This window comes from Benincasa hispida, chromosome 7 (genome assembly GCF_009727055.1).
Source record: "Benincasa hispida cultivar B227 chromosome 7, ASM972705v1, whole genome shotgun sequence".
NCBI lineage: Eukaryota > Viridiplantae > Streptophyta > Magnoliopsida > Cucurbitales > Cucurbitaceae > Benincasa > Benincasa hispida.
The window spans coordinates 28,571,230-28,643,318 of record NC_052355.1 but is presented as its reverse complement, the minus strand read 5'-3'; the positions used below and the strand labels follow the sequence as shown (position 1 = coordinate 28,643,318).

Below are 72,089 nucleotides of genomic sequence, written 5' to 3'. Positions count from 1 at the left end.
TGCGTGGCTTAAAAAGCTTCTCAAGGCCATTTACAGGTGCAAAAAACTTTGAAATCACATCTATCTTTGCTTCGTCAACTTCCAGCCATACCTTAGAAACCTCATGTCCAAGCATAATACCTTCTATCACTATAAAGTGACATTTTTCCCAATTAAGCACCAAGTTCGCTTCTTCACATCTAGCAAGGACAGCTTTAAGGTTGTCGAGGTAGGTCAGATAAGAATCTCAAAAGACTGAAAAATCATCCAAGAATACTTCCATAGATTGTTCTAGAAAATAAAAAAGATAACCATCATACATCTTTGAAATGTCCCTAGGGTGTTGCATAGCCCAAAGGGCATACGTCGGAATGTGAACATTCCAAAGGGAAGTGAATGTTGTTTTCTCCTGGTCTTAACAGGGTGATTAGGATCTGACTACAGCTAAAATATGAAAGAACCAGTGAAGGTTCATAGCGGAAGAGGATTGGTCCCAATGTTAAAATTTTCACAGAATCCCAATTTTACAGAAACAGAAAAATTGTGCATTTCAATAAAATTTACTGCATGCAAATTCATATAAGATTTTAGGGATGAAGAACGCTACCCTTGTAGCAGATCTTCTTCGTGAATTCCTTCGATCCTCTCACGAACACTTCGATCAGGACAAAATTATTTCCAAAATTGAAATTCCAAATGTCCACCACCACAAATGGAACCTCTTGTATTCTCTGTTAAGGTTTGAGAATTCAGAGGTTATGGGCTCTGAATTTTGGGAATAGGGAGGAAAGAATGAGAGGAAGAAAAAACACACTTTTCTTCTCTATAAATTCTTGGGATTTTTTTCAAAGAACTCTCATTGACCTTCTGCATCAAAATTGTCAAAGAGAGACCAATCTCACATTCCCCATTCAACACCACGATTGATGGAGAGAAAAAATAGGGAGGGAATTATCATTTAATTTAATTCAAAATTAAATTCAATAAAAATATATATAAATATAATAACTAACTTATTATGTATATATAACTATATGTTATATCAAATATAACATATAATCTGTAGTTTTTATATTGTATCAAATACAATATAACCTATAGTTTGTATTTCTCTCAATTAATCATGGTTTTTAACATAAATCACATTTATACTAAATAATGTGAATCTCATCCATATAATTAGTATTTGAATCAAATTCAAATTTTAATTTCTCTCAAAATAAATTTTATATAATAATGTATCAAATACATTATATTAATTATATCACATATAATTAATTTAATTAATTATATCATATGTAATTAATTCTCTCAATTAATTTAAACAATTCAAATTAATCCAAAATTCATTCTTAATTATTCTTGTTGAGCTACAAAGAGGATCTTATGGACCTGTATTTTGAAGCTCCAATGGTACTTGAATAATTAATTGAACTCTTTAATTAAATTACCCAACATCCATTAATTGCCGGTCACTCCACTAAAAACCGACAACTGCACTCTTCACACTACAAATATATTTCTGTGTCCATTGGATATAACCAGTCAATAGTGCGATGACCCTTCACAAATTGTTCATAAGTACAGTTGGGCCAAAATTAACAGTTTGCCCCCATAGTTACATCTAACTCCTTAAGTACCACTCATCCCTGTAATAAATAATAAGTCATAGTCCAACTATGACCAAGTCCATGTTGGGCCAAGAAAGGGTGTGGCCACATTGTTCGAGACCCAAAATCAGACCTTAAAGCAGCAATTTACTACTTATCCTGACATAAGGGAAGAAGTGAATTCTATCTTGTGTAGCTGTGTTTCTAACTCCCCAATCAGACGAATCCCCAAAATGGTAGGCATATTGAGTTGGCAATCTGGCCATTCTCAACCATACAAATCAAAGGATCGCCTTCATAAGCAGAAGTTCACAACTCACTCAGGATTCAGGTCATGTCGCCTATGGTTATTCGGGTGAAATGTAAGTCTATATTATTAACGGTGTTATATAATGAGACTAGTCATTTCGTGATCTCTTCTTATACAAACTCTTTGTATAGGATACCCTCGCTCACATGTCTCCACATGAATGATCAAGATCAGATCATTTGTAGCACTTTACAACACTTGTAACACCTACAATGTGGGTAGTATCCGTAGTGCCACCAGAATATGGTACCCAGCCTTATCCATCTACTACAGACTGTTTAGATTAGCATTTAAATATAATCCACCTGTATATCTCTACATACATGTTTAAATTACATAAAATAACCTAGGATCTTAATTTATTGGATTGAGTGTATGCTCATAAAATAACAATTATTTTATTAATAACAACTTATTTATTCAATGTTTACAAACTACAAGAATACAAGAGAGATTTAGGACACCAATCCCAATAATCTCCCACTTGTCCTAAAGCTTAGAGAGCCAAATGTACAAAACAAAATAAAGTAAAAAATAAAATAACCTAGGACATACACTATACCCCAGTAACATCTCCCACTTACCCTAGACAATATGTCACATGTCCCGCAGACCCAGACTTTCTAGATGACCCTCGAACACTTTAGCCATGAGAATCTTTGTAAATGGATCAGCAACGTTGTGCTCCGAAGCAATCTTCATGACAATGACGTCACCTAGATGAACAATCTCCCAAATCAAGTGATATTTTCCCTCTATGTGTTTGACTCTTCAATGGCTCCTAGATTCCTTAGAATTTCTCACAGCACCACTGTTATCACAATAAAGTGTGATGAGTAAAGATATATTTGGAACAACTTCTAAATCAGCAAGGAACTTCTTAAGCCGAATAGCCTCTTTAGTAGCTTCACAAGCAACTACATATTCGGCTTCCATAGTAGAGTCTGCGATGCATCCTTACTTGATGCTTTGCCAAACTATATCTCCTTCATTTAGAGTAAACATTGACCCTGATGTGGATTTTCGAGAATCTCAATCAGTCTGAAAGTTAGAGTCCATATATTCTGTAAGAATCAAATCCTTATCTTCATACACAAGCATATAGTTCTTCGTTCTCAAGGTACTTGAGGATTTTTTTGACCTTTGTCTAGTGAACTAATCCTGAATTGGGTTGATATCTACCGACAATCCCTATTGCATAGCAAAGTCAGGTCTAGTACATAACATTGCATACATAAGGCTACCAACAGTCGATACATATGGAATTTGTCTCATTGCCTCAACCTCTTGAGGAGTCTTAGGACACTACTCCTTAGACAATACAATTCCATGCCTGAAAGAAACCCTTCTTGGAATTATGCATTGAATATCTGACAAGCATCTTGTCGATATACGATACTTGAGACAAGACCAACCTTTTGTGCTTACGATCCTTGATGACCTAGATCCCTAGAAAAAATTGCGCTTCTCCCAAATATTTCATTTGGAATTGGGCGTCAAGCCATTTCTTTACATCAGTAAAAAAACCTACATCATTCCTAATGAGTTGGATACCATCCACATACGATACGAGGAAAGCTACTAAGCTGTTGATGTTTTTCTTGTAAACACAAGGCTTATTAACATTCTGATCAAAGCCATAAGATTTGATCGCAGTATCAAATCTTATATTCCAAGATTGAGATGTTTGTTTCAATCTTAAATGGACCGATTAAGCTTGCAAGCTCTTGATCTTGTTTAATGAATCTTTCTGCTTGGTTTATGTAGATGGTCTCTTCAAGATTACCATTCAAAAAGGAAGTCTTGATGTCCATTTGCTATATTTCATATTCATAATACATGGCTATGGACAAGGGAATCCTAATAGACTTTAACATGACAACAGGTGATAAAGTTTCTTCATAGTCCACTCCCTCAACCTAGTTATAACTCTTTGCCACAAGTCTAGCTTTAAAGGTATGTACCTTTCCATCTACACCTCTTTTTCTCTTGTAGATCCATTTACAACCTATAGGTTTTACCTCCATCAGGTTGATCTACAAGCTCCCAGACAGAATTGAAGTACATAGACTCCATTTCTTAATTCATGGCTTCAATCCATTCATCCTTGTTAACATCTTCCATTACTTGTTTATAAGACAATGGATCCTCAGAACCATCATCAACTATGATGTCTTGGACTTCTACTAAACCCATATAGTGTACAGGTGGGTTCATAACCTGTCTCTTATACACATCTAGATGTGTATAAGAGACAGACATTACCTCATCAGGTTGATCTACAAGCTCCCAGACAGAATTGAAGTACATAGACTCCATTTCTTAATTCATGGCTTCAATCCATTCATCCTTGTAAACATCTTCCATTTCTTGTTTATAAGACAATGGATCCTCAGAACCATCATCAACTATGATGTCTTGGACTTCTACTAAACCCATATAGTGTACAGGTGGATTCGCAACCTTCCCACTACGTCGAGGTTCCCTCAACACTTGAGGTGGATTTGACCTACTAGATCTGTCTCTTATACACATCTAGATGTGTATAAGAGACAGGACAATGGATCCTCAGAACCATCATCAACTATGATGTCTTGGACTTCTACTAAACCCATATAGTGTACAGGTGGGTTCATAACCCTCCCATTACATAGATGCAATCTTAACTTTTAAGATGGATGTGAATGACTAGATGAACCAACATCAACAACTCTTGTTGATGTATCAGTAGATTCATTAGCAATTTCACTTAAAACGATTTTGCTTCATAGTTTATGATCCCTCATGTGGTCCTCTTCCAAGAAGGTAGTATTAGTCGATACAAACACTTTATTCTCACTTGGATCAAAGAAGTACCCACCTCCTGTTTCTTTGGGGTAGCCTACAAATAGGCATACTTTTGAACGAGGTTCCAACTTTTTGGGATTCGTCATTAGCACATGGGCTGGACACCTCTAAATTCTAAAATAGCGTAAACTACCTTTATGACCTCTCCATAACTCAAAAGGTGTTTCAGAAATACTCTTTAAGGAAACGTTGTTCAAAATTAAACAACAGTCTCTACTGCATATCCCTAAAACGAGTCAAGAAGTTGACCATAGCTCATCATAGACCAAACCATGTCCAATAGGGTTTTGTTTCTCCTTTCCGATACACCATTCTGTTGAGGTGTACCATGGGTTGAGAGTTGGGACGTAATTCCATGTTCTATCATATGGTTTTGGAATCTTAAGTCCATATATTGTCCACCAAGATAAGATCATAGTGTTTTTATCTTTTTACCTAACAAGTTTTCAACCTTAGTCTTACACTCCTTGAACTTTTCAAATGCTTCAGACTTATGTTGCATTAGGTACAGATACTCATATCTAGAATAATCATCTATGAAAGAGATGGAATATTCATATCCTCCTCATACTTTTACATTCATCGGATGGCAGAGATCTGAATGTATAAGTTCAAGATTTTTTTGGCTCTATAACCTTTTCCAGTAAAAGGTCATTTTGTCATTTTTCCTTCAAGGCATGACTTACATACAAGTAAAGAGTTTTCTTCTAAACCATTTAGAAGTACACTTTTGACCAATCTTCAATCCTATTAAGATTAATGTAACCTAACCTTAGATGCCAAAGATGGACATTTTTTTCAGGCAACTCTCAGTTATTTAACAATTGTTGCCATTTTGTACAGTTCAGTAATTAGCACGAATTTTATAACTAACGACCTTAGTACATATAAGTTACTTTTTGTTGAACCAAAGCCTAATTCCATTCCATTCTTAAAAATAAACACTCAGAGAAGGATATGGAATACTTTTGTTCAATCGGACAAGAAACATAAATTAAATTTCTCTTGATATGAGGAACTACATATATTTTATCTAATAACATATCGTTTCTTGTCCAAAAATAACTTAAGCTTGCCTACAGCAACAATTGAAACGACCTTACCAATACCGACTCTAAGAGTCATCTCGCCAACTACCAATTGTCTCTAGGAATTAAATCCTTGATAGGAAGAAGATACGTGATTAGTAGCTTCTAAATCAACTATCCAGGAAAAATCATCATTCTCTACTAAGCACGTCTCCAAGATAAATAAATCAGATTTATTTTCTTCCGAGTTCTTCCTTTTCTGGAGAGTAGTGGGATCAGCTTCATAACCCATGTCATAAATTCTAAGTTTCATCTCAGAGGACAATCTTCGTTGATTAACTTCACTAGATTTAGCAACATTTGCTTTTTCTATTTGTCCATTGACATTCAATATGGACTGGAGGTTATCTAGGGAGCTAACATTATTGGTTACATTGTCATCAACCCCATTTTGCTTGAATTATGAGGATTTTCTCTCAAAGAATTCTTTGCATTGATTGCATGATCTGATGTGCAGTGATCATGCTCTCAAATCTTTTAGCCAAAGCATCAGGTATGCTTGCCAAAATGTAAACCCGGGCCTTATCATTAGCCTTCGTCCACATCTCGTACGCATCACGAACATTTCATATTGTATCAGGGGTTAGGACTTGAAGACAATCCTCAATCAAGATGATGTTAAGGTTGTTAACCACAAAATTTTTTTTAATGGAATCTTTCCAAGTCGTATAATTAAAACCGGTTAAAATACTAGAGACAAATAACAGAAAAATACAATTTGACATTTTTGCTGAAAAGAAAAAAATTGATCTACAATATATTTTAACATAACTCTAAAACATCCAATCAATTTTAGCAAAAACTACATAAACTCCATTTAACATCTAATTTTTGCAATGATGCCTCAGTGATTTAGGACAAAAGTCACCGAAGGGTAGTCAATTATCCTTTCACTGAATTAAGACACTCTCAACCAATTATTACACCAGAATAACTCTTATTCCTATAACAATCAGTCATCATTGATTTGGTCAATAAATCATTAACTAGCTTAACAATTTCTCATAAGTGTGACCCTTCATTTTAGACCCCAGAGTTCTGACTCAATGAACCAATCGAAGGGAAAAATCGGTTGGGGCAAAAACTAAAGCGACTCTATCCATTTCTGGAGTTTGCCTTGATATTGACCTAAATTAGAGTTTATTTAACTTGGAAAAAATATGACTAATTATTTTTACTAAGTGATTGTTTAAGTTTTCCCAACAGTAACACTTACTTTGGATAGTTAAACAATTTTGATTAATGTTCGTTAAACACTTTAACAAACTTTAATCAACAATTGCATGCTTGTAGGAAATCTATCTAATTCACCTTTCTAGGTCAGTTCCCAAGTAGGGGTGTTCCAATTCCGTCAAACCCCAGCCTAAACAGAACTAGCCTTAAACAAAAGGTCCCTTATAGATACATTTGCTACAATTTTAATTTTTTATTAAAATCATTTTAATCTTATTAAAATGATTAAAAAGATTAAATTAATTTCTAATCTCATTAGAAATTTGTGATCTTAGGTCTATGTGAATCATATTTTAAAACAATATTAAAAAATGATTTTACTTAAGTTTGCATGCAACTCTGAATTATTGATTTTAATTTCTAATTTCATTTTATTATAACGATTATAAAATAAATTAAAATCATTCATTGTATCGAATGACATACTTAATAAAATTAAAACAATTATAAGATTATCTATGTCATATATCATGCAATTCTCATTTCATTACTAAACATACATAACACTTATATATTAAAGTAATGAAATAATTAATAATATACATTACATCCATACATTCAACTATATATTATAACTCTTAGAATATAAATGATGCATGGCTATGTTAGTAATGCATGCAAGCATATAGTATAACACTTATATTATATGATGCATGAGCATGCTATAAAATTAAATCATGCAACTATATATTATAACATTTATAATATAAATGATGCATGAAAAATACATGACCTAAGGTGGAATTTTTACAATATGACACACATTATGGCATATTAAATAAATTAAATCATACATCATATGCATAATTTAAAATAGAAATTTATGGACCGGGATTGGACTCCTAAACCATAAGTTAAATTAATATAACATTTACATTAATTTAATTAATCAAAAGTCTAACTATTACAAATTAATAGTCAAACCGGTTCGAAAAAAGTGAACCGGCCCTTGAACTACACGAATCGGACTGCATAGCCTCCGAACCAGCCACGAACCGCTCGAACCAAGCGAACTGGACGCGAACCAACTGAGCCACAAATCGAATTGCATGCGAATTGGACACTGAACCGTGCTTCTTCTCCGTCTCGAAGTGTCGCGATGTCGTAGCCTAGCGTCTTGACGCTACAGAAAACAACTTTGTCTGTTGCATCAGAGCGTCGTGATGCTAGGGCAAAGTGTTGCGATGTTACTGTATAGTCGCCTACTATATAGATTTGAACTCTTTCATTTTTGCTCCAATTTGGGCCTCGTTTTCACCAGTACGTCGCTAGAAACATCACAAACGACTCAATACTTCTATAATATAGACTCGATTGCAATTAATGCCCAAAAACACAGGACCCTTATATACCAAATCGTAAAATTAAAGCAGTAAAACTAAAGCCTAATCCCAAAACATCCATAATTCGTAAACCAACATATATTCCATACATTCATCACATGAACAAATTACAGAATGCAATACCCACCAGAATTCTGTAAAACAAATTTTAGAAAATTAAAAATAATTGGGACTAAAAACGTGGCTTTGATACCAATTGAAAGAACCAGTGAAGGTTCGCAGAGGAAGGAGATTGGTCCCAATGTTACAATTTTCACAGAATCCCAATTCTACAAAAACAGAAAAAATTATGCATTTTAATAAAATTTATAGCATGCAAATTTATAGAAGATTTCAGGGATGAAGAACGCTTACCCTTGTAGCCAATCTTCTTCGCGAATTCCCTCGATCCTGGCACGAACACTTCGATCATGATAAAACGACCACCACCACAAATGGAACCTCCTATATTCTCTGATAAGGTTTGAGAATTCATGAGTTGTGGGCTCTGAATTTTGGGAAGAAGGAGGAAAGAATGAGAGGGAAGAAACACATCTTTTTTCTCTGTAAATTCTTGGGATTTTTCCAGAGAACTCTCACTGGCCTTCTGCATCAAAATTGCCAGAGAGAGATCAATCTCACGTTCTCCATTCAACACCGATTGATGGACAGGAAAAGTAGGGAAGGAGTTATTTTCATAATTCCCTCATTTAATTTAATTCAAAATTAAATAAAATAAAAAATATATAAATATAATAACTAACTGATTATATGTTATATAAAATATAACATATAATCTATAGTTTTTATATTGTATCAAATATAATATAACCTATGGTTTTCATTTCTCTCAATTAATCATGGTTTTTAGTATAAATCACATTTATACTAAATTATATGAATTTTATCCATATAATTAGTATTTGAATCAAATTCAAATATTTAATTCCTCTAAAAAAACTTTATATAATAATGTATCAAATACATTCTATTAATTATATCACATATAATTAATTCCCTCAATTAATTTGAACGATTCAAATTAATTCAAAATTAATTCTCAATTATCCTTGTTTTGCTATAGAAGGGACCTTATGGATCTGTAATTTGAAGCTTCAATGGTACTTGGATAATTAATTAAACTCTTTAATTAAATTACTCAACATCCATTAACTGTCGGTCACTCAACTAAAGACCTACAATTGTACTCTTCACACTAAAAATATATTTTTGTGTCCATTGGATAAATCAGTCAACAGTGTGATGACTTTTCACAAATGGCTCGTAAGTACAACTGGGCCAAAATTATTATTTTGCCCCTATAGTTACTTCTAACTCCTTTAAGTACCACTAATCTCTCTAATGAATAATAAGTCATAGTCCAACTATGACCAAGTCCCTCTCGAGCCAAGAGAGGGTGTGGCCACATTGTTCAAAACCCAGAATCAACCCTTAAGGGAGCAATTTTTCTACTTACTCCAACATCAAGAAAGAAGTGAATTCCGTCTTGTGTAACTGTGTTTCCAGCTCCCCAATCAGACGAATCCCCAAAATGGTAGGCATATTGAGTTGACGATCTAGCCACTCTCACCCATACAAATCAAAGGATCACCTTCATAGGTTCACAACCCACTCAGGATTCAAGTCATGTCACCTATGGTCATCCTGGTGAAATGTAAGTCTTTATTGTTAACGGTATTATATAATGAGACTAATCATTTCATGGTCCCATCTTATACAACTCTTTGTATAGGATCCCCCGCTCACATATCTCCACATGAATGATCAGGATTAGATCATTTGTAGCACTTTACAATACTTGTAACATCTACAAAGCGGACCATATTCGTAGTGTCATCAGGATAAGGTACCCAGCCTTATCCATCTATTATAGACCGTTTAGGTTATCATTTAAACATGATCCACCTATATGTCTCTACATACGTGTTTAAATTACATAAAATAACCTAGGATCTTAGTTTAGTGGATTAAGTGTATGCTTATAAAATAATAATTATTTTATTAATAACAATTATGTTTACAAACTACGAGAATACAAGAGAGATTTAGGATACCAATCCCAATAAAATATCCATCCAATTAATAGTAGAACTCCTTTTCAGCCAATCGATCAAGCATTTGTCAATAAAAGAGAGTGGAAGATGGTCTTTCATAGTCGACGCATTCAACTTTCTTTAGTCCATACAGATGCACCATCTAATAACAATTCTGGATGGAATTAACTCGTTGTTTCTATTGATCACCACAGTTGTGCTACCTTTCTTTTACACGCATTGCACTGGACTCACCCAACTGCTATCAGAAATGGGCTAGATAACTTCTGCATCAAGCCATTTGACAATCTCTTTCTTCACTACCTCCTTCAAAATAGGATTGAACCTGTGTTGAGGCTCGTTGATCCCGTTTTTCCTTCTTCCAATATGATTTTATGCATATAGTAAGATGGGTTGATCTCTTTGATATCACCCAGCATCCACCTTATCGCTCGCATATGCTTCTTGAGTATCTTCAATAAAAAAATTTCGTTAGTTGGAGAAAGTTTACCTGAAATTATTGCTAGCAAAGTGTTGGTGTTCCCAAGGAAAGCACATTCAAGATGATCTGGAAGAGGTTTAAGCTCAATCGTTGGTGGCTCCTCCAGAGACAAGAACGTTGGTTTTGATCGATGCTCATCCAGACATAGTGGCTCAAAGTTTTTTGTGCTTTCTCCAAACGCATGGTCCTCACAGCCTTGGTCCACTTCTTGGTTTTCTTCCTCAAGTAGTTGGGTTGATTCAATAAGTTGACAAGATTCTGCATTATCTGGGAACTTCAATGCGTTTAGCACATTGAATTTTACCTCCTGATTATCCATACGCATAGTCAGTTTTCCTTTATGTACATCAATCAAGACTTTGTTGGTAGCTAAAAATGGGCGTCCAAGAATGATTGGAACGTCTCTACCAGCTTATAGTCTAAAATAATAAAGTCTATTGGAAAAATTAACTTGTCAACTTTTACTAATACATCTTCAATATTTCCTTCAGGGTATGTAATGGATCTATCAGCAAGTTGTATTGTTACCGTGGTAGGTGTGGCTTATCCAATCCCAAGCTTCTTGAAAATTGAGAGGGGCATCAGGTTGATGCTAGCTCCTAAATCACATAATGCATGACCCACATCAATTTCTCCTATTGAACATGGGACAGTAAAACTGCCTGGGTCTTTTTGCTTTTCAAGAATTTTTCTTTCGATCAATGCATTACACTCCTAAGTTAATGCCATGAATTCAAACTCGCTGATCTTTCTTTTCTTCGATAAGATATCCTTAAAAAACTTCACGTAACTCGGCATTTGTTCTAACACTTCAATGAAAGGAATACTGATATGTAACTGCTTCATCAAGGAAGCGTTTAAACTGATTTTTGTCATTCTTCTTCTGTAGGGGATGGGGGAAAGATGCATTCAGACACACATCAAGTTCCCCTGTGCTGGATGTACTTGGTTGAGAATGACTATTATATTTAGATGCTCTTTCTGGTTAAACTCTTTTAGATGTCGTAGTTGCTTGAGTTGTATCTGCAGGCATTAAAGGATGATGATCTTTTCTTGGGTCTTTTCTCGTCTCTTCCACTAGTGGTCTACCGCTATGCAATGTCATTGCTTAACAGTGCTCCTTTCCATTACTTTGTCCAGATGCTTCAGTCTTGCTAGGCAATGATTCATGCTGTTGACTCTTCAGCTCATTAGAAATTTGCCCAACTTACATCTCCAGATTTCTGATTGATGATGTTTGACTTTTTAGTAACGGATCATTCTAGGCTATGTATTCTTTCAACAGGTTCTCAAGCGGAGAAGATGAACTTGACGCATTACCTCCTCTGTTTAAAGACTGATGCTGCATTTGTTGTTGCATGGGCTAAAATCCAGGTGGCGGTCCTTGTCTTTGTTGTAGATGCGTTCCAGACTAGTTTTGAACCTGTTGGTGACCACCCCAAGAAAAGTTTGAATGGTTTCTCCATTTGAGGTTGTACGTATTGGAGAATGGGCTATTCTTCATGAAACAGACTGATTTCGGATTTTGGGGGCAATCACTATAGGTATGCAACTCTTCGTAACACATATTGCTTAACATGGGTTGTTCGAATGTGTCGATCTGTTGTATGCTCTGTGTCTGGGTTGCATGGTTCATTGTTAAGTTTTTCATTGCAGCCACTTGTGTTGAAAGATTAGCTACTGCGTTAGTATCGATCACACCCTACTGTTGCCTCCTACTATCTATTATGGAATCATAAGCATTGTCAACCAACTCCATATTGTGTTTGGCAATCCTGTCCAAAATCTCCTTGGCTTCGTTATAAAATTTGTCCATAATGTCACTTGCGACAGTTGTGTTTGCTACCATCTGGGATGGTCTATTCAATTCTCTATAGAAGGTCTCCATCTGGACAGTTAGCAGTAATTCGTGGTTAGGACAATTTTTTATCAATCTTTTGAATCTCTCTCATGCGTCATTGAATGTTTCAAATTCTCCTTGCTTAAAATTCATAATCTCTCAATGCCTTTTTGCGTTGACTGTGGAAGGGAAGTATTTTTGCATGAACTTCTCTACTAATTTGTCCCATGTCGTTATCTCGCCCAGCTCTAAGGAGTTTTCCCGCTACTTGGCATCGTCTCAGAGATAATATGGAAACAGGGATAATCTGATTTCTTCTAGCGTGATTCTAGGAATCACAAATGAATTACAAGTCTCCAAGAAGCATTTCATGTTAGAGGATCTTCACCGCGAGCATCACCAAACTGTCATGTGGTCTGTAACATTTATAGCATGATAGATTTTATTTCAAACCTAGTCTCGTCAAGTGTTGGATAAATGATCCCAGGCGAAAAATCATACAACACTGGTGATGCATATCCATGCACTGGACGCATGTTGTTATTCGCCATGAGGATTGGATTTATTGCAACATTAACGAGCTTTTGAGCCAAATTTTGGTTATTTTGGTTGTTTTCCATTTGTAGTTGCCTTAACCTTTGACGTCGATTTGATCTGTTTCTCCGTCTGAAAGTCCTTTCAATCTTGGGGTCGTATCTGAGTTTAAAAGTGCTCTCTCCACTCATAAAACGTTTACAAGTCCAGGCTTAACTTGTACCTTCGATTGAAAGTTTCTACAAGAAGATACAATATCCAAACTCAGTTAGCTACGTTGTAGGAATCCCCAGCAACGGCGCCAATAACTTGTTGTGTTGTTGTGTGTTTCAATTGTGTTATGATGTTGAGGATGAATGATGATGGAAAAGATGTTTAATCTATCTCTTGGTATGAAGATGATGCTATGCGTTGGACGATGATAGATCTATGAGCTTGTACACCTGAAGCTTACAAGTTCTCTTAAGCTAGACCCAAGTATAAATCTAACCTAAATGTCCTGGTAAGCCCAGGGTCAAATGCAGGGATTCTAGAGTACACTAATGTAGGTTTGGTTTGGATCTATTGTAGAGGTTTTCTAATTGTTTGATATGCGTTGGTTATATACACTAAACTATTGGCATGCAAGCAAGAGGGAAAATAAAAGTTCAGATAAAGGGAAAATGTATTATGGATGAGTGGCTTAAGCATAGATGGTATGTGTTGATTTTCTAGTGGTAACAACAACCTAAATAAGCACAATAACAATGAAATGGAAATGGTGCATATGTTTGCTAAAATCTAAGTTTATACGTAATGCTTTGGAGATCTATTCTTTAATTCATGTTCAACATCTCTCGATACAGATGTCACACTTATCCTATCTCTAAGGTGCATGTGTTGGTTAAAATGAACAGACAAGTGACATGAATAATTTTATTTCTAGAATTACTTTGTGCCCTAGCTTGGTGCATTCAATAATTAAGTACTCTCTCAAGTGACTAATTGTGTTTTCACTTCAATCAATTGATCAAGTGGATTCAAGTAATCAAATTTATGCATTCATCAAGCCATAAGATTCACAAACACAAACCACTTAGACAATTAGCAGATGCATATGTGAAGAATGGTAAAAAATGAGATTGAATTAACCATATAAGTTTTTATACAAATAATCTTAGTTCAATCAAGTGGAATGGAGAATGAGAATGCAAGGTAAAAGAAAGAAGTCAAGTCACAGGGTTCAATCTCTTGTCCTATTTGGCTTGTTTTTATGCTTGTTGTGATCAACTCGGTGGACAGGTTGAAGGAGACGTCTCTTTCGAGCTTCTCTCCAGTAGCACCTCGTTACCAATGGTGGAGAATGGTTATTGTCCCTCCTACTTCTTTCTTGCGGACGAAAAAGGTGAAAAATGACTAACTCTCTAACTATCTACTGACTAATTTTCGAACTTCCTAACTCTTTAACTTGCAGACAGCTCCTCCTTATATAGGCAGTCAACTCAGCCACTTGGTGACGTGATTGCATTAAATTCCATACCCTAGGACAGCCGCCTGCCAGTCTGCTTCGATTAGACGTTGCCAGTCAGATACCCATGCTTGAGTTGTGATTTAACATAGATTGCATGAGCTAAATGTATCTTTCATGCATCGAATAGTCTGGACGCATGCCCCTTACGTTGGCCTTGTCTGCAATACTTAGTGAATTTTTCTGATTCTTATATTAAAGTGCGTTAGTGATGTAGTTCTTCACTTAGGAAGATACTTTTGCATGAGTTTATCACATGTATACAATTTCATGCGTTTTCTTTAATCATGAGTGTGTTTTCATCACTTATAATCCTAATTATTTCAACTTTGACAGAACAATAACTTGTATTTCTACACGCTAACAATATTGTTGAGCCTGTACAGTTTGAGATCCTTAATTGGAAGATAATCACGTTGGATGGTTCCATTCCACATTCACAAACAATGTATTTGCAAAATATGTCCATTGTGATATCTTTGGAGTTATGGTTTCCTTAGCTAATTTACATTCTCTGCAGGGGTGAAGTTCGACCAGATGCTATATTACTTGTGTGATTTGTGCATGCACACCTTGCTGGAAAGACCAACCAAATACCACCTGTCTCAGCCTTCACTTTGACAAGTGGAGGAAAGCTTGCTGATAATAATCTTTTTGTTTCTTACCAACCAAAGGAGAATCATGGATGATCCTTGGAACTTCAGACATCATTTCCATTTAGCGTTTGCAATATGCTTAAAGTGGTTAAGAGTTTTTGGTCTACTCATAAGAAAACTTGCTATAATCTCTCTTCACCCCCGACTTTCTAGAATAAGATATGTTGTTTGAAAGTGCTTAAGGAAAAGGTGGAATGTGAAAGACATGGATGTAGGCGCTGCTGAAACACACAGGTACTTATTTGATCCCTTTGATTTTCAAATGTAAATGTTAGAAAAATGGGCTTCTGGATTATTTTTCTTTCCGTGTGATTAACCCTTACCTAACAAAAAAAAGGGTGTCTAGTTTTTTTCCTTTTTCTGTTAAGTTATTGGGTAGTGAATGTATTAGGATAACACAATTGGATTGACATAATGGTCTGTAGTAGGGATGTTCATGGATTGGGTTGGGTTGGGTTGAAAGACTTTTTAGACCCAATCCAATTGTTCGGGTTATAAATTTTTGGGAAGTTGCATGAATATTTATTTTACAATAAATATTAGAGTTTATATAGTAAGATAAAAGTATTTGCAAATATAGATTTTTTTATATTAAAGATTTAGCCCAGAAAAAGGAAAAGACTAAAATGGACATGGGCCCATATAAAACCGTTTGGCCACTATTTTATTAATTATAAATTTCATTTCGACCCTTCATCTTCTTCCGAAAAACGCAAAAAACACGTCCAACCCTTTCGAGCTCCGACAATGCCGTCTCCTTCCGATTTCAACCTTTTGATTTCGATAGTGTCGTCTTCTTCCGCTCCGACAGTACCGTCTTCTTCCCGTCGATTTCGCTCCAAACTTCAAAAGGTACGTTGTTCTTCTTCGTTTCTTCGTTTCTTCTTTTTCCTTTGTTCATCTCTTCATCACTGATAGCAAGAATTCGAAAACGTAGGGCTTCGTTCTTCTTCCATTGACAGTTTATATAAGAAGATAAATAGTTATTTCAAATTAGGGCTACATGCATTCTCCAGCTTTTTTAGGTGTTTCATTTTATTATGCATTGTGGTCATAGTGTAGTCATCACAACGTAGTCATCAAAATGTTGATTATGTGAAGTTATTTGTAATGTTGATTGTAATTTGCTAGTTTTTCGAGGAATATGTAGATAGTTTATTGTTGACTATGTTTGATTGCTAATTATGTGAAGATTAGTACTGTGTTTCGTTGTGATTTGCTGATGTTTCAGTGAATATTATGCTAATTTAGTTATTTATTGTTGTTTAACTGAAGTTATCATTGATGCTTTAGGGAATATGTTGATAGTTCATTGATAATTTGTTGATGGATTTGTCTATCAACAAACTATCACTGATGGATGCTATCATTAATGCTAATTTAGTTCCCTGTACTATGATTTGATGATTGTTTATTCATAGGAAAAGTATCTATCACTATTACTGCTATTAATGATATAAATGTAATGGTTCCATATGTTTGTTTTTAGGATAGAAGTTATCACTGATGCTTTAAGGAATATGTTGACAGTTCATTGATAGTTTGTTGATGGATTTGTCTATCAACAAACTATCACTGATGGATGTTATCATTGATGCTAATTTAATTCCCTGTACTCTGATTTGATGATTAAACTTCATAGGAAAAGTATCTATCACTATTATTGTTATCAATGATATGAATGTAATGGTTCTACATGTTTGTTTTTAGGATAGAAGTTATCAAGAGAATGATCAACAAAAACAATTACATGATGATCCTGAAGATGAAGAGGAAGATCAAGAAGAAAAAGATAAAGAAGATATGACGAAAAAGAATGTAAGTATTGATTGATTGATGATCTTAATTATAACATTAGCATGCTATTAGTGATATCTGAAATAATTGATAACCAACTATCAGTGATAACACCGCATATGAATAGCTTTGTTATTAGTGATATATAAATAATAGGAAGCTTTATTTACTTGACTGATACTGATAGCACATTGATGTCATGTTATATTTGATTCCATGATTTCAGGTGATTGAAAAGACTCTTAAAAAGAGTCCAATAAAAATATCGACCAAAGGTTGTCATCGAAAATTATAGAGGACAACAAGAGACCAAAAAGACAAGCAAAACCAACCAAGAAAAATTTTGGAGAATGCAAAGAAACAAAAAGAAAGACAAAAAGAAGGTCTCTCCAAATGTTGTCTACCAAGGTTGTCTCCAAGCAACTACAAGTCAGCTCTTCAAGGTTCGCAATGACGACGCTACCAAGCTATTGATTCTCCAAATATCACGAATCTTGATACTGACAATAATAAGACTTGTTTATTGATAATATGACTTCTAGTTTGACAATAGTTTTGAAATTATTTGTTTGAACACATATTTACCAGTGATTGTTATGACTTTTATAGAAATTACATTGTAGTTTTACAAGATCAATCGATAGCTATATTTGAATCAAATATGGATCCTTCATAAAATATGATTGATATAGTTGTAATTTCAATTTATTTTAGTTGTTTGGTTAGGAGGACAAAAAATAGTGTCGGCCATCGTATCGATAAAGTGAGAGCGATTCATATAAATGCTCGATGTGAGCATTATTTAGTTTGCACTGGTCATGTACGGTTATTTATGAGTCATGCTTCAACCTTAAAGTACCCGAATCGTGTAAGCAGAGCTAAGCAATCGTTTTAGCCGAGCGCAGTGATCGTGTAGCATTTGGTACACGATCGTGTAGCATTTAGTAGGCGATCGTCTAGCATTGGGTAGGCGATCGTATAGTGTCACACCCCTTCCCAGATTACCCTTTTATTCTGGAAAATGATATGACCGTGGTAGTTACTAGCCCCTCCTGCCAGCACCCACAACCCAAAAGTTTTAATCTAAATACCAACTTGTTAAAATACTAGTAATATATACAAACAGCAAACCACTCTTAAGGTTCTACAAAGATTACATAAATACATGCATGCAACCAAGACATTACATTTACTGAAGAATGACAGATTCCCACAAGTGACACTAGCGAGATCCTCTAGAGCGACACTGGCGAGATCCTCTAGAGTGACACCAGCGATACCCTCTAGAGCGACACCAGCGATACCCTTTAGAGCGACACCAGCACACTAGCGATATCCTCTAAAGCGACACTAGCGATACCCTCTAGAGCGACACCAGCACACCAGCGATACCCTCTAGAGCGATACCAAGCTTTTCCTGTGAAATTCTTAGCGATACTCACCTCAATTCCTAGCAAGATTTCCCCGGAGAGCGACACCAGTGATACCCTCTAGAGCGACACCAGCGATACCCTCTAGAGAGACACCAGCGATACCCTTTAAAGCGATACCAAGCCTTTCCTGTGAAATTCTTAACCATACTTACCTCACTTCCTAGCGAGATTTCCCCCGAGAGTGACACCAGCGATACCCTCTAGAGCGACACCAGCGATATCCTCTAGAGTGACACCAGCGATACCAAGCTTTTCCTGTGAAATTCTTATCGATACTCACCTCAATTCCTAGCGAGATTTCCCCCGAGAGCGATATCCTCCTTACAAAATCCCACTGTAATTCTCCACGATGAACTGCTTGCTTGTTCTTCACAAGCAGTTGTCTGCTTATGCACCAATTCCCTGGTACAACTTCAAAAATTCATAACTGACAATCCAGAGCTCTTTTTAAGAAACTTCTTCTACAAACTTGTTTAAACACAAGCTGCACAGCTTCTATCACTTATAGTATGATATCAGTAATTCTATACGATCGTGTAGTATTTGGTTGGCGATTCTATCAGTGATAGAATCTATCATTGATGGATCTTCTACAAAAATGCTTATCTACTGTCAGTGATAGAATCTATCACTTCATTGTATTAATTGCTGATAGAAGCTATTACAGATAGCTTGATATCATTTCTTTCAATTGTTGTGGCTAANACTAGCGATACCCTCTAGAACGACACCAGCGATATCTCTAGAGCGACACCAGCACACCAACGATACCCTCTAGAGCGACACCAGCGATACCCTCTAGAATGATAGCAGCACACCAGCGATACCCTCTAGAGCGATACCAAGCTTTTCCTATGAAATTCTTAGCGATACCTCAATTCCTAGCGAGATTTCCCCTGAGAGCGATATCCTCCTTACAAAATCTCACTGTAATTCTCCACGATGAACTGCTTGCTTGTTCTTCACAAGCAGCTGTCTGCTTATGCACCGATTCCCTGGTACAACTTCAAAAATTCATAACTCACAATCTAAAGCTCTTTTTAAGAAACTTCCTTCTACAAACTTGTTTAAACACAAGTTGCACAGCTTCTATCACTGGTATCAGTAATGCTATACGATCGTGTAGCATTTGGTTGGCAATTCTATCAGTGATAGAATCTATCATTGATAGATCTTCTACAAAAATGCTTATCTACTGTTAGTGATAGAATCTATCACTTCATTGTATTAATTGCTGACAGAAGCTATTACAGATAGCTTGATATCATTTTTTTCGATTGTTGTGGCTAAAGGAAAATGAAAGCTTCATAAATAAAAGCATCATATTGACTAAAGAATAGATATATCAACAACAAAGTCTGTTCCACTAACAAAACATTAGTAATAAGGTCTCTAATATATTTATGACAAACATCAATAACAAATTGTCTCACTATCTAATGGTTAAATTGATGACAACAAGCAACAACTACAATCTAATTGACAAATTGGTGAAGAACATCGGGTATCTCACTATCATTGATAAATTGATGACAAACATCAATTACAAAACAAGCTTCTTCATTACAAACATCAATTACAAATCAAGCTTCTTCATTAAACAACTGGTGGAAATTTGCATATCCTACAATTATGGCCACGACGATAACATTGACTGCACTTCGAGCTCTTTTTCTTTTCATCAATTGATAATATTCTTTGTTTACGTGGTCGTCCAGGTGGACGTTTAACTATTGGAGGTAATACATTCACACCAACATCGAATCGGAATTGATCAAAGATGAAATTGAAAAAAGAAAAATGAACTCACGAATCGGAATTGATCGAAGTATCACGGAGCCTCACGAATTGGAATTGATTGAAGTATCACGGAGCTTCACAAATGGGATTTCATGGAGACTGATGCATCAATATTTCACCGTAAAAGAAAAAGGAAAGAACGGCAAAAAGGAAAGCAAAAAGTATCACGGAGTTTCATTGATCTGATTTCATGGAGACGATAGATATTTAAAGTTAATAAAGGGAAATAGAGGGTAAATTTGGAATTCCGAAAAAAAGGAAAGGTTTACCGGTCAATGTTTGCTATAATAGCAAATATTAAAAATGTGGTATATATAATTAGATTTTTTTTCCCATTGTATTATTCAATACAAACTTCCTAAATTTTTTCAACCCAAATAACCTTATTAAAAAATGAACCCAATCCAACCCAACCATGAAATATTTGGGTTGGATTGGTTCAGGTTAATCAGGTCATTTATTTTAAATTTTGTTATAAAAAGAAGTAAAACGTAAATATGTAAAAATCTAATTTAATTGTGTTCATATATTGAATTAAGATTAACAACTCAATTTTAATTTATATAGTGAAAATTTTCTTTCTAAAGTATAGAGAAACTACTTTAAGAGTTGTTGAAGTATAAATTATTCAAAAAATATTAGAATTAAATAAAATTAAAATGAATATATGTATAAATAATTGTATTATAAGTAATAAAAGAATATATTTTAAAGTTAATAATAAATTTGGGTTGGTTCGTGTTAGTTGGGTTATATTAGATGAACTCATGAACCAACCCAACTCATAAAATTTTCATTTATTTGAACCCAGCTCAACCCAAATGAGTTGATAACCCAACCCAAACCGCAAGGGTTGGGTTGGATTGATCGGTTTTTCGGATCATCGGATTTTTTGAACACCTCTAATTCGCAGACTACTTCTTGATAACCCAATTTGTATAATTGATGATAGAATCATACATATTCTATGTATTGATTAGGTTTCCGATGTACTCTTTCAAACTACTTCTTTTTTTTTGACAACATATGGATGTGGTGTGGGAGAATTGAACTTTTAATCTCGATATGGATAGTACAAGTTTTAGACTACTCCATCTTGTCTTGGTTTGATAGAGACGTACATGTTGTTTGCTATTTCTGGTGAGGGTGTAATGCACCATCATTGTGAAATTTTCCCCTAATTATTAGCCCACTATTTATGTTTCTAACGAATATTAGTTAATTTGGACTTGTTCACGGACTATGAAACTATCCGTTTATGGACCCGCTCGTTCTCCACTCTTGGATTTAGCCCAAGATCCATTTCATGGAATTTTTTTCAATACTTTGCTTGGACATATTTGTCCCTTTGAGCTACTTGCTATGATGCACCTTTACATGATAAGGTTTGCAAATCTACTTTTTTAACACTCTTTCGGTGGTATCTCCTTTATTTTAACGTTGCTACTTTTGGATTGATTCTTATTGGCACTCTTTCCAGCCTACTTTTCTCAAGCCGTCAGTTGGCGATACTGCTTCGGGCTTAAGATTTCATTGTATGCTTCTATTCTTCCCACTTTACAGCCAAATTTACTCCCTTGAGCAATTTGATTCTAGTAACTTGCTATTTGTTTTCTTGTGAAAACTAACCATTAGGCTTGTCAAATAACTTGGTTCATTCTCATGAACCTAAGTGGCAACCTTGAATGCCTACTTTTTGGACTTGGTTTAAAGATCTCAACTTGTTACGAAAACGACAGTTAAAGAACATAAAAAGGAACGTAGAGATAGAGAAGATTCACACACAGATATACGTAGTTCATTAACAGTGTGTTAGCTACGTCCACGGACAGAGGAAGAACAATATTATTTGAGAAAAGGTTTTCAGAAATTACATCAAAACAGCGCCTCTAGGATTAGAGTTTATATACCCGTACTTGGTTGTTCGAAGTGTCAATAAACAGATTCAAGGCATTTCAACAATACTTCATACTCTTACCGCACCCTTTTCACATGCTCTTTTGAGAAAAGTACTTAGGTGTTGCTTGGACTGCATTTATGTATATGCATCCTAGTTTTTTTTGTTTTGTCTTTATGTGTAAAAGAAGGGAGAGTATGAGCTGCACTTAATCATTGCTCATCTTTTGAGCCACTTCTTGATTCTTAATTAGTTTATAATGCTAACAATAGTTCTACATTGGTTAAAAGTGGAGAAGATTCATCTTCATTGATATGGGGGAAACTTTTTGGATGAAGAAAAAAAAAAATCAAATTCACCCCATAGGTTGTTTTTAATGGCATTTGTCAATTGGGTAGTCATAACCACCATTTTCTTGATAATTAAGGGTGTTTGTGGATTGAGTTGGGTTGAGTTGAAGTAGTTTGTAGACCAAACTCAATTGTTTAGATTATACGGTTTTTTAACCAACTTTTATTAAATAATGAACCCAATCCAACTATGAAACATTTGTATTGAGTTAGTTCTTGTTGGTGAGCTCATTTATTTAAATTTCTATTCTAAAAAAATAAAATATTAATATGTAAACATTTTATTTAATTATTTCCATATATTGAATTAGAATTAACCATTCTATTTCGATTTATTTATATTATGAAACTTTCTTTCCTAAATGCTAAAATTTATTTTTTAAAATTCTTGGAGAATAAAAAGAAATTCATGAAATAAAATAAATATATGTATATGTATATATAATTATNAAAAAAAAAAAAAATCTCAATTAGTTATCAAACGGTATACAATGTCTTCAGAATTGAACTAATTTATTAAATGCAGCAACTTTTTAAAAATTGAAAAGATATATAGATAAATAATTATGAAGTAATTTGTGGAGCTCTAATTAAGTAAATTTAAATTACATTTCTTAAATTTTAGGGTTTTAGTTTTCTATTTAACTTTAAAATTTAAGATCTTTGATTGAATTAAATTGGGGAGAATTTAGATTTAATAGAGTTAATCAGAAATTTGTAGATTGAAATTAAAATCGAATATAATTTAAATAAAAAATTATAAAATGTGTTTTATTGTGTTGGAAAGTAAGCTTTAAAGGTGTTAATGGGTTGGATTGAAAGACTTTTTAGATCAACCAAATTGTTCGGGTGTAAAGTTTTTCAACCCAAATAACTCTGGTTAAAAAAATGAACCCAACCCAACTCAACCTTGAAATATTTGGATTGAGTTGGTTTGGGTTAATTGGATCGTTTATTTAAAAATTTGTTATAAAAAAATAAAAAGTAAATATGTAAAAATTTAATTTAATTATTTTCATATATTGAATTAAGATTAACAACTCAATTTCAATTTATATAGTGAACATTTTCTTTCTAAAGTGCAAAGAAACTACTTTAAAGAGTTGTTGAAGAATAAATTATTCAAAAAATATTAGAATTAAATAAATTAAAATCAATATATGTATAAATAATTGTGTTATAAGTAATAAAAAATATATATTTTTTTAAAATTAATAATAAGTTCGGACTGTTTTGAATTATTTTAGGTGAATCCATCCACCAATTCAATCCATCAAATTTTCATATATTTGAATCTAATTCAATTCAAATAAGTTAATAACCCAATCCAAACGATAGGTTAGGTTGATTGATTTTTTGTTGAGTTACGAATTTTTTTTTATAGCAAAATTGCGTTTCTTATCCACTATTTAGCCCTTTGTTTTAAATCAGTGTTGAGTTGCTTACAACGACTGCGCACAAAACTAGCACTAACTTCTTCGAAACACACTATAAAATGTTCCTCGTACTACTTGATGCATAAAAGATTTGCCCGCACTTGTTCAAATACGCCTCATCATTGACTTGTGCAAGTTGGCACCTACATCTTTCTCACCCAAAAATTTGATTTTTTTTTTTTACAACGTTTATCTTATTTTTAATGTTTTTTTTTTTTAAAAAAAAATCTATAAATGAGATTTTTATTTTTATTTTTTTGTTTGAATATTTGATTTCCTAAATTGCACTATTGATTTAAAATGATCTAATCTATTTTGTTTTTAAATATTTCCTCTAAGGTTTTAATGACATTTCAAACAAATATTTAATATTTTTATTTGTTTGGCATGATTTCAAAATTTCAAAATCCATAATATTAATAGAGAAATTTTCACAGATAGAAAAATGTTAAACTATTTTATAGAAATAGTAAAAAAATATTAATAAATATTAATAGGCTTCTATCAACGTCTATCACTTATAAATATTGATAGACTCAATCTCTATTAACCTTTATTAAATAAGATTAAAATTTACTATTTTGTGTAAATAATTTCCCTCATTTTTCTATTTTTGAAAATCTTCAAATATAGAGAACTTAAAAAAAATTATTCAACTTAATTTCCTCTATATAGGTGAAATTTTATACTATAGTCTAATAAATTGATAAACTATTATTAATCAATCATTATTAACTATTTTAAAGTAATATTTTGTATTATCTTAACTACTCAATAATGATTTAATACTTGTATAATATATGTATGTTTTATAACTACTTTTCGTAAAAATTATAATTAATTAATTAAATGTAAGAGAATAAATTGATGTTCTCACATTTATTATTGTGTAATATATATGCTGTCTCTTATACACATCTAGATGTGTATAAGAGACAGTAATAAAACATATATATTTTAAAGTTAATAATAATTTTGGGTTGGTTAGGGTTGATTTGGGTTATATTAGGTGAACCCATGACCCAACCCAACCCATAAAATTTTCATTTATTTAAACTCAATCCAATTCAAATGAGTTGATAACCTAATCCAAACCATACGAATTGAATTGGATTGATTGGTTTTTTAAGATCATTAGGTATTTTTGAACCCAACTAGTAAGCTTAAAAAAAGTATAAATAAGAAAGCATTAAAATTAAATGTCCATTTATTACTTCTCAAACTCTTTTGACCTCTCACAAATAATAATAATTCTCTAATCTCTCTCATCCCACGTTCAAAAAGGTAAGTAACGAAGTTGCTTTGTATTCACTATTATAATTACGAATTTTGTCCTAATATTTAAACAAAATATTCCCCAAAAAGAAAAAAATAAAAATAAAAACAGATTTTACTTTAATTGGCGCCAAAAATAGTGATGTTTTTTTCAGACCGATAAATTCTTATTTTTTTCTATACTGATCAATTACTTCAGCTTCCCATGAAGAATTATTGAATTTCTATCCTTTTTACAAGATTTTTAGAGATTTCGTTCCTCCAATTGTGTTGCCGGTCATTGACATTTATAGCCAAGAACCTTCTCAAATATGGCAACAACGTGGAGAGATTGATGGCCAAGATGTCTGTTTCTTCGCCAATCTCAAGAAGAAAGAAGTCTCGAGTTATTAGAAAAGTCGACTCTAATGGGACTACTTGAAGTGATGAGAACAAGGTAAACAAAGTGTTTTCTTCCGTCAATAATGTCTTGATTGATAGTGTTAAACGATTTCATTATGAAAACTCTAAAGTAAAGTTTAATGATACTCGCTCTTGGATCATGTATGAGTACATCCTTCATCTACTTTTGTACCAAAAGGGGTAGTACATGATCCTTCCATACTTTGTTAGCTTTGGAACAAAATTTTGAATCAAGGAAAAAGGACATTCTCCACGGCAATACAAACATCAATTTTTCTCAATTGGCCAAAAGCTACAACAACACAAATGAAAATACGTAAAGATCAAAATCCTAAATGTAGAAAATTGGAAAAATGAGTGGTTGGTCGTTCAGAAAATGAACTTTGCATTAATGGGTTTAATTTTGAAACCAATTTTGCATCGATATGGGACGATTTACTCAATTTATGCATGGATACAATTTGAAATCACCTCACATTCAAGATGATATCCTTCAACCTTTGGAAATAGACAAATTAAACTGAAATGAGATTGGGAAATCAACATTATGACAACGTGGAACCTACTAGTAAATGGTATGTAAACAAATTTTATTTTGATTTATATTAAAGTTACTTCATTTTTTTAGATAGATAGTTGCCTTTAAAAAGAGTTTATTCATTATCAATGTTCTTAAACAAAAGATGTTTATTTTTTTGTAGTTCAACAATACGAATGAAATCACATGATTGATATAATTCAATTGATGTAGAAATGTTGAAAAAATATATCGAGATAAGACTTCAAAAAATATTCAACAATGTGGAATCTTCGAACGGAGAAAAAGATTCACATTATGATCATAAAATATGGTACATATGAAGCATTTTTATTTTGATTTTTATATATCAATAATTTCTTCATTTCGATTTATAATTATCTTTCAAGAGATCTTAATTTTGTAGATTTTGAAATTATTTTATTCCTTAACAATATTCTTTAAGGAAATATTTTGATTTTTCTTATAGTCCAATCATACAAATGAAAGTACTTGATCAAGATGATTCAATTGATGAAGACACATTATTTGCAAAAGAGCTCGAGATGGAACTTGAGCAATGCAATGATGTGACACCTTCAAATAGAGAAAATGATTTAAATTATGACAAAGAATGGTGTTGAAGTGGTCATCCAACTTCTTCATAGGCATATTCAACATGTGGGTTTAATTTGCTTTCCATAAACATTCTAATTCCTAATTTTTATTTTTATTCATCATTTTCACAAACTCATAATTTTGCAGACATGATCGTTTGTGGCATCACGTCATCATTCAACTTGGAGCAGATGAGATTTGCCATTTGTATAACTTTTCTATTATTTTTAGTTTAGATGAAACATGGAAATGTCAATCCTTCTTATAACCAATAATTAATTTTAGTGAAAAAAAATAGGGTCTGTTTGGTTCGCAATTCATATAATGTGTTATATTTTCAGATTCATTGAATTTAAAGAATATATGTTTGGTAGACAACCTAAATTCGATTTCTAAAAACTGTTTTCATATTCTGTGATCCAAATAGTACAAATTCTGAAAACAACATTCTATTTTTATGTTTTTCTTAGTATCCAGAATTTGAATATCAAAATTTAAAATGCATGATTGTATTAAATAAAGAATAAAAATATTTATAAATAAATATGTCATGTAATAAACTCAATTCAATTTTTTTAAAATTAAAATATATATTATGTAATTTATTATAGATTAAATTTGGTTAAATTCCAAGTATGATCCCTATTGTTTGCCTAAGTTAGTCTATATGATTTTAAATTTATAATTTAATTCTTATGGTTTGATATAACTTCATAATAGTCCCTATGTTTTGTTAAATCCTCTAAAATAGTCCTTACCCCTAGGACTATTAATTATGAAGTTTTTATCAAACCACAAGGGTAAATTCTAATTATAAATCATAAAACCTAAATTTTAACTTAATCTAAACTATAGGGACTAAGATTTCAAATTTTCCTATAAATTATATAATTTAAAAAACAATAATTACACAATTTTTTGACATAAAATATGTTCATAAATTAATTAATAATAATTTATTGTCAACTAATAATTAGTAGGTAACTACAACTAGTTTACAATTGTTTAAATTATAATACAATTTTTTAATTTTGCTACCAAACGCATATCTAAAAACATGAAATACTACTCTATTTTCATTTAATATTTTGTTTTCAAATTCTCTACCAAACGTATCTTAATTTTTCGATTTTGACATTTACTATTTATTTCCTCCTAAATTTTATATCATAGTTTTCACATTTTTTTTCTAATAAACACTTAAATTAATTAATAGTCAAGCTCTAAAAAGAAAAATTATTCTTTTATCCAAATGCCATCACTCCCTAGTAGTTATCGAACTTTTGAGAGGATGTTCATAGAGATGCCCATTAAAATCGTGGGGCAGACCCGTCTCGAACAGGCCGAGAAATCCCTGAATACACGAGGAATGGGGGAGGGAGTGGGGAATTTTTTTTTTTTCCGTTTGCAATTCGGGGCTGGGGACGGGGAATATATTCCCTGACCCCGACCCCCCGTCTCGAGCCCTCACCCCACCTCGAATGTATATAAATATATATTATAAAAATCTAATTCCTAAACATATATATACATACACACATATACATATATATAACCCTAAGTTGCATTATCACCTGCCCTCCTCCCTCCTTTCAAGTCTCAGCCTGCCTGTCTGCCCCCTTCTTCTCTTCTCAGCTTGTCGATTGTTGCCTGCCCTAACCTCTCCATCTTCTCTCAGCTAGTCAGCCTTTCACCTGCTAAGTTCCACCCCCTTCTTCTCCTCTCAGCCTTTCGCCTGTCGAGTGTCACCCTATCACACCCCCTCCCAGTTTACCATCTAAAAATCGAATGAGGATATGACGGGAGCAGTTACCGACCTAGGTGCCAACACTTACTACCTAACTTAAGTGAACTTGCTTAAACCTGAATATGCAAATGGCTTGGCAAAACACATCTATGAAATTAAACAGTGCAAGTCTTAATTACAGTTCCAAAAACAAACATATGTCCAAAGAAATAAGATGACCAAAATAAACATATGTGCCAAAAGAAAATAAGTTTCACAAGTCCCCGACTCCTTTTCAAATGTGTGTACATCAAAATAAGCTTAACCTAAGCTTCTTCCTAAGGTCACAAAACTTTGGGTGGCAACCTGCAATGAATTCAACTGTGAGGGAACTGACCTCTACCTGGGAAAAAGAGAAACATTTGAAAACTGTGAGTTGGTTGCCCAGTGAGTGACACATTGAAATACATTTCTTCTCAAATCTTTCATATGCTTTAATGTAAAATAAATAACATGCTGGAAAATAATCTCAAGCAACTTGCATAGTATTATACCTTAACCATAGCGTTATAATCAATCATGCTACCAAACCTTAGTCGAGAACGAGCATTCATAGCTCAAGCTCTCAATGTCCATTCATGGCCGTGAGACCTATACTTCGGTCTCATAAAGAACTACCTACGTGCACGTGGAGTATACTAAGTACCATTAACACCTTAGGTACTTCCTCAGATACCTTCTATACCTTCGGTACCTGGTATATTGGAAATATACATTCATGAAAGATATTGGAAATATACATTCATGAAAGATTCGAGCATCATCAGTTTTAAGCTTGGCACTTACTTAGCTTCTGCCCTAAGAGCATCATTACCATTCTACTTTACAATCAATAACTTGTAATTGCATTACTTTTTCATACATTCTTAACACACGCTAGGATTAGTAAAACTCATTTAAAATATAAATATAAACTTTAGTTTCTTGGAAAACCCATGACGTTAGCATGAAATTCATTTGGAACGCATGACCCTTTTGTGACTATATTTGAAAACATTTAGTCACTCACGGATCCTTGGGCTTGGTTCTTCCTAAGCTTTTTAGGGCTCCCCAATGGATATATTTCCTACACATAAAAGAATAAGAGTTTAGTTGTTACATGGTCTCCCTTTTGAGACTACACTTTTAACTAAGCTCATACTTAGCAAAGGGTTGCCTAATCGTCCAACATTTTCCAGATTCAACTTCTAACGTAAATAACTTGAAAACTAGAACCCATTTTAAGGAAATTCCTTCTCCAAACATGTTTGAAATTTCGTTACTAATGTTACTTCAAAGTTTCAGCATGAAATTCCTTGTTGTTTAACTTGGGCCTTCAAATTTTTCCCGACAGCCCTAACCGCAACTTCTTGCTTGAGTAAAGATTCGAGGTTTAACTTCCCAAAATATGTAACTCGAATCCTAGACCTTTTCTTGTCAAATTTCCTTCTACAAACTTACTGAAATGGTGTTTACAAGAATACCTTAAAGTATCGGCTTGAAAACCCAAGTGGTTCGATCTAGATCTATGTTTCTTCGTCGAGTGCCTGGTAATGCCTGAAAATAGACCTTCGACTCTTCCTTCCTTCTTCGAACCTCTTCCCGATGAGAAATCCCTTCCAAAGACTCGATTTCAAAAACTAGACTCATAGAGCTTTCCAATGGTACTAATTCGTCTGGTTTGCTCGAGTAAATCATCCAAAACGAGCCCTTAAAATTATCTTCTTTTTTATACTATTGTCTAGTTCTTTACATGAAATCTCCTTAAGCCACCTTACCCACTAGTGGAGTTTAAGTCATCTGTCTAGGTAACTAAAAGAGAAGTTTAAAACTGAGTATTTCAAGCAACTTGATCCTCGCTGCGAAAACTCGATGGAGAGAGGTCCTTATTCGACGGAAATTTTTTAGACTCTCTATTAAATACTCGATGAAAGGACTCGCTACTCGATGGGGAAACTCAGCGCTGGGAGCTCGCTCAACGCACACTCCTCACTCGATACTCGTACTCGACACGTGACCCTTCCTAGCTTACCCTTGACGCTCGACTCATTCCTCGATCACTTATACTCGACACTTGGAAGCCTCTATTCGAGGCTCGACTCTTCCTCGATTACTTTTGATGCTCGACAGTATTTACTCGATGCTCGCCTGGTGCTCACTTGATGCTCAAGCACTCTTCAGCACGATCAACACTTAGCCAGAATTTCTCTTGTAAAGTCAGATTAATAAGTACTGAGGGCTAAGTTCCTTACTTAACCATTTTCCTTCTCCAAACTCATCCTTTATCTCGGAATGCACAAATCCAAACTAACTTAGATATTTAATCCAAAATTTTGCTTAACTTAAACAATAACATAATTTAAAAGAATAAAGTAAGGTACGGGTTTTACACGCCCCCCTTCTCCTGTCAGCCTACCCCTCCCTGCAGCCCCCCTTCTCTTCTTAGCCAGTTACCTCAGGGCTCAGACGCCCCCCTCCTTCTTTCAGCCAATCATCTGTCATCGTCCCTCCTTCTTCTCTCAGCCGATCACCTCAGATGCCCTCTCAAATCCGACGGTCATCTCAGATCCAGCACTACTCTCGGATCCAGCGGTCACCTCAGACCCACCGTCCATGTTGTTGTCGTTTGGATCCTCACCGTCTATCCCTCAAATCCGTCATTCGTGTCATTGCTGACATCTTTTCATCCCATGGTATGTTCAAATCTGATTTCTGGTGTGTTAAAATTTAATTTCTAAAATGAGTTACTAATGTACTAGTGTACAAATTTGTTGTTCGATTTTAGTGTTTAAATTTGAGTATTTTTTGTTGTTCTGTTGGTGTAATCAGTTTTCATTCATTAATAATCTATATTTTGTTTCGGTGTACAAATTACAATGATATGTGGATCTGTGATTGTTACTATTTGACTTTTGTAGGTGAAAATGACTTTGTCAAACAATAAGGAGTTTAGAACAAGGTGGTTCAACTCCAACATCTATGAACATGAGTGAATCAACCCCACTGAATATTATTTCAAATGGTAGTGATCAATCTACACCTATTACATTAGATACCAATGATAATGAAGATTTACTAAAAAGAAATAGGTTAACGTCAATAGTATGGAATCATTATAAAAGTAAAAACTAAATAAATAAATAAATAACACCATAAAAGCAATATGTAACTATTGTGAAAAAAAAATTAGGAAGGGAATCTAAAAATAGAACAAAGAATTTACATGATCATATCAAAAGTTGTCCCTTACGGAGACAAAGAGACATTAGGCAATTATGTTTGAGACTTACTAAAACCAATGAAGGAAAAGTAATGCTAAATCCAACCCTCTTTGATTATGGAGCTTCTAGAAGAGACCTTGCTTGTGTTATAATTTTACATGAATATCCAATAAATATGGTTGAACATAAAAGATTTAGAAAGTTTTTTAGTAGTGTTCAATGGATGTTTAAGATGATTTCAAGAACCACGATGAGGAGAGATATAATAAAAATTTATGAAGAAGAGAGAATTAAAACAATAGAAGTAGGGTTGCTCTTACTACAGACATGTGGACTGCGACTAGCCAGAAGAAGGGATACATGGCAACCACTGCATATTTTATTGATGATTCTTAGGTCCTGCATATTTTAATATTTTATGTTATTAGGTATTTGTTATTCATTAGTTAGTTTTCATTTTAACATATTATTACATAATACTAGGTCTGTACACGTGCCACATCTACATACTGGACAGTTATTTTCTGAAGCATTAATGGAGTGTATATTTGATTGGAACATAGATCGTAAATTATCCACTTTAACAATAGATAATTGTTCAACAAATAATGTAATGGTCGACATTTTATTAAGGAAGTTAGATTTAAGGACATTGTTGTGCACATATTTTGAATTTTATAGTGAAAGATGGTTTAGCTGTAATTTCTGATAGTATAGAGAAGATTAGAGGTACTATTCATTTTTGGACTCTTTCTGCAAAAATGAAGGAAAACTTTGAAGAAATAGTTCGTCAATTACAAATTCCATGCACTAAAAAACTAAGTCTTGATTTTGTTACAAGATGGAATTCAACATTTGTGATGCTCAAAACTGTTTTGAAATACAAAGATGTTTTTCATCATCTAAAACAATGTGAACCACTATACACTTGTCTTCCTTCAGAGATTGGTTGGAATTTTGCGAAAAAAATGTGTGATAGTTAGAACCCTTTTACTTGATGACTGAGTATTTTTTGGGTCCAGTTATCCAACCTCCAATGTCTTTTTTTGAAGAAGTTTGTGAAATTGAGTTCGAACTTTCTAAGTGGCTTAATTCTAAGGTTGAGGAGATATAAGTAATGGCATCAAGAATAATTGCTAAGTTTGAAAAATATTGGAGTGTGATTCATGGTGTGTTGGCAATAGCTACAGTATTAGATCCTAGGTCTAAGATGAGATTGTTATAGTTTTATTTTCCTCAAATCTATGGATCTCATCATATTGTTGAAATTAAACGCGTTAGAGATTTATGTTGTGATTTGATAAAGTTTTATAGATCAAATTCAAGAACAGTAAAAGAACCTCAACTTTCTACATCTACAATTAGTACTTCTTTGACTTCAAAGCCAGATGAAAGTAGTACTTCAACTTCTCTTGTTAATAGGAAAGACCGATATCTCAAGTTTAGAAAGTTTGTAACAATGTTGCATTTGCCACAGCCCCGTTGTTATCACAATACAGTGTGATCGACAAATCCATATTTGGAACAACTTCCAAATTTGTAAGAAACTTCCTCAGCCAAATAGCCTCTTTAGCTGCTTCACAAGCCGCTACATATTCAGCTTCCATAGTGGAGTCCACGATGCATCCTTGCTTGATGCTTTGCCAGACTACAGCCCCTCCATTTAGAGTAAACACTGACCCCGATGTCGATTTGCGAGAATCTCGATCAATTTGAAAGTTAGAGTCTATGTATCCTGTAAGAATCAGATCTTAATCTCCATACACAAGCATCCCTCGTTCTCTGATGATACTTAAGGATCGTCTTGACCGCCGTCTAGTGATCAAATCCTGGATTGGACTGATACCAACTGACAATCCCTACTGCATAGAAAATGTCGGGTCTGGTACACAACATTACATACATCAAGCTTCCTATAGCAGAAGCATAGGAAATTCGTCTCATCTCCTCAACCTCTTGAGGTGTCTTAGGACATTGATCTTTAGACAGAACGATTCCATGCCTGAAACCCTCTTGGAATCCTACATCCTGTACCTGATCAACATTTGATCAATGTACGATGCCTGAGATAGGGCTAACCGTTTGTTCTTGCGATCCCGAATAATTTGGATCCCGAGAACATACTGTGTCTCACCCAAATCTTTCATTTGGAACTGGGCAGGTAGCCACTTTTTAATGTCAGTTAGATACCCTACATCATTCCCAATGAGTAGGATATCATCCACATACAGTACCAAGACAGCTATTGAGTTGTTGATGGTCTTCTTGTAAACACAAGGCTCATCATTGTTCTAGTCAAAGCCAAACGACTTGACAGCAGTGTCAAATCTGATGTTCCAAGATCTAGATGCTTGTTTCACCCCATAAATGGACCTATTAAGCTTGCAAACTCTTTTCTCTTGATCTGGAACTATGAACCCCTCTGGTTGAGTCATATAGATAATCTCCTCAAGATTACCATTAAGAAAGGCAATCTTGACGTCCATTGACCATATTTCATAATCATAAAATGTGGCTATGGACAGAAGAATCCTGATAGACTTTAGCATGATAACAGGTGAGAAATTTTCCTCATAGTCAACTCTCTCAACCTGGGTATAACCCCTTGCCACGAGTCTAGCCTTAAAGGTTTGCACCTTTCCATCTACACCTCTCTTTCGTTTAAAGATCCACTTACACCCAATAAGTCTTATCCTATCAGGTGGATCAACAAGCTCTCATATGTTATTGAAGTACATAGACTCCATTTCTTGGTTCATGGCTTTAACCCATTCATCTTTGTCAACATCCTCCATTACTTTCTTAAAAGAAAACGGATCCTCGACCCCATCATTCGTAATGACGTTTTGGGCTTCACTCAAACCCATGTAGCGATCTGATGGGTTCATAACCCTCCCACTACGTCGAGGCAGTCTCAACTCTTGAGCTGGTTGACTAGACGTTCTGACCTCAACAACTCTTGTTGATCTGTCGGCCTATTCAACAACTCTTATTAAAACCCTCAACAGTCTCAGTCTCACTTGAGATCTCACGTAAAATGAGCTTACTTCGTGGCTTATGATCCCTCATGTGATCTTCTTCCAAGAAGATAACATTAGTGGAAACAAATACTTTATTCTCACTTGGATCAAAGAAGTATCCTCCTCTCGTTTCCTTGGAGTAGCCCACAAAGAGGCTAACCTTCGAACACGGTTTCAACTTCTTTGGGTTAGTTGCTAGCACATGTGCCGGATAGCCCCAAATCCTAAAGTGGCGTAAACTACCTTTAGGCCTCTCCATAACTCAAAAGGTGTTTTAGAAACACTTTTCGAGGGAATCTTGTTTAGGATATAACATGAAGTCTGCATTGCATGACCCCAAAACGAGTCTGAAAGATGAGCATAACTCATCATAGACCGAACCATGTCCAACAAGGTCCTGTTTCTTCTTTCAAATACACTATTCTGCTGAGATGTACCCGGGGCCGAGAGTTGAGACGAAATCCCATGTTCTATCATATGGTTCTGGAATTGGAGGTCCATATACTCTCCACCACGATCATATCGTAGTGTTTTTATCTTCTTACCCAACAAGTTTTCAACTTCTGCCTTATACTCCTTGAACTTGTCAAGGGCTTCAGAATTACGTTGCATTAGGAAGAGATACCCAAACCTTGAATAATCATCTATGAAAGAGATGAAATATTCATACCCACCTCAAGCTCTAACATTCATTGGACCACAGAGGTCTGAATGTACAAGCTCCAAGGTTTCCCTAGCTCTATAACCTTTTCCAGTAAAAGGTCATTTGGTCATCTTGCCTTTAAGGCATGATTCACATACCGGTAAGGAGTTTTCTTTTAAACTCTTTAGAAGTCCACTTTTCACCAACTTCTCAATCCTATTGAGGTTGATATGACCTAACCTTATATGCCAAAGATGGGCATTGTCTTTTGGAGAAACTTTTGGTCTTTTAGCTGTTGTTGTCGTATTGAACATTTCAGTGTTAAACAAGGCTTTTATGACTAACGACCTTAGTACATATAAGTTATTTTCCATTGAATCATAACCAATCTCCATTCCATTCTTGAAAATAAACAATTTATTCTCAGAAAAAGAGACGGTATAACCTTATTCAATGAGACAAGAAATCGAGATTAAGTTCCTCTTAATATAAGAAACTACAAAACCATTATCCAGTAACAGATAACGTTTCTTGTCATCAAATAACTTCAGCCTACTTACAGCAACAGCTGAAACAACCTCACCAGTACCGACTCGAAGAGTCATCTCTCCTTGTGGCAACGTTTGCTAGAAACTAAATCCTTGGTAAGAGGAACTGACATGATTGGTAGCACAATCAAGGATCTAGGCAGAATCATCATTCTCTACTAGACATGTCTCCAAGACGAATAAATCATATTTACTGTCTTGCCTCCTCTTTTGGAGATTAGTGGGATGGAGGTTGTTTTCCACAAAATTTGTTTCACACGATTCTTTCCACTATAACTAATCGGTCATTTTTAAAAGCTTTAAATGGAAATACTAACTTGCTGAAAAGAAAAACACATTGACCTACGTCAAGTTTTAAGCAAATACCCGTTGTAAAACAAAACAACATCCAATAAGAATTTAGCAAAACTAACATGAACCCCGTGTGACATCTAGTTTCGCAATGATACTTTAAAAGTTTAGGACAAAAGTCGTCGAATGGAGGTCAGTTATCCCTCTTTTGAATTGAGAAGTTCTCAACCAGTCATTAATACCAGAACAACCTTTGTTCCTATAACGACAAGCCATCATTGATTTGGCCAAGAGATCATTAACTTACTTAACAATCTCCCGTAAGTGTGACCCACCATTTTAAGCCCTAAAGGTCCGTCCCAAAAAGCCAATCCAAAGGGGAAAAATCCAATTGGGGCAAAACCTAAAGCGACCATATCCATTTCTGGAGTTCACCTTGATATTGACCAACTGGACAAAACCCATCCCAAGGGGGAAGCTTCCAGGGCGACACGAGGGCGTACAGAATGATCTCACGGTGTGAACCAATGATAGAAACCATAGGACTGTCTCTTATACACATCTAGATGTGTATAAGAGACAGGCCATCTCGAGGCCAAGCATGAATCTCATGGTGTGAACATACAGGGAGAAACGTTAGTGGAATCATAAACATATCTGATACGACTCCTCCTCCCATTGAGTATTTTATAACCTAGGGTTTAGCTTACTTAGAAAAAACATGGCTAAGGATTTTAACTAAATGACTTTTAGGTTTTCCCAATAGTAACTTTTACCTTGGATAGTTGAACAACTTTTAATCATCATCCATTAAACTCTTTAACGGAGTCTTTGACCAAATCATCGCATGCTTGTTGAAAATCTATCTAATTCACCTTTCCAGATAGGTTCCTGATAACGGGCAGAAATGCACGTTATTACAGTGCAAAGATATAAAACAATAAAAATGCACGTTATTACAGTGCAAAGATATATTATTACAGTAAAAATATATAAAAATGCGTCCAAAAGCATTAAGTTTAGAACATTGCGATCGCATGCGTCTATCGCATTAAAGCAGCTAATTTATGTATTTTGTGCAGGAAATGCGTTCGCACAAGGCGAAATTGCGATCCAAGGAAATTCGCGTCTGAGTGCATAAAAGATTGCGACTGCAAGGCTATGCAATCGTTTGTGTTCGTGAAAATCTACTCAAGAAGGTGGCCGCATAGAGTTGGCACATCAAGGTGAAAACTTAATAAATCACGATGGGACAGAAAGCTGATGACGGTCGATTCTGAATTAAGTTGACAAGCTGTTAATGACACACTATAGCAAGTACACTCAACTTTTCGGTGACAATTATTCGATGCATCAGACAGAGAATTAATGACATCCCATCAATGCAATCATTTGAGAGAAAAAGCTCTTCACCCTGAAGCTCTATAAATACCGAAGGCTACATTCGTTAAAGAAGTTGGGAGAGTTCATCATATAGAAGATAGTTAGCCTTTGTTCATAGTTTTCTTATACTTAGAAGGCGGAGGCGAGAGAAGAGAGAAGACGCCGGAAGATCGTCCTGGTCAACTCGAGAGAGTGCCATGGAGCGTGGAAAACATAGGGAGGGCTGACTCTTGTGAGAGTAAGAATATTCTTTGAACAGAGTAGAGAAAACAGTGTAAAAGCCTTGGGAAGCAAGAAATTCCTACCAAGCTCCTTATCTTTATTTCACATTGTCATTCTATATTTCGATTTCATTTATAGAATTGAACCTGCATTTCTACATCTGTTCACTCTCTTTACATTACGCATGAGTAACTAAACTTTCGAATGGGTTGAGAAGTACTTAGCTAACATGACCTAGGATCTTCATTGCATGCGATCATCTTGTCTTATGTTGCGTCCATCACCCCTTTAGAGCTTTCGAGAGAGAGTCTAAAGAAAGAACCTAAGACTTGAGAGAGTTAGGTTAGAATCTAGACTTGAGAAAGCAAGATTAGATCTGCATAAGCAAGAAATAGAGACTTAGAGATAAGCTCTGTTTGCCAACATGCATCGCATTCACCCTAGAAATAGGTTGTGGTAGTATGCGGTCACCTTGTGTATGTGTGTGTCATTCATCATCGCATATTTAAGAATAGATGCTTAGGCATAATTCATATAGACATCATTACATACATCGCATGCGTTCTAAAACTAGAAGCTATAGCATTTGCATTGAAAGATGACTTGTTGTTGTATGTATGTACCATGATCGCATAACATGAACGCATTCTTAGGAAGTGTTAGTTAAATCCCTTCTCAACCCGTTCCCTTGCATACTCATTGTACTTTCGTATTATTAACTCTTTTCTCAACTCCACCGCATAAACTTTATACCTTAAACATCATACCAATCAACGCATTGTTTTATTTGTCACCGCAAAGAGAACTGAAATTACCATCGCATACTGTTTCCATAGTCCCTGTGTTCGACCCTGGACTTACTAGGCAACTTAGTAGGATTTATATTTAGATCTTGCTAAGAAAACTTGCGTGCACAACGCATATTCCATCATCGCATTCTACACCATTATTTCATCGCATTAACCACACATCAAGTTTTTGGCACCATTGTCGGGGACTACGGCAATACATTGTGCTAACGGTAACTTTTTTTATTTTCTTTGCAGACTCTCCATCTCTGTGCACTGCTTCTCCTTAGGTAAAGGAAGAAGCGGGCGTCGTATGAGCAAAGGACAAATTCTTGAGCCCAATTACAACCTAGAGATTGAGAGAACTTTTCGAAAAAAAGAAGAAACAACCGCCAACAACAACAACAAGAGAAAGATCCAAACATGGCGGAGCAACAAGAAAATGGAGCACCAAATGTAAATATCATGGCGAATCCCATCCTCTTGGCGAACGACCGCACTAGGCCCATCCAGGATTATGCGTCGCCCAACCTCTATGATTTCTCACCAGGAATCATGAGGCTAGCTCTTGATGAATCGAGGTTCAAAATGAAACTGGTGATGCTGCAAATGATTCAAACTGCCGAACAGTTTGGCAGTAGGCGTGGCGAGGATCTGCACGCTCACCTCCAAGGTTTCATGGAGATTTGCAACATGTTTGTGTTCCCAAACATCTCCGCTGAGGAGATTCGATTAACATTGTTCCCATTTTCGTTGTGTGACCAGGCATGGAAATAGGCTTATTTTCTCGAACCAGGGGAGATTACATCATGAGAATAAGTAGTTGAGAAGTTCATTAAGAAGTACTTCCCCCCAACGGAGAATGTTAGAATGAGGAAGTTGATCACCAATTTTGAACAGTATATTGACGAATCATTCAGTGACGCCTGGGCAAGGTTTAAAAGGTTGGTAAGAGATTGCCCGCATAATGGCTTACCAGATTGCTTATAGATGGAAATTTTATGGGGAAGGTCTGAGTATATGAGATCAAGTGATGTGTTCATTAAGAAAAATGCGTTCATTATCTCTAAAAAAAATCATATAAACTCCAATATCAGTGCAAGGGAAACTCCAAAAACAATCCCAACCTGATAAGAGTTAAGTTGTGAAAGGAGCCTACTCATAGTTGGATGTTCGCATGACACCCGTGGGAGCAAGCCAAAACAAAGGTGAGTTTCCAAGAACAACGCAGTATGAAAAGAGAAAAATGAGAAAGAAAAATAAAAGAAACAAGAGACAACTCCTCTGAAATTCAAGAGTTAAAGTTGAGACTGGCACATAACCGTAGTTGGATGTTCGCATGACACCCATGGGAACAAGCCAAAACAAAGGGTGTAACCATGATCAACAGTCTCTAATAAATGACGCAGAGTTTGACCACTGCATCTAGACGCATCAAGTTGTTTTAACAAGAAGAGGTAAACATTCTTTTTAAAATTAGAAAAGAATTTTTTAGCAGAAATTTATTGTATAGGAGAATAAAGTAGGGCTTTGTAATGAATTTTCAAGGGTAGAAAGAAATTGCGATGTTAAGTAATGTGCCTAGGTGGGGCATTCGGAGCAACCAATCGACGCAAAATTTAAGATAGGAATAGAGCGATATTGCCTTAGTGGAAGATATGTTTGAGGACAAGCATATATCTAAATTTGGGGGTGTGATAACTTGTAGAAATACAAGTTATTTATACTGTTTTATTTAGATATTGCGGCCAAAAGAAAGAAAAGATGCGTCAATTGTATGGAAATTAGCTAAGAAATGCAAGAATTATAAATTGTCATCAATACACCCATTTACACCATTATGATGGTAGAAAAGAATATTTCAAGTCTATTTTGCAGGAAATCAAGTCACCGCATGTGTTCATGGCTCAAGATAAATTGAACAACACATCTACGTCGCATTGTGCTCATCATTCAGGAATGAAGAGATGATCAACGCAATGACGGCGCATGCGATAATCGATCAAGAGCTAAGCGATCAACACGATCTCAACTGCATGTAGTAATAAAAAACAACACCGCATGTGGGCAAACGATCGAAGATGTGAAGAGCAACATAATTGGGAGGATTTTGACGCGTGTACAGCTGACCGTTGTGCATTTCTGACAGTATTGATTGCGTAACAGAAGGAATATTCACTCCACCATTTTCAGAACTGCCTTAACAATAAAGTGGGGACCACAATTCAAAGAGTCAAAGTTGAGCCTATAAATAGCTTCGGCCATTGCACTGAAAAAAGATACTAGAATATAGAGAAAAGTATATACTGATCTAAGAGAGAGACTGGTTGAGCGACTAATCAGAGTAGATCCGAGAAGAATTAAGAGAAAAGGCCGAGAGGTGAGTCTCCGGGCAAAGAATCCTTCCGATCCCCACTGTTGAAGCTCTGTATGAAAGTCATTTCTACTGGACGAGCAAGCCTGAGAGGGATGCTCTTCTCTTCATCCGCTCCACACGCCAGCAAGCAAATCCACCGTCCAGATCTGTGTCAAGATGTTGACACTCTTCTGTATTTGTTTCTATCTCTTTATCATCAATTGTATTCATCTTCTTAATTTCTATCATTCACACCATGTATCAGACGCTTAATCTTAGTATTAATTGTTATGATCATTTCCATCTCTATCTCTTTGCCTATTTTCGTTCATCCATATTTCACTTTCTCCACAATGTTTTCTTAATCCCTTGGATAATTAGCATTAATTGAGCAAGTAAATTAATTGGGTTAAGGAAATAATTAAGTTTAGTCAAAGCATGCTAGACGACATCTTTACCTGTGAGAGGAGAAGTGAAGATGCCATTCCACCTATCGAGAGAAGGTTGGAAGAATGCGTTCACTAAAGCGAGAAGTACTTCTAGATATGGAAGCAACCTTGCGTTCACCACGTTCATCTCTATTTCACCATAGAGATATGGGAACGCGGCCGATCACCGAGAGATGTATGCCAAAGGAAAGCAAAACCTTAGTTGTATCTTTAATGCAATTAACAAACTTGCGATGTTTGTACTAACTATTCTTTCTCCTTCTAATTCATCCATTTAGTCTTGCCATTGCATACCACGATCCTTTGTATAAACTTCACAGTCAGTCTCGAACTCAGCATCATGTATATCATGTATCTTGTATCTTGCATCACGTTAACTTAGGTTTATCGCACTTTATTTTATTAACGCAACTTTAGTTTATCTGCACAATTTTACTTTACCACAATTTAATTTCCTGTACAAACACACCCTTTATTAATTGTAAAAACACCGGTCGCATATATCATAAATGTAACACATTAACGACAACAATCCCTGTGTTTGACTCAGATCACTTCGAGAAACTTGCGTTGGAATTATACTTGGTTTCAGCGCAAGGAAACTTTGTGATATACTTGGTCCCAACTCTGAAACCAAGTATACTAGAAGAAATTTGGGCTTTAATGTCGATTTAAAACCGACATTAAAGATAGTGTTATTAAAGCCCTTTAATGTCGATTGCCTTTAATGTCGGTTTTAAACCGACATTAAAGGGCTTCAATAACATAGCCTTCAATGTCGGTTGCAACCGACATTAAAGACCTTCAGTGAAATTTCCAACCGACATTAAAGCCTATGTTTTTTTTTTTAAATTCTTAACCGACATTGAAGCCCGAATCTGTCCATTTTTTTTTTAAAATTTCGTTATCGAATCCATTTTTTTAGTCAAAAAGTATAACATGACACATCATCATTGAACATTGTGGCTATGACATATTATTCATGTATGGATTGTAAATCTATTACATTTAATCCACAAATTCTGCTATAGAATTATAATTTAAAAGGTCGTACAATAATTCAGGCCTTGAAAACACAAATTACAAGTAATATAAACATTATGAGATTACTATCTCTCTCCACTTGGTACGTATGGATCCCTTCATAATTCTTCTTGAACCAAGCCCTAGCTTTAGCAGCGTCTGGTTATAGGTATTTTTGTCTGACCACTATTGTTCAAAGGATCACAAATAAAAAAGGTTTAAGACAAAGGATTGAAAATGAAAATGTGATAAGAATTCATATTCAACTAACCGTGTTTATTGGGAGTGTGCATAAATGGTACATTCAAGGGAAAATTCTTGTAGTGAATGTGTTGGATCTAAAGTTCCCCAAGAAAAAGCATAAAGAGGTTGCAATACCAAATATTTACTCCTTTGTTGCATCTGCAAAACAAAAAAACTCAATAGTTGAATAAATGAGAGAATCTTCTTTTTCAAGATCTTGAAGAAGAGAAGCTTTGTTACCTAGATATGAGATATGAAGACGATGAAAAAATTTTGGTAGCATAACGATGCTACCATAACAAAACTCAAAATTTACCTTGAACCTGTTCAAAGAAACACACTCCCAAAAATATTTCATAACCACTTGTTCTCAACATAACTATCAGAATTCCCAAAAAATGAATATTCAAGAATACATACATCAATAAGCAAATTTAGCTCACAATGTACTTCAAACCTCAAAAGTTGTCACAAAGACTACCATAGTGCATGAATAACCCACAAACTACCATAGTGTGACCTACAAACTCGAGCACCTTGAATCAAATCTAAACTACAAATAAATAGTACCCATGAGTCGTAAACTACAAACCTCCCTATGAGGATTGCACCCGTCCTATTCCTGTTTGTCAATGGAGTTCATAATTTCAGCTAACATGAGCTATAAGGCAAGGGGGTTACACACAGAACTGTTGTCTAGTCAATGAGCCCAACTTGCAAGTAAATGAGTGTCCAGAAAAGACAATACACATTAAAAATTCGCTAGGTTACACAATTAGTTTCTTCAACTTGCTTGCTTCTGAAATCATATTGTTCTAATATATCTTATTTTGATGATTTTTCGTACTAATTATCAAAACTTTATACACACGACTCTTTGGGGTTAATTTTGAAATCTTGAATACAAGGCTATGAAACAAATTATGATTTACCATCTTGAAAAATAGAAAAGGTGATAAGATTTCAAGTAACAACAGAGGATAATGCTACTATTGTTATTCTATATTAAGAATAAACCAACTTTAATGCTATTCCACGTTAAACATATAACAAGTTAATTTTATGAAACTTCCTAAAGGTAACAGAATAGAATACCTTCTTCTGTAGTTGGATTTGTGCTCCCACGTCAGATGGCCTCCCTGATCCGAGGAGGTGCAAATGCTGGACCTTGAAGAAATGATGAATTATGTCCTAGAGGAACTCCAAGAAGAGAAGTTGATGCTATAGCACCTCCTAAAGCGCGCACAAGCTCACCCTAGGAGAACAAGTCCAGAAGCTTAATAATTAATATTGTAATTGGCTGCTGGCAAACTCAACTATCAAAACTAAATATTGGGTTTTTGTTTTTAATCCGAACTAATGTAGGACCAATCTTGGAGTTTTCTTGAATCTAATATTTATTGAATAATACCTCAAATACAACCTAGAGACCCTATAAATAGGGTAGAAACCACAAAAAAACCATAGTGTTACCTAGATATGAGATATGAAGACAATGGAAAATTTACGGCAGCATAACAATGCTACCACAACAAAACCAAACTCACAATGTACTATCAAAATTCTCAAAAAATGAATATTCAAGAACACATACATCAATAAGCAAATTTAGCTCACAATGTACTTCAAATCTCAAAAATTGTCATAAAAACTACCATAGTGTATGGATAACCCAATAACTACCATAGGGCAACCCACAAACTCAAACACCTTGAATCAAATTTAAACTACAAATAAATAGTACCCATGAGTCATAAACGGGTGTTACATTCTAATCCAATATGATCCAAAGAGAAATAAGCACACTATAACTTCTCAAACATGAATTTTCATATCATTAGAGTCACTTGAAAACACTTAGAAACTGTGCTTAAAACTGCAAGCATTTAAAAATGTNCCAATCAGCAGTGCGACAACCTTTCACAGATCGCTCGTAAGTACAACTGGGCCAATAACCGTTATGCCCCTGTAGTTACATCTGTCTCCTTAAGTACCGCTGATCCCTCTAATGAACATAAGTCATAGTCCTAATATGACTGAGTCTTATCTTCCAAAGAGAAGTTATGGCCAATATGTTCAAGTTTCAGAATCAGCCCTTAAGGGAGCAATCTCTCTACTTATCCTTCTTCGGGAAAGGATTAAATTTCATCTTGTGGATTGAGTTCTCAGTTCCCAAATCAGACAAGTCCCCAAAAAGGTAGGCATGTTGAGTTGACAATCTGGCCACTCTCACCCATACTAATCAAAGGACCGCCCTCAAAGGCAGGAATTCCCAAAACACTCAGGATTGACGTCGTGTCACCTATGGTCGTTTAGGTGGGATGCAAGTCTCTAGTATCAACGGCGTTATATACAGAGTCTAGTCATCTCGTGGTCCAGGTCTTATACAAACTCTTTGTATAAGACACCCCCGCTCCACGTCTCCACATGAATGGTCAGGATCTACTATCTATAGTAGTTTACAACACTTGCAAACCTCCACAAAGCGGACCGTATCCGTAGTGTTATTAGGATCAGATATCCCACCTTAATCCTTATACTACAGACCGATTTAGGTTATCACTTAAGGCATGACCACTTGTATATCACGTATACATGCTTAATTTTACATGAGATAACCAAGGAGCTTTGTTTATTGAATATGAGTAAATGCCAGAATTAAATAACACTTATTTTATTCATTGAACATTGTGTATCTTTACAAAACACGAGACTCTAGGAGAATTAGGACACCAATCCCAACAGTTGACAATGTCAAATCAGAGCTGGATCATTATTGGATGAATCTCTTCTAATGCGGTCAGATAACTTTAACATTTTTCAATGGTGGAACACTAAAAGAAATTCGGCCTTTAATGTCAGTTGGCAACCGACCTTAAAGGTAGTGTTATTAAAGGCCTTTAATGTCGGTTGCTTTTAATGTCGGTTTTACCGACATTAAAGGCCTTCAGTAACACCAATATTGCAGCCTTTCAATGTCGGTTGGCCTTTAATGTCGGTAAAACCGATTTTACCGACATTAAAGGCCTTCAGTAACACCAATATTGCAACCTTCAATGTCGGTTGCAACCGACATTGAAAGTTTCAATATTGAAAGTCTTGCAACCGAATAAAGGTCTTTAGTAATTAAAGGTCTTTAATGTCGGTTGCAACCGACATAAAGCCTATTTTTTTTTTTAAATTCTTAACCGACATTGAAGCCCGAATCTATCTGTTTTTTTTTTAAATTCCATTGTCGAATCAATTTTAAATGACATTATATGTCTCGTGTTGGGTCAGGAAATGTCCGTCATTGTTTTATATTAAATAGTATTTTAAAAAATTGCATGGCGAGCCCATCAATATTTATCTTCCACCTATGAATTTATCCACAAACAAGAATCAATATTTCCAATCCATTACATATACTCATCAATATTTATCTTCCACCTATGAATTTATCCACAAACAAGAATCACAATACCAAAACCAGACTTCCATAGAATACTTACACCAAAGCCATCATTTCTCTCATTCACAAATATCAAGTAGTACTAACTCCGTGAATAAACAAGAATCACAATACCATGAATACAGCTTCCAATAATAAACAGATCATGTCTTCCACCTATGAATTTATCCCCAAACAAGAATCACAATACCATAACCAGACTTTCATAGAATACTTACACCAAGCCAACCAGAACCAAACTTTTATAGAATACTTACACTAAGCCATCATTTCTCTCATTCACAAATATCTAGTACTGGTTCCATGAATAAACCAGAATCACAATACCATAAATATAGCTTTCAATGATAAACAGATCATGTCTTCCACCTATGAATTTATCCACAAACAAGAATCACAATACCAGAACTAGACTTTCATAGAATACTTACACCAAGCCAACCAGAACCAGACTTTCATAGAATACTTACACCAAGCCATCATTTCTCTCATAACAAATATCTAGTACTAGTTCCATGAATAAACCAAAATCACAATACCATAAATACAACTTTCAATGATAAACATATCATGTCTTCCACCTATGAATTTATCCACAAACAAGAATCACAAAACCTGAACCAGACTTTCATAAAATACTTACACCGAGCCAACCAGAACCAGACTTTCATAGAATACTTACACCAAGCCATCATTTCTCTCATTCACAAATATCTAGTACTAAATCCATGAATAAACACGAATTACAATACTATAAATACAATTTTCAATAAAAAACAGATCATGTCTTCCACCTATGAATTTATCCACACACAAGAATCACAATACCAGAACTAGACTTTCATAGAATACTTACATCAAGCCAACTAGAACCAGACTTTCATAGAATACGTACACCAAGCCTCATTCACAAATATCTAGTACTAAATCCACGAATAAACAAGACTCACAATACCAGAATCACAATACCATAAATACAACTTCCAATAATAAACAGATCATGTCTTCCACCTATGAATTTATCCACAAACAAGAATCACAATACCAGAACCAGACTTTCATAGAATACTTGCACCAAAGCCATCATTTCTCTCATTCACAAATATCAAGTAGTACTAATTCCATGAATAAACAAGAATCACAATACTAGAATACAACTTCCAATAATAAACAGATCATGTTTTCCACCTATGAATTTATCCACAAATTCATTCTAAGCTACCATTTACATTCTAAAAAACAAGAATTACATCCTTACACAAATCGGCCAACAAAACTTTCCCATTGGGTTCGAATTACATCGATCTCTCCTTGTGTATATGCATCTTTTGTATTGAACTACAAAAAGGAAAAAAACGATAAACTCAACATAAGTTTACATCCATTTATTAAATTAAAGCTAGCACTATATAAAAAATAAATAATTTACGTACGAGGCTAGTAATGGGAGTAGTAGGATTATGCACTATTTCATGTATATGGATGATGGCGGGGTAGAAACTTGCGATGCCCGAGATATGCCATCCTTTTCTCTTTTGGTAAATAAATGGATGAAGTATTCTCTCCACAAATTGGACATGCATGATATCCTTTAACCGTTCAACCACACAAGTTACCATATGCAGGAAAATCATTAATAGTCCATAATAAAATGGCTTTAAGCATGAAACGTTGTTCTTCATACGCATCGTAACATTCTACCTCATCTTTCCAAAGTTTTTTCAAGTCATCTACTAACGGAGCTAAATAAACATCTATGTCATTTCCCGGTTGTTTAGGACCAGATATTAGTGCAGTCAACATAAAAAAAATTTCGCTTCATGCACAACCATGGAGGTAGATTGTACATCACTAACATCACTAGCCAACAATTATATCTACTACTCAAATTTCCATGTGGATTTACCCCATCTGTCGAAAGAGCAAGACGAAGATTTCTAGGTTCTGACCCAAACTCTGGCAACAAATTATCTATTTTTTTCCACAATAGGGCATCTTTGGGATGTTTTAATAAACCATCTGTTTCTTTTTTTTAGCATGCCACGTTAATAAACTTGTTGTCTCTTTACTTCGAAACATTCTTTCAAATCTTGGAATTGGGGGGAAATACCACATGACTTTTGCTGGGATATTCTTAGCCTTTTCGTTTAATTTTTTTTAAAGCTTCTATCTTGACGTACCACAAATGGGGCATACATTTGCATTAGAGAGTTCTTTTCTAAACAAGCGAACTCCACTATGCAATGACCGATCCACCAACATCGGTGACCCAAATCTGCAGATCTAAACCCAATGTCGGTGATAGAGACCACGACAACGGACTAGGATAACGTTGTTTAAAGACGTAGGAGACCCACACAACCACCCATAACAATGATCGGATGACAAAAACCAACCACCACGACGACAGGGACCCTAACAAACGTCGATGACGATAACGACGGAACACAAAAAGTGTTAGGGATTCGAAACGGCCAAGGAGAAGGAGAAAGTGAAAGGAGAAGAAGGTTGGTTAAAATGAAAGATATATTTTTTTAATTAAAGTAAGAAAAAAATAAATTGGACCTTTAATGTCTCAATTTTAAACCGACATTGTAAGCCATTTGTTAGCCAGGCTACAATCTGTCGATTTAAAACCGATCTATTATATAATCCATTTTTTTTCTTTTTTTTTAAAAAAAACCTGACATCCTATACATATTGTTTTTTACTTTTTCCAACCACATTTAAAGGCCCAAAATTTCTTTTGTAGTGAACAGCCAAACCAGGTCTTAACCGCCTTTGGAAAAGGCATCGCTTCTCCAACCAGTCCATTGTGTATCTAAGCCCCCCTTCCCATGTTTCCAACGATCGAATCTACAACGATAAAACAAACCCTTTGTGCTCTATTTCTGCCTTATCGATGCGCTCCCAAAGTTAAATAGATCGTTTAATGAACTTTTACTATACGATCGTCTAGAAAGAATCCCAAAACGTATCGTTTTGTTATTACTACACGATCGTGTACCTTTACTAAGCGATTGAAGTTCTGAAGTACCTAGCGATCGCTTAAGCGCCGTTCCGCGACATAGCTTACCACTTCCCAAGTTCCAGCGATCGTCTAATGCGACGTACGATTGCACGAGCACCATTGCCTAAGCGATTTTTTAGCTAGCATCTCCCCGTCCATTATTCGCTATAGACGTGCAATTTGCGTAGGGTAGTAATAACTAAGCAATTGAAAGGTGGTTTTGCTAAACTAAACATCGCGAATCGTCTTAGCGGTCGTGCCCTCTATCTAGCTAACGACGGAGCATCACATGCTACCCATTACAATCAGTCTACTTTCCAGCACCTTCGATCGCAATCGTGAACCCATCTGCTATGCGATATGGTAAACAATTTATCCCAATCGCTTAGCCATTAAACTAAACGATCAATTAAAATATACACGATCGTCTAAAAAAAATATCTCTAAAATGATCGTTTTAGTAAAATCCCTACGATCAGTATACCTGAGGCTACACGATCCGACCAATATTGGTCTTCTTCTTCGTTGACAACTGTGCATCGCTCATGCACCCAAAGCTTCATCATTGAACGAACTCGAACGAACTCGAACTTTTCGAATATACAACTCGATTGCAAAGTTAATTTCAAACCAAAAACACAGGACCCTTATTAATTAACACTTTTGTGAAATTTGAAAAGCTTAACGAGAAAAGGCAATTGAAAACCCGAAATGTTCAACAATTTCATCCACAAATGCAGAAAACGATTAACCACAAAATGCAGGAAACCCACCCCGACTGAAAAAGTGCATTTCAATTTCATACTCTTAATTTGGAATATCAGAGAACTTGGCTCTGATTACCAATTTCAAGGGAAAATCGAAAATCGAGAATTTCCATGAGCAACGGAACGAAGACTATTTTCCAAATTTACAATCAATTGAATAATATATTTACAAGTCGACTTGAACTAAACAAACAATGGTATGCATATTAACAATGCAGAAAGACTTATAGCATGAATAAACTCAAAAGAACAAAGATCAAACTCTATTACGAAAAAAATGCAGCAACGTTTCCACGCTCTGATGCACGACTCTATCGAAACAACAGCCACCACGAGTGCTCGATCTACTACGACCGCAACACCGCACGAATACTTCACACTCGTCTAAACGATCTCTTGCTGTCACAAACTCTTCCGCACTACGAACGGCCTCCAGAAAAACCTCGACGATGTCAGGCTGGAGTCTGACACCACCAATCAAAGGCTTACCTGGTATTTCTCGAATATGACGAAATTCCAAAGGGTGGGGCTTGTTCGGACTGTGTATGAAGCGACGAATGGAAGAATAGATGATCAGTGTACACGGACTAGGCAGTGAGAGATTGCAGAGAACCTATTCGTATGGTCGGATGCCAATTCGTTTAGATTAAAGCTTATGCGATCACTAGCAAAAGCTATGCGGATCATTTAGTCTATCGTTTAGCTCAATTCTCTCCTACAGACTCTACAAGATTCATTTATCTTGTGTCAACATCGTCTTAGCAAAAACCTTATGCGTCATTTTAGTATAACACTATACACGATTCATTTAGGGCTCGCGCCTGCTTACATCGTTTTAACCGCCCAGCCGTTCGCCTTAGTAAATCCTAAATTTAACATGAGGACTTCGTGTGAGTTCTTTTTCGTGAAGAAAACTCAAAAACCTTTTCAATGTTTTGTTAAAAAATTCTTTTCAAAATAGGAAACCCTTTACTTTTAAACTTCACGGGTTTACCAATGATCTAATAACCATCCCACTACTTTGGTATTTAAAAGAAAAAAAATTAATTATCCAATAATTAATATTGATTATTAAACATATATGATAACGTTAAACTTTAGGCTTCATAAAAAGGGGAGATGTTTAGCTTTAGGGCTTCAATCAAATCAAGTATTTTGATGATTAAAAAAACTCAGATTTTTTTGTACTAAACATTATTCAGTGTTTCAGAGTCACTATCTTGTAGGGCTCGGAAAGACGATCCAACGTAATTTGATCCACTCAAATCGAGTACAAACGAGAAAATTATAAGACAAAAGGAAGATTTGGAGAGGAAATCCAATGTGGCAGTACACGTGCACCTTTGCTAACGTGGTGGCTTGACGTGGCACACAAACTGTCCATATTGATGAGTGGCACTCAAACCGGTCACTTTTTTCTGACATGGTGATGACGTGGCATTGATGTGGCGATGACATGGTGACTGTGGACGGAATGAAATAATGAAAAGTGGCGGTCACCTTAGCTTCAGCGAGTGTGCGCCGCACGTGCTTTTTTCATGAATGCGGCACGTGACTCAAATCTCTCCCCTGTTCGCGTGGTCACCATATTATCTGGCTATTTTTAATTTCAAATTTTTATTTTCTTATTTTACTTTAATTTCCTGAAATCCAATTTTCCAACATCATCACCAAATTTCAGTCTTTTCAAATTTGATTTCCTTCCTAAATTTCTCCTTCAAAATACTTTTATCCTCCAATCTCAATATTCCAATCTTTTCAAAATTCCTCTCTTAATTACAAATCCTTCCTTTTCTATTTTTATTCAATCTCCACCCTTCATTTGCAATCATATCCAATGGCCAAAATTTATCCCACTCGCCTATAAATTCAACTTGATTTTACTCTTCATTGACACACCAAAAAGCTATCAAGTCTTAAACTCTCTATTTCCCTACTCTCAAATTCTTGTCCTCCTTGCTCCTAAATTGGCCTAGAGTTTTTTTGTGAGTTTTTTTTTAGTGTGAAACTTATGTATTTACCCTTCAAGAGGTAATATTGTGAGGTTTTCTTTTTTTGGGAATTATATTAATGTGTGGGTTACACCTGAATTGTGAGAAAAAGAAATTGGTTTGATCCTGAACCAGTAAAAAGGATCTTGGGTTTCTCTTTAGCCTAGGAAAAAGAGAGTCGTGTGTCGGTTTGGTCCTCACCTGCAAGAGGATCACTTAGTGAAATACCAAAGAAGGAGTCTTGGAGGGTGGAATAGGCAATTTGTCGAACCTTCTCTTCATCTCTCTCTTTTATTTTTTGTTTTCAAATTTTTTTTTTGCTTCTTGTCTTAGTTATTTTTTTAATCTTTCCTAATTTCATGATTTAATTTTTAGTGTGTTATTTAAATTTATCCTTGATTAAATTGTCTTTTAAATTTGAAGTTATCATAGCTTGCATGATTTAAGTTTTGTCTCTGCATAAATTTTCTTTAATCAAATTAGTGGGTTAACTTTATTGAGCATTGTTTGAAGATAAAATTATTTTTTAAAAATTGGTAGTCAACCCTATTCATCCCCCCCCCCCCCCCTCCTCTAGTGTTGCCTTTAGATCCTACAATAACCAACTTATATACTATATCTATAACCTATAGTTTTGATATTTATCTCATAAAATATATAAACCATAGTTCTTTTTCTATTCCATGATACTTAATGTAAATCTCATCTACATCAATCCTCTACTAGATGTATCTCATACATCAAACCGATTATATAATCAAAATACCTCTTGTCAATTTGAACATTTCAAATCAACACCAATAACTAATCCTCAACATAATCTAAGCTATTAAGGGGACCTCATGGACCTGTAGCTCCGAAGCTCCAACGGTACGTGAATAACTGATTAACTCTTAGTCACGGGATCCACCATCCGTTAACTGCCAGGCACTCCACTAAAGACCAACAACTAAATTTTCCTTACTACAGATATATTATGTGTCCATCTTAACCAAATCAGCAGTGCGACAATCCTTCACAGATCGCTCGTAAGTACAGCTGGGCCAATAACCGTTATGCCCCTGTAGTTACATCTGTCTCCTTAAGTACCGCTGATCCCTCTAATGAACATAAGTCATAGTCCTAATATGACTGAGTCTATCTTCCAAAGAAAGTTATGGCCAATATGTTCAAGTTTCAGAATCAGCCCTTAAGGAGCAATCTCTCTACTTATCCTTCTTCGGGAAAGGATTAAATTTCATCTTGTGGATTGAGTTCTCAGTTCCCAAATCAGACAAGTCCCCAAAAAGGTAGGCATGTTGAGTTGACAATCTGGCCACTCTCACCCATACTAATCAAAGGACCGCCCTCAAAGGCAGGAATTCCCAAAACACTCAGGATTGACGTCGTGTCACCTATGGTCGTTTAGGTGGGATGCAAGTCTCTAGTATCAACGGCGTTATATACAGAGTCTAGTCATCTCGTGGTCCAGGTCTTATACAAACTCTTTGTATAAGACACCCCCGCTCCACGTCTCCACATGAAATGTCAGGATCTACATCTATAGTAGTTTACAACACTTGCAAACCTCCACAAAGCGGACCGTATCCGTAGTGTTTATTAGGATCAGAATATCCCACCTTAATCCTTATACTACAGACGATTTAGGTTATCACTTAAGGCATGACCACTTGTATATCACGTATACATGCTTAATTTTACATGAGATAACCAAGGAGCTTTGTTTATTGAAATGAGTAAATGCCAGAATTTAAATAACACTTATTTTATTCATTGAACATTGTGTATCTTTACAAAAACACGAGACTCTAGGAGAATTAGGACACAATCCCACAAGTTGACAATGTCAAATCAGAGCTGGATCATTATTGGATGAATCTTTCTAATGCGGTCAGATAACTTTAACATTTTTCAATGGTGGAACACTAAAAGAAATTCGGCCTTTAATGTCAGTTTGCAACCGACCTTAAAGGTAGTGTTATTAAAGCCTTTATGTCGGTTGCTTTTAATGTCGGTTTTACCGACATTAAAGGCCTTCAGTAACACCAATATTGCAAGCTTTCAATGTCGGTTGGCCTTTAATGTCGTAAAACCGATTTTACCGACATTAAAGGCTCTCAGTAACACCAATATTGCAACCTTCAATGTCGGTTGCAACCGACATTTGAAAGTTTCAATATTGAAAGTCTTGCAACCGAATAAAGGTCTTTAGTAATTAAAGGTCTTTAATGTCGGTTGCAACCGACATAAAGCCTATTTTTTTTTTTAAATTAACTTATCAATGGCAGTAGAGAAGTACACAATTGAAAAGTTCACTGAAAATAATGATTTTAATTTGTGGTCAAAGAAGAAATGATATTGACATATCAAAAGACCTTAAAAGGATTAGAAGATCCTAAGACATTGCCTACAACCCTAACTCAAGTAGAGAAACAGAATATTGAAGAAGTAGCCTATAGACGAACTATGTTATTGAATGTAACTGGCAACATACTAAGGCAAGTAATTGATGAATGCACAACATATGAAGTTTTGAATAAATTAGAATCTTTAAATGAGAAAAGGGATGTGTCAAATAAAATTTTCTTGAGGGAAAGGTTGTTCTCATTCAAGATGAATATTGCAAAACAATGGATGAGAATCTAGATGACTGTAGAAGACTAACATCAGAAATAAATCAAACAGAGGAGAAACTAAGCAAAGAAAGTGAAGCAACCATTCTTCTTAATTAATTACCAAATACTTATAAAGATGTAAAAATGGCACTTAAGTATGGAAGGGATAATATCTCCACTGATGTAATAAGTGTAGCCATCAAATGTAAGTAGCTGGAATTCAAGACAGAATCTAAAAGTTCTGGAAATGGTGAGACCTTATTTTCAAAGGGGAAGAACAATCATTTCAAAAAGAAAAGTTTATAAAGGGCAGAGATTTCATAGGCAAAAATCGGTGATTAAGTGCTATCATTGTCATAAAGAAGGCCACTTTAAGAGAAATTATCCTGAAAGAAAGAAGAATGACTTTAAAGATAGCAACAGAGCATAGGAACATGGAAAGATAGATTTCTCTATCTGTAATGAACCTATTGACTGTTTAAATTTCAACTTATTCACATTGCTACTGCTTCACAACTAAAGAAAATTTAAACTACACAGAAGAAAAACCGGATCGAAAGACCCATGAGTAGCTCAGACAAGTAGACGACCGGATCGGAAAAGCCCACAACTAAAAAACATAATATACTCACTCATATTTTCTAGCAAGAATTCGCAACACAAATAAAGCCCCGTAAACGTTTGGAGCTTGTAAATTTTCTTTCACTCAATCAAGAAGACACGACCATTGCTCCGGATAATCAGCATGAATGATAGACTTTAAGCACTCCCCAAGTTGTACCTTGCATATGCACAATGTTGAAGCAACAGAAAGAATTTAGATCCACACATGTCATAGTCAATTATTTTTGGAAGTTACCCAATTTAAAAAGATTTTTCATAGAACAATGAGTTCCCAAACTCCTATTATACCCAAAATATTCAAAAAGGCAGTCTTCAACCGCTATTTTACATCATATATAAATAGACAACAGACACTTACCTCAACAAAGATGGAACCTGTGACAAGAATGGAAGAATGTTCTTCCGGACTGCATCTTTTTCACTCTCAGAAATCTTCTGTTGTACATCTACATCATTTCAACAAGAACAATTAAGCCACCAAAACTAGCCAATGATTCCAATAACAATTCAACAAACATATCTATTACTTGGGTCAACGAGGGACCAGTTCTTAGCAATGTAATTCTTAAAATGAATGATAGCAACCTAACGAAAAGCCAAGTTACAACAGAAGAAAAACCAGATCGGAAGACCCACAAGTAGATTGAATGTTGGCGGCCCACCTCCACGACCAGAACAAGCTGGACGAATAGCGAGCTGACCCACTGGAATCTATAGATCCAAGGAGAAGAAAGAACTCCACCACTGATGGAATCGACGAACGGGCGGAACTCCACATGCCCAATGACGATCCACCAACATCGGTGACCCAAATCTACAGATCTAAAACCAATGTCGGTGATAGAGACCCACGACAACGAGAGCTAAATAACGTTGTTTAAGACTAGTAGAGACCACGACAACACCCATAACATATGATCGGATGACAAACCAACCACCAACGACGACAGATGACCCTAACATACGTCGATGACGATACGACGGAACATACAAAAAGTGTTAAGGGATTCGAGAAGACGGCCAAGGAGAAGAGAAAGTGAAAGAGAAAGAAGGTTTGGTTAAAATGAAAGATATATTTTTTTAATAAAGGTAAGAAAAAAAAAAATTGAGAACCTTTAATGTCCAATTTTAACCGACATTGTAAGCCATTGTTAGCCAGGCTACAATCTGTTCGATTTAAAACCGACATTATATAGATCATTTTTTCTCTTTTTTTTAAAAAAAAAACCTGACATCTATAACATATGTTTTTCACCTTTTTCCAACCAGACATTAAAGCCAAATTTTTTGTAAGTGAACAGTGCAAACCAGGTCTTGAACCGCCTTTTGGAAAAGGCATCGCTTCTCCAACAGTCAATTGGTGATCTAATGCCACCTCTTTTTCCAGCCAACGATCGTCTACAACGATACAAACAGAACCCTTTGTCTCTATCTGCCTTACGATCGTGCTCCAAAGTTAATATGAATCGTTTTAACAATTTACTATACGACGTCTAGAAGATCCAAACAGGATTCGTTTTGTTATTACTACACGATCGTGTTACCTTTACTAAAGCGGATTGAAGTCTTGAAAGTAGCACGATCGCTTAGGCGCCGTCTCCGCATGCATAGGCTTCCATCCTCAGAATTCCATGCGATCGTCTATGCGACTACGATGCCACGAGCACCATTGCCTAAGCCGATTTTCTTAGGCATAGCATCTCACGTATATTCGCTCTATACGGTCAATTTGCAGTAAAAGGTAGCTAACTAAGCAATTGAAAGGGTTTTGCTAACATCACGCAATCGTCTAGCGGTGGCCCTTCATAGCTAAACGACGAGCATTCACAATTGCATCCCATTACAATCACACGTTCTCAGCACCTTCGACGAATCGTGAACGCCATCGCTATGCGATTATGTAATACAATTTATCCCAATCGCTTAAGGCCAATTAAACTAACACGATCAAGTTAAAAATATTACACGATCGTCTAAAAAAAATATCTCTAAAATGGATTCGTTTAGTCCAAAATCCCTACGATCAGTATACCCTGAGGCTACCGATCCGACCATATTTGGTCCTTCTTTCTTTCGTTGACAACGTGCATCGCTCAATGCACCAAAGCTTCATCATTAACGTACTCGACGAACTCGAACTTTTCGAATATACAGACTCGATTGCAAAGTTAATTCAACCCAAAAACACAGGACCCTTACTTAATTAACAAACTTTGTGAAATTTGAAAGACTTAACGAGAAAAGCAATTGAAACCCAAATTTCACAATTCATCCACAATAGCAGAAAACGTATTAACCACCAAATGCAGAAACCCACCCGCGACTTGAAAAAAAGTGCATTTTTTTGGCATATCTCATGCTAAAAAAAATTTGGAATATCAGAGAACTTGCTCTGATTACCAAATTCAAGAAAAATCGAAAATCGAGATTTCCATGAGCAACGGAAAGACTATTCAAATTACCAAATTCGATGATGAATAGTATATTTACATGTCGACTTTGGAATAACAAACCAATGGTATGCAATTACATGCAGAAATCTATAGCATGAATAAACTCAAAAGAACAAGATCAAACTCTATACGAAAAAATGCAGCAACGTTCCACGCTCTTTGATGCACGACTTTAATCGAAACAACAGCCACCACGAGTGCTCGATCTACTTACGACCTGCAACACCGCGACGAATACTTAACACTCGTTCCTAAACGATCTCTTCTGTCACATAACTCTCCCTCACTACGAAGGCCTCCGACAGAAAACCTCGCGATGTCAGGCCTGAGTCTGACACCAACCAATCAAGGCTTACCTTGGTATTCTCGATATGAGAAATTCCAAAGGGTGGGCTCTGTTCGGACTTGTATGAGCAGACGAAGTGGAAGAAATAATGATTCATTGTACGACGACTAGGCAAGTGAGAGGATGGGCAGAGATACCTATTCTATGGTCGCGATGCCGCAATCGTTTAGATTAAAGCTATGCGAATCATCTAGCAAAACTATGCGATCATTTAGTATCGTTTAGCTTCAATATCTCTCCTACAGACTCACAAGAGTCATTTATCTTGTCAAACAATCGTCTAGCAAAAACCTATGCAGTCATTTTAGTAAACACTATACACGATCATTTAGCTCGCGGCCTGCTAACGATCGTTTTAACCGCCTCAGCCGTTCCGCTTAGTAAATCAAATTTAACATGACGTACTTCGTGAGTTTCTTTTTCGTGAGAGAAAACTCAAAAAACCTTTTTCAAATGTTTGTAAAATACTTCTTTTCAAAATAGGAAACCAACTTTACTTTTAAAACTCACGGTTTACCAGATGATGCTAATTAACCATCCCTACTTTGGTTTATTTAATAAGAAAAAAAGATTAATTATCCATAATTAATATTATTATAAACATATATGATAACGGTTAAACTTTAGGGCTTCAATAAAAAGGAGGGGGAGAATTTTAGCTTTTAGGCTTCAATCAAATCAAGTTATTTTGAGATAAAAAAACTCAGATTTTTTGTACTAAACATTTTTCAGTGTATTCAGAGTCACTATCTGTAGAGCTCGGAAAGACGATGTCCAACGTAATTGAATCACTCAAATCGGAGTACAAACGAGGAAAAGATTATAAACAAAAAGAAGATTGGAAGGAAATCCAATGTGGCTACACGTGGCGACCTTTGCTAACGTGTGGCTTGACGTGGCACACAAACTTTCCATATGATGACGTGGCACTCCAACCGGTCACTTTTTTCTGACATGGTGATGACGTGGCATATGATGTGGCGATGACATGGTGACTGTGGACGAAATGAAATAATGAAAAGTGGGCGGTCACCTAGCTTCACGCGAGTGTGCGCCGCACGTGCTTTTTTCATAAGATATGCGGCACGTGACTCAAATTCTCTCCCCTGTTCGCGCGTGGTGACCATATATAAATCTTGGCTATTTTTAATTTCAATTTTTTATTTTCTTATTTTACTTTTAATTTCCTGAAATCATCTCCAACATTCAACCAAATTTTCAGTCTTTTCAAATTTGATTTCCTTCCTAAATTTTCATCCTTCAAATACTTTTTATCCTCCAACATCTCAATAATTCCAATCTTCAAAATTCCTCTCTTAATACAAATCCTTCCTTTTCTATTTTTTATTCAATCTCCACCCTTCATTTGCAATCATATCCAATGGCCAAAATTTATCCCACTCGCCTATAAATTCAACTTGATTTTACTCTTCATTGACACACCAAAAAGCTACAAGTCTTAAACTCTCTATTCTCCCTACTTCTCAAATTCTTGTCCTCCTTGCTCCTAAATTGGCCTAGAGTTATTTTTGTGAGTTTTTTTTTAGTGGTAAACTTATGTAATTTACCCTTCAAGAGGTAATATTGTGAGGTTTTCTTTTTTTGGGAATTATATTAATGTGTGGGTACCTTGAATTGTGAGAAAAAAGAATTGGTTTGATCCTGAACCAGTAAAAAGGATCTTGGGTTTCTCTTTAGCCTAGGAAAAAGAGAGTCGTGTGTCGGTTTGGTCCTCACCTGCAAGAGGATCACTTAGTGAAATACCCAAGAAGGAGTCTTGGAGGGTGGAATAGGCAATTTGTCGAACCTTCTCTTCATCTCTCTCTTTTTTTCTTGTTTTTCAAATTTTTTTTTTGCTTCTTGTCTTAGTTATTTTTTTAATCTTTTCCTAATTTCATGATTTAATTTTTAGTGTGTTATTTAAATTTATCCTTGATTAAATTGTCTTTAAATTTGAAGTTATCATAGCTTGCATGATTTAAGTTTTGTCTTGCATAAATTTTCTTTAATCAAATTAGTGGGTTAACTTTATTGAGCATTGTTTGAAGATAAAATTATTTTTTAAAAATTGGTAGTCAACCTATTCATCCCCCCCCCCCCCCCCTTTCTAGTGTTTGCCTTTAGATCCTACAATAACCAACTTATCATACTATATCTATTATACCTATAGTTTTGATATTCATCTCATAAAATATTATAAACATAGTTCTTTTCTATTCCATGATACTTAATGTAAATCTCATCTACATCAATTCCTCTACTAGATGTATCTCATACATCAAACCGATTATATAATCAAAAAATACCTCTTGTCAATTTGAACATTTCAAAAATCAACACCAAAACTAATACCTCAACATAATCTAATGCTATTAAGGGACCTCATGGACCTGTAGCTCCGAAGCTCCAACGGTACGTGAATAACTGATTAAACTCTTTAGTCACGGATCCACCATCCGTTAACTGCCAGGCACTCCACTAAAGACCAACAACTAAATTTTCCTTACTACAGATATATTATGTGTCCATCTAACCAATAGCATGCGGACAATCCTTCACAGATCGCTCGTAAGTACAGCTGGGGCAATAACCGTTATGCCCTGTAGTTACAATCTGTCTCCTTAAGTACCGCTGATCCCTCTAATGAACATAAGTCATAGTCCTAATATGTATGAGTCTTATCTTCCAAAAGAGAGTTATTGGCCAATATGTTCAAGTTTCAGAATCAGCCCTTAAGGGAGCAATCTCTTTCTACTTATCCTTCTTCGGGAAAGGATTAAATTTCATCTTTGTGGATTGAGTTCTCAGTTCCCAAATCAGACAAGTCCCCAAAAAGGTAGGCATGTTGTGAGTTTGACAATCTGGCCACTCTCCACCCATACTAATCAAGGACCGCCCTCAAAGGCAGGAATTCCCAAAACACTCAGGATTGACGTCGTGTCACCTATGGTCGTTTAGGTGGGATGTGCAAAGTCATCAATAGTATATTGCTCAAGCGTTTCATAACTCAATTTTGATATACAGAGTCTAGTCATACTCGTTGTGGATCTAGGTCTTATACAAACTCTTTGTCATAAGATCACCCCCGCTCCACGTCTCCACATAGGAACATGCTTAGCAGTTAACTCTACTATCTATTAGTAGTTTTACAAAACATTGCAAGGCTCCATCCAAAGCGGCCGTTATCCGTAGTGTTATTAGGATCAGATATCCCACCTTAATCCTTATTACTACAGACCGATTTAGGTTATCACTTAAGAGCATGACCACTTGTATTATCACGTATACATGCTTAATTTTAACATGAGATAACCAAGGAGCTTTGTTTATTGAATTGAGTAAATGCCAGAATTAAATAACACTTATTTTATTTCATTGAACATTGTGTATCTTTACAAAACACGAGACTCTAGGAGAATTAGGACACCAATCCCAACAGTTGACAATGTCAAATCAGAGCTGGATCATTTTGGAGTGAATCTCTTCTAATGTCGGTCAGATAACTTTAACATTTTTCAATGGGAACACTAAAGAAATTCGGCCTTTAATGTCAGTTGGCAACCGACCTTAAAGGTAGTGTTATTAAAGGCCTTTTAATGTCGGTTGCTTTTAATGTCGGTTTTACCGACATTAAAGGCCTTCAGTTACACCAATATTGCAGCCTTTAATGTCGTTGGCCTTTAATGTCGGTAAAAACCGATTTTTACCGACATTAAGGCCTTCAGTAACACCAATATTTGCAACCTTCAATGTCGGTTGCAACCGACATTGAAAGTTTTCAATATTGAAAGTCTTGCAACCGAATAAAGGTCTTTAGTAATTAAAGGTCTTTAATGTCGGTTGCAACCGACATAAAGCCCTATTTTTTTTTTTTTAAATTCTTAACCGACATTGAAGCCCGAATCTATCTGTTTTTTTTTTAAATTCCATTGTCGAATCAATTTTAAATGACATTATATGTCTCGTGTTGGTCAGGAAATGTCCGTCATTGTTTTATATAAATAGTATTTTAAAAAATTGCATGGCGAGTCCCATCAATATTATCTTCCACCTATGAATTTCCACAACAAGAATCAATATTTCCAATCCATTACATATATACTCATCAATATTTATCTTCCACTCTATGAATTTATCCACAAACAAGAATCACAATACCCAAACCGACATTCCCATAGAATACTTACACCAAAGCCATCATTTCTCTCATTCACAAATATCAAGTAGTACTAACTCCGTGAATAAACAAGAATCACAATACCATGAATACAGCTTCCAATAATAAACAGATCATGTTCTCCACCTATGAATTTATCCCCAAACAAATCACAATACCATAACCAGACTTTCATAGAAATACTTACACCAAGCCAACCAGAACCAAACTTTTATAGAATACTTACACTAAGCCATCATTTCTCTCATTCACAAATATCTAGTACTGGTTCCATGAATAAACCAGAATCACAATACCACCTAAATATAGCTTTCAATGATAAAACAGATCATGTCTTCCACCTATGAATTTATCCACAAACAAGAATCACAATACCAGAACTAGACTTTCATAGAATACTTACACCAAGCCAACCAGAACCAGACTTTCATAGAATACTTACACCAAAGCCATCATTTCTCTCATAACAAATATCTAGTACTAGTTCCATGAAAATACCAAAATCACAATACCATAAATACAACTTTCAATGATAAACATATCATGTCTTCCACCTTAATTTATCCACAAACAAGAATCACAAAACCTGAACCAGACTTTCATAAAATACTTACACCGAGCCAACCAGAACCAGACTTTCATAGAATACTTACACCAAGCCATCATTTCTCTCATTCACAAATATCTAGTACTAAATCCAGAATAAACACGAATTACAATACTATAAATACAATTTTCAATAAAAAAACAGATCATGTCTTCCACCTATGAATTTATCCACACACAAGAATCACAATACCAGAACTAGACTTTCATAGAATACTTACATCAAGCCAACTAGAACCAAGCTTTTCATAGAATACGTACACCAAGCCTCATTCACAAATATCTAGTACTAAATCCACGAATTAACAAGACTCACAATACCAGAATCACAATACCATAAATACAACTTCCAATAATAAACAGATCATGTCTTCCACCTATTGAATTTATCCACAAACAAGAATCACAATACCAGAACCAGGACTTTCATAGAATACTTGCACCAAAGCCATCATTTCTCTCATTCACAAATATCAAGTAGTACTAATTCCATGAATAAACAAGAATACACAATACTAGATAAAACTTCCAATAATAAACAGATCATGTTTTCCACCTATGAATTTATCCACAAATTCATTCTAAGCTACCATTTACATTCTAAAAAACAAGAATTACATCCTTACACAAATCGGCCAACAAAACTTTCCCATTGGGTTCGAATTACATCGATCTCTCCTTGTGTATATGCATCTTTTGTATTGAACTACAAAAAAGGAAAAAAACGATAAACTCAACATAAGTTTACATCCATTTATTAAATTAAAAGCTAGCACTATATAAAAAAATAAATAATTTACGTTACGAGGCTAGTAATGGAGTAGTAGGATTATGCACTTTTCATGTATATGGATGATGGCGGGGTAGAAACTTGCGATGCCCGAGATATGCCATCCTTTTCTCTTTTTGGTAAATAAATGGTTGTATTCTTCCACAAATTGGACATGCATGATATCTCTTTAACCGTTCAACCACACAAGTTACCATATGCAGGAAAATCATTAATAGTCCATAATAAAATGGCTTTAAGCATGAAACGTTGTTCTTCATACGCATCGTAACATTCTACCTCATCTTTTCAAAGTTTTTTCAAGTCATCTACTAACGGAGCTAAATAAACATCTATGTCATTTTTCGATTGTTTTAGGACCAGATATTAGGCAGTCAACATAAAAAAAATTTCGCTTCATGCACAACCATGGAGGTAGATTGTACATCACTAACATCACTAGCCAACAATTATATCTACTACTCAAATTTCCATGTGGATTTACCCCATCTGTCGAAAGAGCAAGACGAAGATTTCTAGGTTCTGACCCAAACTCTGGCAACAAATTATCTATTTTTTTTCCACAATAGGGCATCTTTGGGATGTTTTAATAAACATCTGTTTCTTTTTTTAGCTGCCCGTTAATAAACTTGTGTCTCTTTTACTTCGAAACATTCTTTCAAATCTTGGAATTGGGGGGAAATACCACATGACTTTTGCTGGGATATTCTTAGCCTTTTCGTTTAATTTTTTTTAAAGCTTCTATCTTGACGTACCACAAATGGGGCATACATTTGCATTAGAGAGTTCTTTTCTAAACAAGCAAGAATCATTTCTACATGCATGAATCTTCTCGTACTTCATTCCAAGAGTACCCAACATCTTTTTTGCTTCATAAGTAGAAGTTGGAATTTCATTAGGACTAGGTAATATGTCATGAATTAATTCCAACAACTCAGTGAAAACTCTTATCGCTCCATCCAAATTTAGCTTTTAAATTTATATAACTTTACCAATGTAGATATTTTGGAAAAAGTTTTACAATTTGGGTACAATGGATTCTTCGCATCATCTAATAATTCTTCAAAATTATTCAGATTTTCCATTAAAATAGTTATTGTATGCAGCCTCAAACATTCCAATTGTGTCATCAACATCAACATCATCCTCATCAGCTTCGTCTCTTTCACTAATAGACACATTTTCATTGTTCCTCTTAATCGGTAATGATTCACCATGAAAAATCCATGTCTGATAACTTTGATCTATACCATTAAAAAATAAATGTTCTCTTATTTTGTTCACATCTAAAGTCTTTGCATTAACACACTTCAAACATGGACAACTATGACATTCGATATATTTGAATGTTGTAAACTATTTTTAATAAACACCTCGACCCCTAAACCATACTCAGCTGACATTCTATTCATTTTCATCCATGACTTATCCATGATTGTAAAATATGCCAACTTAATCTATAAAAAAATAATAATAATATAAAATAACAAGGAAAAATTTAAAAGCATAAATTATGATTGAAAAATATGCAACTTCAACAAATTTAGAACAACTAGACTTTTAAGATAAGCATCTTATAAATATTACCTGTCCTTGTTATTAATGTTATTATGAAGTCCTTTTTGTATTGGGTGCACCTTATCCACTTGCCAACCTTCTTAAAACACGTCCAATGCAATCTTCCTATCTTCCTTCCAAATCCTCAAGAATCAAAATTTAGCCTTACACGTCAAACTTGAACCTAACAAATGAAAAACTTCACTCAACACCACACAACAACTGGCAGTGAATTCTAAGCTAAAGTCAATGGGAGGTAAGGACTCTAAACAGTAACATATGGAGATGACAAGCATAAACCATTAACCACATTACGTATAAATTAGATCAACGGAAGAGAAAAAAGGCCTACTGCACGAAGCTACAAAAGATTAACGAAAATAATGTTCCTTACTAAAGTGCAGGATAATCAGTGCCTTAATTTCTTATTTTCTTATATAGGAACCATATTGCTCAACTTGAATAACAACAAGATTGAGGATCAAAAGATGGATTGGTCAGATATAAAGAGTTATTAAACCATTTGTAAATTATAAGTAAATGTAAACATATGAAAGTTTCCATAATATATAGTGGATGAGTAACAGAACAAAGCAACATAAACATCGATAACACATTGGTGTTCTTGGTTGAATGAGTAACAAAACAATGGATGAGTAACAGAACAATGCACCGTCTAATGAAGTCTGAGGTTGAATGGCTAAACAATAGTATAAATTTGACAGAAATTTCTTTCATCTAAACAGCAGTATAAATCTGGTCTAAAGAAGATAAACCCAAAATTTCTCAAATGGATACAACAAGACAAGCTGCTCTTTTGGTGGTTATTAGGTTCGATGACAAAAGAAATGTTGTTCAAATATTCAACTATCAAATGACAGAGGAAGACAACCTCACTTGAAGGCAAACAAAAATGTTGTTCAAATGACAAAGGAAGACAACCATACCTGCGATGGAGAAGCTTGGATGACGAGCTCGTTTCCGATGACCGCCCGATGAAGATAACCCCACCTGAAGGCAAACGGCCGACCAGCAGCTACTGAGAGAGGAGAGAGTTTGTTTGGGTAGGCAAACGGCTGATCGAGGGCATTGCAATATGTTTGGTAAAGTGAGAGAGCTGAGAGATGAAATTTTAGGGCACGCGCACGCGAGAGGGAAATCAAAATTTTGATAAATTTTAAAAAAATAATAAAATAATGGGAGGCCTTCAATGTCAGTTTTAAACCAACATTGTAGGCCATCTTCAATGTCGGTTTAAAACCGACATTGAAGATCCATTTTTTTCAACCGACATAATACATCCAATAATATTATTTTCAACCGACATTGAAGCTCGAATTTCTTCTAGTGGAAGTTGAATGGAGTGAAGTATCCTATTTTGTATTAAATTACAAGAGATGTTCTAGTTGTTCCCATCACTACTGTTGCTTCTAAATCTGCATTTAGTATTGGTGGTAGACATGTAGGTCCACATCGTTCTCAAATTCATGAATATTTATTGGAAACTCTGATGTGTACTTAAGATTGGTTATGGGCGGAAGGTATGAGTTAATATTATTGTTTAATTTATTTAATAAACTTTTATTTTTTTACTATTTGAGATCTAGTTTTCTTTTTAGATGTCTTAAATAGATAAGCATACTCCTATAGATGCTAAAGTATTGGAAAACGTTCTTGAGAATCGAGATCCAGATGATGTAAGTTATAAGTTTGTGTATTATTTTTATTATTATTTTAATATTGATTTATATTAATATGTACAATATTTGTGTTTTTTTTTTTTTTCAGGAGTTATCCCTTACAAAATTGGATTAAATTCGTTGATGGCTTCGTTTGTTTATGTTGTAACTTTTCTTAAAGTAATTATGGATGGATGTTTTAATTGTTTAAGTTTAAATTGAATTTTAATGAGAATAATTGATGGATTATGGATGAATGTTTTTAATAGGAAAATTGACAATGTTCTCTTGAAATTTGAACTAAGAAATGTTTCAATTAAAATTGCATTGAAAAAAAAAAAAACGGGAAATTTTTCTCCGCGGATCCCGCAGGGAATCCCACCTCGTTCCCCGTGGAGAAATTCACGGGGACAGAGAATGATATGGGGGGTAGGGATGGAGACGAGGATGGCTTCCCCGTCCTCGTCCCATCCCGTGGACATCTCTAGATGTGCATGATATCAACTATAATCTCACTACTTAATTTTTTGTACTATATTTATAGCAATTTAGTCATAAACTTCATAAATAACAAGTTTTTTGTCTAATAGTGAGAAGGATTCGAATGATATACGTATTGGTCGCTAAAATATTAGTATGTAATTTGAATTATGCTCACTTTGACCAATAAATAACAAGTTAATCTCTATATTTTATAATTTATAATAATTTGATCTCTACCAAAATCAATATTGGAAATATTTAAAAAATATCTTACATAAATAGATTAGTAAACTAATTAAACTTCAATTTTATTTATGAACTTAAATATTTAGTCGAGAACATATGCTTTAATCAGTGATTTCAAACATTGTTATAGTTTTAAGAGGGTTGCACTGTAGTTTGAGGGGTAAAAACATGCCCTTCTCAGGAAAAAGTAATAATATGTTTAAATATTTATTTCTAATAATTCTCTAATTGAAATCAAGAAAGTTAAAAAATGGTTTTAAATACTTTATGACTTTTGCTTAAAAAAAAAAAAAAAAATACTTCATGATTTTGAAAGGCCAATAATCGAAGCAAATGTAATTAAAAAATTAAAATATTGTGTTCGACGTATGGAAAAAAACAAAATTTATTGAATAGGTTTTCAATTTTGATTAATTAATAAAAATTAAAATATTGCATGGTTTATACCCAAAATTCTGTGTCTTAGTTGGGAAATTTGTTCCCTGAAAAACAGAATTTATCATTATTACTTTTTTAAATGAAATGGCAAATAGGTAAAGTAAATTGAAAGCAGAGGAATCTTTTTCTTTTCTTTTTAATTTTTCAAGAAAAACAGAACAACTAATCAAACTTACTTCTTATTTTATTTTCACACACAACAAAAAAAATTACGAAACTTTAGTTCCTCAAAAAATTACAAAACCATAAAAAACTTGAGTTTTGTTTGATAATCATTTGATTTTTCAGATAGTAGATGGGTTTTCCCCCATTTCTTTGACTTTAGNGTGACCCAAATCTACAGATCTAACCAATGTCGGTGATAGAGACCACGACAACGACTAGATAACGTTGTTAAAGACGATAGAGACCCACGACAACACCCATAACAATGATCGGATGACAAAAACCAACCACCAACGACGACAGAGACCCTAACAACGTCGATGACGATAACGATCGGAACAACAAAAAGTGTAGGGATTCGAACGGCCAAGGAGAAGAGAAAGTGAAAGGAGAAAGAAGGTTTGGTTAAAATGAAAGATATATTTTTTAATAAAGTAAGAAAAAAATAAATTGAGACCTTTAATGTCAATTTTAAACCGACATTGTAGCCATTGTAGCCAGGCTACAATGTCGATTTAAAACCGACATTAAAGATCCATTTTTTCTTTTTTTTAAAAAAAAAACCGACATTATACATATGTTTTTACTTTTTCCAACCGACATTAAAGCCCAAATTTCTTGTAGTGAACAGGCAAACCAGGTCTTGAACCGCTTGGAAAAGCATCGCTTCTCCAACCATCCATTGTGTACTAAGCACCCCACGATCGTCTACACGATAAAACAAACCCTTTGCTCTATCGCTTACGAGCGCTCCAAAGTTAAATGATCGTTTAACTTTTACTATACGATCGTCTAGAAAGATCCAAACGATCGTTTTGTTATTACTACACGATCGTGTACCTTTACTAAGCGATGAAGTCTGAAGTACACGATCGCTTAGCGCGCTCCGCACAAGGCCCACCTTCCGCGATCGTCTAAGCGACTACGATGCCACGAAGCACCATTGCCTAAGCGATTTCTTAGCTAGCATCTCCGTATCGCATACGTGCAATTGCGTAGGTAGTAACTAAGCAATGAAGTTTGCTAACTACGCGATCGTCTAGCGCGTGCCTTCTACTAAACGACGAGCATCACATGCTCCCATTACAATCATCTACTTCCAGCACCTTCGCAATCGTGGAACCCATCGCTATGCGATATGGTAAACAATTTATCCCATCGCTTAGCATTAACTAAACGATCAATTAAAAAATACTACACGATCGTCTAAAAAAAATATCTAAATGATCGTTTAGTAAAATCCCTACGATCGTATACCTGAGGCTACACGATCCGACCAATATTTGGTCTTCTTCTTCGTTGACAACTGCATCGCCATGCACCAAAGCTTCATCATGAACGACTCGACGAACTCGAACTTTTCGAATTACAGACTCGATTGCAAAGTTAATTTCACCCAAAAACACAGGGACCCTTATAATTAACACTTTGTGAAATTGAAAGCTTTAACGAAAAAGGCAATTGAAACCCGAAATGTTCAACAATTCATCCACAAATGCAGAAAACGATTAACCACAAATGCAGAAACCCACCCCGACTGAAAAGTGCATTCAATTCATATCTGTAATTTGGAATATCAGAGAACTTGGCTCTGATACCAATTCAAGGAAATCGAAAATCGAGATTTCCATGAGCAACGGAACAAGACTATTCCAAATTACAATCATGAATGAATATATATTTACAGTCGACTTGAATACAAATGGTATGCAATTACAATGCAGAAATTATAGCATGAATAAACTCAAAAGAACAAAGATCAAACTCTATACGAAAAAATGCAGCAACGTTTCCACGCTCTGATGCACGACTCTAATCGAACAACAGCCACCACGAGTGCTCGATCTACACGACCGCAACACCGCACGAATACTTCACACTCGTCCTAAACGATCTCTTCTGTCACAAACTCTTCCGCACTACGAACGGCCTCCAGAAAACCTCGACGATGTCAGGCTGAGTCTGACACCACCAACAAGGCTACCTTGGTATTCTCGATATGAGAATCCAAAGGGTGGGCTCTGTTCGGACTTGGTATGAAGCAGACGAATGGAAGAAATAATGATCATGTACACGACTATGGCAGTGAGAGATGGCAGAGACCTATCGTATAGGTCGATGCCCAATCGTTTAGATTAAAGCTATGCGATCATCTAGCAAAAGCTATGCGATCATTTAGTCTATCGTTTAGCTCAATCTCTCCTACAGACTCTACAAGATCATTTATCTTGTGTCAAACAATCGTCTAGCAAAACTATGCGATCATTTAGTAAACACTACACGATCATTTAGCTCGCGCCTGCACGATCGTTTAACTCGCCCAGCCGTCGCCTTAGTAAATCCAAATTTACATGACGACTTCGTGAGTTTCTTTTTCGTGAGAGAAAAACTCAAAAAACCTTTTCAAATGTTTTGTAAAAACTTCTTTTCAAAATAGGAAACCACTTTACTTTTAAACTCACGGTTACCATGATCTAATAACCATCCACTACTTTGGTTATTTAAAAGAAAAAAAATTAATTATCCAATAATTAATATTATTATTAAACATATATGATAACGGTTAACTTTAGGGCTTCAATAAAAAGGGGGGGAGATGTTTAGCTTTAGGGCTTCAATCAAACCAAGTATTTTGATGATAAAAAAACTCAGATTTTTGTGTACTAACATTTTTCAGTGTTTCAGAGTCACTATCTTGTAGAGCTCGGAAAGACGATTCCAACGTAATTTGACATCACTCAAATCGGAGTACAAACGAGAAAAGTTATAAGCAAAAGAAGATTGGAGAGGAAATCCAATGTGGCAGTACACGTGGCACCTTGCTAACGTGGTGGCTGACGTGGCACACAAACTTTCCATATTGATGACGTGGCACTCCAACCGTCACTTTTTTCTGACATGGTGATGACGTGGCATATGATGTGGCGATGACATGGTGACTGTGGACGAAATGAAAATAATGAAAAGTGGCGGTCACCTAGCTTCACGCAGTGTGCGCCGCACGTGCTTTTTTCATAAGAATGCGGCACGTGACTCAAATTCTCTCCCCTGTTCGCGCGTGGTGACCATATTATCTGGCTATTTTTTAATTTCAATTTTTTATTTTCTTATTTTACTTTAATTTCCTGATCCAATTCTCCAACATCTCAACCAAATTTCAGTCTTTTCAAATTTGATTTCCTTCCTAAATTTTCATCCTTCAAATACTTTTTATCCTCCAAATCTCAATAATTCCAATCTTTCAAAATTCCTCTCTTAAATACAAATCCTTTCCTTTTCTATTTTTATTCAATCTCCACCCTTCATTTGCAATCATATCCAATGGCCAAAATTTATCCCACTCGCCTATAAATTCAACTTGATTTTACTCTTCATTGACACACCAAAAAGCTATCAAGTCTTAAACTCTCTATTCTCCCTACTCTCAAATATCTTGTCCTCCTTGCTCCTAAATTGGCCTAGAGTTATTTTTTTGTGAGTTTTTTTTTAGTGGAAACTTATGTAATTACCCTTCAAGAGGTAATATTGTGAGGTTTTCTTTTTTTGGGAATTATATTAATGTGTGGGTAACCCTTGAATTGTGAGAAAAAAGAATTGGTTTGATCCTGAACCAGTTAAAAAGGATCTTGGGTTTCTCTTTAGCCTAGGAAAAAGGAGAGTCGTGTGTCGGTTTGGTCCTCACCTGCAAGAGGATCACTTAGTGAAATACCCAAGAAGGAGTCTTGGAGGGTG

General features: G+C 35.2%; 1 non-coding gene across 1 annotated transcript; it reads right to left on the bottom strand.

Moving 5' to 3' along the window:
- Window positions 1-39,755: 39,755 nt before the first annotated feature.
- LOC120082299 lies at window positions 39,756-39,862 on the bottom strand. Its single transcript, XR_005483130.1, has one exon. It is a non-coding gene; the product is annotated as a small nucleolar RNA R71 (small nucleolar RNA).
- Between the last annotated feature and the right edge of the window lie 32,227 nt (window positions 39,863-72,089).